This window comes from Polypterus senegalus, chromosome 11, assembly GCF_016835505.1.
Source record: "Polypterus senegalus isolate Bchr_013 chromosome 11, ASM1683550v1, whole genome shotgun sequence".
Taxonomy (NCBI): domain Eukaryota; kingdom Metazoa; phylum Chordata; class Cladistia; order Polypteriformes; family Polypteridae; genus Polypterus; species Polypterus senegalus.
This window is the reverse complement of record NC_053164.1, coordinates 54,269,866-54,338,030: the sequence shown is the minus strand read 5'-3', so window position 1 is coordinate 54,338,030 and position 68,165 is coordinate 54,269,866. Positions and strand designations below refer to the sequence as shown.

At 39.1% G+C, this 68,165-nt stretch overlaps 2 protein-coding genes across 2 annotated transcripts in view; one reads left to right on the top strand and one right to left on the bottom strand.

Moving 5' to 3' along the window:
- LOC120539002 (regulator of G-protein signaling 1-like) overlaps positions 1–6,872 on the top strand; it is a 144,231-nt gene extending 137,359 nt beyond the window's left edge. Inside the window, exon 7 of the mRNA XM_039768669.1 lies at positions 5,579–6,872. Within this exon, the coding sequence (XP_039624603.1) occupies positions 5,579–5,764 (186 nt within the window). The 3' untranslated portion in view covers positions 5,765–6,872. The remainder of the gene's footprint in view (positions 1–5,578) is intronic.
- Positions 6,873–24,296: 17,424 nt separating this feature from the next.
- Positions 24,297–49,672, bottom strand: LOC120539001 (prostaglandin E synthase-like). Its single transcript, XM_039768666.1, has 3 exons — positions 49,325–49,672; positions 45,579–45,661; positions 24,297–25,979 (listed from the first exon to the last, which is right to left on the bottom strand). The coding sequence occupies exons 1-3, from the start codon at positions 49,439–49,441 to the stop codon at positions 25,730–25,732; spliced, it is 450 nt and encodes a 149-aa protein (XP_039624600.1). The 5' UTR covers positions 49,442–49,672; the 3' UTR covers positions 24,297–25,729.
- Positions 49,673–68,165: the final 18,493 nt, after the last annotated feature.

Sequence of the window (68,165 nt, the reverse complement as noted above, 5' to 3'; positions counted from 1 at the left end):
AAGCAACGCGGCGATTTCTATTATTCCTTATTGGCAGCATTTAATTTAAAGATGATTCACGTCAACAAGGGGAAAGAGTCTCTTCATTTTGAAAGCAGCAGACAGGGTGCACACAAGTCCATGGATCTGCTCCAGCCATGGAAATGAGTGTTCCCTGTAGGGGATAGGATGCAGACACATAGTGGAGAAGATTATATAGAAAACTATACATACGACCTTTTAAAATCAATTTTACATAGTTTTACCTCTCCGGTGTTCATTTTGTAATCAGCAGTCAGAGGGCACACATTTTACGGCTCCACAGCAGCCATGGAAAACAAGCGTCCCGACCAGTGGATGAGACATGCGTTTTCATTCCAATAGTTTTAATGACTCACATGGCGGAGGTGAAATTTGAGTTCAACAACAAAACATTTCCCGTGGAATTTTTTTCTCCTTTTTATTCCCAGGAAAACCACCTGTGTAAATGTTTAAGAGCAAGCTGTCACTTATAGCATGACAATGGATTGCTACATTTATTTTAACGAGCTGTCTTTTAAATGTCTTTGTAAAGTGTTACTGGGTGTCGAGCAATGTATTATTATTACTGATATTTTACTAAATCTTACTATCCACGTTTCTTTGTTGATGAGCCCCGTTGAAGAATTTTTTGGTAACAGAACAGTAAACACGCCAAAACGACTGAAAACACAACTGACGACTGGTATTTTTCGATATCATTTTAACAAAGTTTACTGTCCGCCCTCAATCACAGAGCACCCCAGTAAAACGTCAATAGCGTTTAATAAACCTGCAGCCTTTGAACGCAGACATCAGGACATCGCTGCGCGTGCACGTTTACTAACAGATATGACAGCATTTTGCACGGAGCATGCGTTAAAACAAATTGATTAAAATCAGCGATTTTCAACGGTTCACATGTTTGCCTTAAGATTTTTTAAAGCAAAATAATTAAAAACATCTTTGAAGAAATTTGACACAAATAAGTCTACGACGCAGATTCTATACCATTTTATAGGAATTTTATATCATTATTTTAATAATATACATACACTATGTGTGGACTATAAAGCAATACATGTATAATTTCGTGCATTTTAACCAGTTGACATCTCTCAACTTGTTAAAAAGTTGTATATAATTAATTTATATGAACCTTTACTTCAATAATATACACATTATGTTTGCATTGCGTGTGCACCTTGCTGTGTAATTATTTCAATGAACTCGTGGTATTGTCCCTATTCATACCCCACTACGCAGCGGCTGAATTTGATCATGCATTCACACGTATAATAATAATATTATTACTACTATTATTATTATTATTGTTGTTATTAATTCCTTTCGTTTTTATAGCGCCTTTCTTACTACTCAAAGCAATTTGTAAAAATAAATAATTAAATAATTAAAATAACAGAATGGAAGCCCCCCGGACACAAACCAGTGATCATTTAACTGCGAGTCAGCAATCTTACTCTTACCACCACCTCTTCCTGTTAGATACGCGCATTATAATTTTGAGCACTACTTTTTTATTTTATACTGTCATAAATAAATTATATCAAAAAGGTTTTTTAAAAAGCCAATTTGAAGCAAAGAGGGTAAGTAATAGCTATTTTCTTTTGTAAGTCAATCACAAATGCTTAAGCCTAAAAAAAGATCGCCCTGTCAAAATAAGAGACTCTTTCCCCTTGTTGACGTGAATCATCTTTAAATTAAATGCTGCCAATAAGGAATAATAGAAATCACCGCGCTGCTTTCTAACTTTGACAAACTAAAGTTTTATTGGGTGAAAAAAATGATCTTCCGTGACAGATACACTTAATCAGTAGTGTGTGCGACACACGATTTGTGAGTTTGAGTGTTTGTGTTGTGTACGCGTGTGTGGTTTTCTCAGTTTTACAATAAAAACAGACATCAGTTATTTGTGAAGCAGGAATATTCTGATCATTCTGGTCCCTGATCACTGATAAACATTCAGAAGAAACAGCGCTATTCCAGTGTTTTCCTCCATAACATCCTTTCAGCAAACAGGACTAAGTTCCTTGCTGAAACAGATCGCCTTTAATGAAATGCTGCCAATACGGAATAACAGAAATCACCGGGCGGCTTTCGGTCAATGATAAACCAGCGTCTGTTGAGGTGAAAAAATGGGAGATACTGCGGTTGCTATCAATGCTTCCTGGTAACTCAGCTTTTGAGAAGAATCTGTTTTATGGGGTGAAAAAATAATCGTCCTTGACAGATACTGTACGCTTAATCAGTAGTACGTGCGACCCACGATTTGTGAGTTTGAGTGTGTGTGTGAGCGTGTACGTGTTTGTGTGTGGTTTTGTTAGTTTTACTATAATTAAACATCAGTTATTTGTGATGCGGGAATATTCTGGTCAGTTTGATCCCTGATCAACATTTAAAGAAACAGAGCAACTCCAGTGTTTTCCTTCATAACATCCTTTCAGCAAACAGGACTAAGTTCCTTGCTGAAGCAGATCGCCCTCTAATGAAATGCTGCCAATACGGAATAACAGATATCACCGGCGGCTTTCCACCAATGATAAACCAGCGTCTGATGAGGTGAAAAAATGGGACGTACTGTGGTTGCGATTAATGCTTTCTGGTAACTCTGCTTTTGAGAAGAATCTGTCATGGGAGGGACAAGAGGGAGTGAGTGAGACGGGTACAATGAGCCGGGGCGGACGGAGCGAGGCGAAGAGGCGGGTATCTGAGCGAGTGTTTTAAATAATGAAAGGAAAAAAAGTGCTTTGAAATCGAGGACCCCCAACAAATAGGGCTTACGAAACAAAACGCGACAGACAGGCGTATGCTACTTGTATAAAATGTGCACAATAATTACAACAGTGTTGAAGCAATGATGAAGCAAAAGGGAGATGCTAAACATGGGTGGCCGCATTGTGCCTGCCCATAAATCCCAACCAATGTATATATCTGAACCGATCTATTTGAACCAATATATATATCAGAACGGATGTATCTGAACCGATGTATATATCTAAACCAATCTATTTTAACCAATATATATATTTAAACCAATGTATATCAACCAATATATATATCTCAACCAATGTATATATTTGAACGGATGTATTCAAACCAATGTATATATATCTCAACCAATGTATCTAAACCAATGTATATATCTGACCGGATGTATTCAAACCGATGTATATATTCAAACCAATGTATCTGAACCAGTATATATATCTGAACCAATGTATATATTTACGAACCAATATATAGTTGTATGTGTGTGTGTGTGTGTATATGTATATATATATATATATATATATATATATATATATATATATATATATATATATATATATATATATATATATATATATATATGTGTATATATGTATATGTGTATATATGTATATGTATATATGTGTATATATGTATATGTATATATATGTGTATATGTATGTATATATATACATATATGTATATATATATATGTATATATATATATAGATATATATGTATGTATATATATATATATATATATATGCAAAGAAGAAAAAAAGCCCCAGTTATGTAAAGGTCACTAACCTAATATCTAACAGTACTGCCACAACCCAAAGAATGACTGAATTTTTAAGAAATGAACAGTGTTAAACATATTCTGCTTGTAGATTCAGAGAAGATGCTTCAGCATCCCCTCTGAATGAATAAAGTTACCAGTTACTGATTATATGAACAAGCTTTTGAAAGTTACTTTGGTATGCTGAATATAGTTGCAGTAGTATAAAAGTTGACATAGTTTGCCTTAAAGTTTCTGTGTGTGTGTGTAATTAAAGTAGTTTCAAGTCACAATTAAAAAAAAAAAAAAAATCTGTCAACAAGTTGCCTCATTTAAATGTGGAATGTCAAGCTACAGCACATATAATGAGAATGGAAAACTGAAAATGTAATAACTTTAAATGAATAATAAAATGGCAAGATTGTGTAAAATAAAAGAAAGTTACAAAAATAGTATAGTGTGGATTAAGAGTGGGCAATAAACCAACTGATCCGCTATACAATGTATTTCTTTCTTGTGGTATAGATATATAACATACAAAACTGTGCATGCAAAAAGAAAGTGAGAAATATCATTTTTACTGTACTGTTTTAAGGGTTAAGTCTTTGTGCATGGGCTTTGTATGTGAAGTGTGTGTATTAAGTTAGACAGCTCCTTTTATAATATTACCCAGAGAGATATGCACTTCAGCCTAAGTTGATGCAAACAGGAAGAGGGGAAAGTAAAAAGCTGTGTCTTGTTCTGTGTTTGCAGTATGAGTGAATGTATGAGATAAAAAAGAAACTAATTTCTTACTGAACATTTTGACAAATTAAAGTTAGATATGAGTACATTTATTTATTTCAGTTTGTACTACTAGGGATTTGTACCATGTTAGCCATTATGAATGTAGTGAGAAGTAGTCAAGCAAAATGACACCTTTTATTGGATAACTAAAAGATTACGTCTCGAAAGCTTGCATATTGTAATCTTTTTAGTTAGCTAATAAAAGGTGTCATTTTTAAAGTGACGTCTCACTTTATTTCGGTCAGAAAATTAAATAAATTTACTATACCACTTTAAAAAATATCAGACTTTATAATTATGCCATGATATGATTTAACACATAACCACCATGTCCTAATGTAGACTTCCATATATTGTGCCATTATCCTGAATCTGTGATTAAATTAATAAAGTAAAGAGTATTGCATCTACACTGGCAGATAACCACCTAGAAAGATTTCCTGAAGGGCTGGCTTCCAAACTGTAATATTTTTGTGGCTTCAGAAATGAGATTTCTTCCTGTAGTTTGAATGTTTTGATTCAGAAAATAGATTGAGGGGTAAACTAAAATATATATTATTAAAAGTTGTTAAATTAATTCAATTACAAAACTGAAAGTCCTGAACAATTGGTCATAAAAACGCCTTTACAATGTTTGCCCATTCACTTACTTACCAGAGCACTACCAAAATGCTGTTATTATTTATCATCCAAAAGTCCATTGTCTGTCTTGCTCAGTCCATTTTAGAAATGTGAATAGCAGTGAATTGAAAGTGATCTGTGATGCAAAATCAGTTCTTCTCAACAAGCAAACAAATTCTGGGTAAGTCAAAGTCGCCAGTCTGAGAAATTGTGAGCCTTTGCCCTGTGAGAGGAAATCGGAGCTGTCACAGAGCACCCAGTTCTTCCAATAAAATTGGGGACACAAGTAGCCATTCTTGGCAGTTTAGTACACAATGAAGGAATTAGGCTTGGGTAGAAATGCAGTCCATCCAGGCACACTAAAGATGTATGCAATGCAAAGTATGACATCATAAATGCTATATTACTGTGTTTTAATAGCTCATCAAGTTTATTTTCTTAAGGTTTTTTACCCTGATGAACACTTGTCAAGACTAGTAAAAATGACATATAACTTGCAACAGATGTTGGAAGGTATGATAGACTGCCAAGTGGCTCAGATATTTCTGTGATTGTTGGTTTTGAATCCCATAGGTACTTGACTATTAGACAGCCAACACTGACTCATATGTATCTCCACTCCTGCAGGTCAATCTGGACTCAAAGACACGAGAGGACACGTTCCATCATATCCAACACCCAACTCCTACAACCTTTGACAAGGCTCAGAAACGTGTGTATGGGCTGATGGAAAAGGATCCATATCAACGATTTCTGCGGTGTGATCTTTATCTGTCTTTGCTTGATCCAGAACTGCACAACGGTAGCCTATGAAACACTGAAACACTTAGAGCAAAAACAGTTTGTAATGTTTTCATTGCTGTCAGACACTGGATATCTCCTACTTTTGTGTTGGTCTCCTTAGCTTTTCACAGATCGCCTATCTGATTGCATCAGTCTTTGCACAGTAAGGTAGGTACTGCATGGATAGACTTGTTATAAAACTTGGGTGAAGTTTGAAATACTAAAACAATGCATGCCTTCAGCAATTAACATATCACAAAGGCTCATTAGTATCTGTTTTAATAATAATAACAAAAAAAGTCCAGGTGTTGGAGGCAGCATTCTAGATGACAATATAAATTGCTCAAATGTATCAGAGAAATGTACAGTAAAAGAGACTTGAAAAACGCATTTAAAAATGTAATATCTATATTTTTCCAGCGTTTCCATAAATGTGCGTTAGTTCTATAAAAAGTTATGCATACTTTACTTTTAAATTATAACTGAAATAGAAAAAAATATCATAGGGTAGTAGATTCAAACACACTTTTTAAAGGTTGTATTTTAAATGGGATGTACATTTTAAGGATAAACAGACTTTGCTTTTCTAGAGATATTATTATACCTGTTACTTCATCTCCCCCCCCAACTTACAGCAATCATCTATTTACTTGATTATGATTATTAGTGATCAATCTTTAAAGACTCTTTTTAGTTATACTGCCTTTAGGATTAAGTTGAGAAAAATAACCAATCAGGGGAGCTGCTTTGTTTTGTATATATAAAATCAGTGTGCTCTCTTTATTATTACTTTTATTCATATACCTCCATATTACAGGCATGCAGCACTCCAGAAAATGTGGAAGTGTGGGTTTTTTTTGGTTGCTATCCACTCATTTAATATGATAAATGCTAACATTTTCCTAAAGGTAATCCACTTTCCAGTAATGAAGCTCTGACCAGTGGCTGTGACTCTTTTTTAAGTTTCCCCTTTTAGTTGCGCAATCAGTAAACTCGGTATTCAGGATCAAATGTGTTTTTTGTATATATATATGCGTGTATATTTTGTCATGTATATTTATACGGATATATCACTAAAGAAAATAAATATAAGTCACAAAATAAATCGGTGGTTCACAATAAATTGGAAAGATTTTAACATCTGTGCAGTGCTTTGTTTCTTTTAAGGGACTTCTATTTGTGCATGCAGTTTGATATCCATTTGTGTAGAAATATCAGCAATACACGGAAGAAAACATCATGACTGTGTTTGCAGTGGCATTGCTGATTTGGGACATTGGAAAGCACAGAGCATGTTCTAGATCAACATCAGGCCTGATGAGTACACTGGTCTCCTGCGGGAAATTGGAATAACAGAGTCCCGCCAAAGGTGGCAAAATGAAAAAATATTGAAGCCATAAATGTGGTAAATGGATCTAAAAAATGCTTCGATTTGCTTATCACAGTTCTGACTTTTATAACTGACGATCTTATGTTATATGAAAATATTTTGCTGTGTATTGATAATTAGATTTATTAAAAGCTAAATGTATTTGCATCAGTTGATCTCCTGCAGTACATTCTGCCTGAAAAAGTCACTTACTTGGCATTAGTTCAAAATATAATACGATATATGATCCTACTCCCGATTTGTATACTCTGTATAGGAGATCAAGTCTTGGAAAAGCAAGTTTGAGATCCTGCTCCTTTCTCAGAAAAGTGTGGTTTGTTCTCTGCAGTACCTCAGGGTGTTGTCAGAGTAAAGGAGATCATGGGGCTGGACAAGTGTTTGGTGCGGTGGCAACTGTTTTGCAAACATTGTACCCGATCATGGTGTTGAAGTTAGTCATTCGGACAAATCTTTTGATTTAACAGTAAATCTACATCTCCATGTTCATTTATGGTGGTGAGCTCTGGGTAGTGACCTGTGGAAATGAAGTTGCTGAATTGAGGGTCCTGCAAAGGGTTCCTGGACTCGCTTTTCTGGAGAAGTTGAGGAGCACAGCAATATGACAACAACAACATTTATTTATATAGCACATTTTCATACAAAAGAATGTAGCTCAAAGTGCTTAAAGTGAGAGGACATTAGAGTAGAACCGCTGCTTTCTGAATTAAAATTAAAAAAAAAAAAAAAGTTATGGGCATTTACATTAGTTAGTAATGAGCCTGGGGAGTATACAGAGTACTTCTTATTATAGAAAAACCTGTGGTAGACCCAGGACATGCTAGAGGTTTTATATTGTTTTCTTTTGACCTGCCTATGAGTGTCTGGGAATTCCCCGGAAAGACCTGGAGGAAGCTGATAGGGTTATGGTAGCCTAGTCAGTCCAGCTCGGAGTGTTTCCAGGAAAAGCCGTGAGGAAATGATAATGAAGACAATGACATAATGAGGCAATATGATGGTGCTGCTAACCCAGAAGGAGAGAGTCTCCCTTTTGTTTTTCTTTCCTCACTGTGTGAAATTTGTATGCTCTACCCATTCCTTTATATGATCGTCTTTTACTAGTTGGCTTTTCCTCCCATATCCTTAAGGTGCTTGTATTTGATGTATTGGTGACTCTTAAAATGTCCCAACATGTGTCACCTGTCTGTGTGGGTGTGTCTGTGTTTGTTTTTATGCCCTATCCTGATTGGTTACTGCCTTGTGAACAGTGCTTCCCAGTTAAACATTTCTGAGCCAGAGTCTGAAACAGATATTTTCATGGAAAACATATAATGGCAGCTCAGTAGTTAGTATTCACGCTAAAACAAATAATGGTTCTTTAATGACATGTTGTTATGGTTCTTTACTGGGTGTGTGGGCCCTCATAGATCTTTTTCTTTACAAAACACAATTTCATTTAGGGAAAGGTTCTCTGCATATGAAGTTGGTTCTCTATGCTTTGAAAAACTCACTAATATGTAGGATAAAAAACAGTCTTTAATGTATTGTAGGCTAAATAGTAGGACATTAAACAAGTGAAGAAAACCTGCATGAGCTTAGCCTGTGTTACTGTGTACAGCAAAAGTGCTTATAAAATCACGACTTACTGGTATTTCACAGATCTGTTACCATCTATTTGTGGTTATTCACTATATGGAGACTACTACAGATCTAAATAAATAAATGATTCTTTCTGGAACTTTCATGTTTTTGGGAACCAAAAATGGTTCTTGAGAATAATGGAACCACTTGGACACCTTTATTTTTAAGAGTGTTGAGGCCCAATTGGCATCTGTAGTGACCCTCGTTTGAGTGTGGTCAACTTCATCCAGAATTGGTTCGGGCTGTACTAATAAAAATAGGTTCATAAAAATAATAGTAAAGGGCTGGAAAATGGCACTTTGCTCAGAAGATACACATGTTTGAGGAGATGTTCCTTAGACCTAGTGTGGGTTAAGTGCTTACAATAAGGATCTAGCAGGATAGGCACCTTTAAAATAAATAAATAAATAAAATTCTGCCTAGAAATCATTTTGCATACAGTTACTAAAATACAGTATCTATATAAATTCAATATTAACCCGTTTGTTTGTCTGTTTCATTGACAATCATTCAAACATGGCTAAACCCATCTTAATGAATTTTTTTTTTAAGTCTGTTACCATTGGCACAGCTTAAAATGTAGGCTATATGGCTTATCAGGGACACTAGTTGTACTGAACGAGTGCAACCCAAAAATCAACGGCAGTATGTTGACTACATTTCACATCAGGCAGCAGGAGTTGCTGGGAGGACACCATTATCATCTCACACATAGTGATGGGAATGCACTGATTTGCTTTAACTTTGTTTTATTCAGCAATAATAAAAAAGTGGAGCTTTATATAATACAGTATATTTATTATATACTGTATTAAACATGCTGATAATTCATGTCCATAACATTAACCTTGTTGAAAACACAAAGCTTGACAACATAGTGAAAATTCAAAATTAAAATAAGTCCCAATGTTTAATAATCATAAATGAACCTCTAAAAACACTTTTTAAAACGCCAAATATAACGGGTAAGGATAAAAAGATATGGAAGAAGATGATCTGCTGTGGCAACCCCTAACGGGAGCAGCCAAAAGAAGAAGGGAGAGTATTAGAACAGCAGGTACGGGAAAAGTTTGTCGCCTGGTCGTTTGTCAGCTGCTGCTTGCTTTTTATATTATATCTCAGCTTTTAAAGATTTTTTTTGTTCAATAATAGCTTCGCTTGCCAACCCCGTGTTTGGTTTTCCGGATACACACTTTTAAGATTTTTTTTCTTTGAATTGTTGCTATTTCAGTAGTTTCACTTTTATTTCCGAATTTCTGTAAAAACAATACTGTATTTGGAATCTTTCGAGTCCCAATGTGCTAAATCTTTTAAATGAGGTCAGTGAGACATGTAGGAGGAGGGGTCCAACTTGGTGATTTCAGGCCACAGACACTAAATCATTTTATCACGCATTATCATGCATGGGGCTCACCTTGGTCATTTCAGTTTGAAACAATGCACAATCTTTACAGACAGTCATTTGAGTGTCACCCCCTGTGATGGGGCCAACCGGTGCAGTCCACCAACCCTAGTGATGCCACTGTGTTAACAAAAGCTGATCTGCACATTTTGGGGCATTTTGATAAGGCAGAAAATATCATTGGTGGTCAGATAGAATGACAGTCTTAAAAAATGATTCCATGTGTGTGCAACACAATATGTGTTGGTTTGAATTATGTGGTGCTGTCCTTGTCAAGAGTGTTTAGATAACTGGCTCTATGTAATACATAGTTTTAAAATATCTAGAATAATACAAATAGGCTATATAGGTGTGTTCCCTGAACTTGATATCATTAAATATGGAATGATGAAATTCTAAGTCAATAAACATCTAACACAAAGACAGCCCAAAGGCATGTGGGTTTGGCAGATGGTAATGCTAAACTGGCTTGTGTGTGTGTTCATGTTCATCCTGCGATGGAGTGGATTTGCTCCTGCCTTGCACTCACTACTTTCTGGAATAGGCTCAAGCTTCCCTGTAAAATTGCTTTGGATAAGTAGGTTTAGAAAATAGATTGATATATTAAATAGATTACATTGCGCACCTCAAAAGTTACCTGTATTTTTGACTCATTATTTGTATATAATAGCCGATACTGTTGTCATTTTTAAATGTTTTGCAACTGATGATCTGACAGTGAAAGAGAAACCTGCATTATAAGAATTGGCAAATATGGTCTGGTACTCGCCCTGATGATTTGCATACAGACGTTTGTGGTTACATTCAATGCATAAAAAGTTTGCCTTCAACAAGCAGGATCATCCATGACGTGGCCAAATACTATGAGCGAGAGAACTCCAATTGTGGTTTGACATTAACATTATTGTTAAAGGTCACCACAGACTGCTTGGCATTTTCTGCTAATTGTAGATTTGCAAAATAATAATAATAAAAAAAAACAACTATGTATAGGGTGACACGGTGGCGCAGTGGTGGCACTGCTGCCTCACAGTAAGGAGACCTGGTTTGATTCCCGGGTCCTCCCTGCATGGAGTTTGCATGTTCTCCCCATATCTACATGGGCTTCCTCCTACAGTCCAAAGACATACAGGTTAGCATTGACGATCCTAAATTGTCCCTTGTGTGTGTGCCCTGCGGTGGGCTGGCACTCTGCCCGGGATTTGTTCCTGCCTTGTGCCCTGTGCTGGCTGGGATTGGATCCAGCAGACCCCCATGATCCTGTGCTAGGATATAGCAGGTTGGATAATGACTGACTGACTGATTAATTTGACAATGCATGACTTCAGCTCACTGCATACATAGTTGTCAAATATCTGGACTGTAAATACATTATCCATCCATCCATTTTCCAACCCGCTGAATCTGAACACAGGGTCACGGGGGTCTGCTGGAGCCGATCCCAGCCAACTCAGGGCAAAAGGCAGGAATCAATCCCAGGCGGGGTGCCAACCCACCGCAGGACACACACAAACACACCCACACACCAAGCACACACCAGGGACAATTTAGAATCGCCAATCCACCTAACCTGCATGTCTTTGGACTGTGGGAGGAAACCCAAGCAGACACGGGGAGAACAAGCAAACTCCACGCAGGGAGGACCCGGGAAGCGAACCCAGGTCTCCTCACTGTGAGGCAGCAGTGCTACCACTGCGCCACCATTACATTATGTTTAAATTAAATCAAGCAAGAACTAAGGTTGATTTACATTTAACAATAACTTAAAGGATCTTATTCTTACATTTCTGGCCCCTAATTGTTTATGCAGGGAGCAGAGAGAGAATTACTACATTTTACTTTTAAAGAGACAAAAATTATTCATAGACACATTCACGGGTCTGTCCAGTGTGCTGCTGAGACTTCCTCTGACTTTAGGTGTACTTTCTTGTAACGTTGAACCCAACTTGAAGATCTGATTGTTCTTTTACACACAAGCATTTGACTTTATTTCCCGTGAGAATTCTTCTAGTTGACTGCGGTGGATAAGCTCTGCTTCAACTTTAGACAGACCTTCTGCAGAAATTAAGTTTGGTTTTATTGTCAGTATGTATTTTTTCCGTATGTTCTGTGATAAGCATATTCTGTTTATCTGGCTGACTTTCAGATTGACTTCAATTTGAAATTCCTTTTTTCATCTTTTAATCGCATCAGTATTTCTCTACACTTGAGAACACATGCTACATCGCTGTAAGTGTGGCCATTCTGAGTAGTAGGTTATATGTTTAGTTACAGTGTTTTCTTCTGCACGTATTAAGTTAACTGTACGGTTAATCTCTGGATCATCTTCAGCAACAGAATCATTCATCTGATGTGGTCTTTTTGGTTACTTGTGTTCTGGTTTCAGTAGGAAATTTATGGCCTTGCGTCCATGCTTCCCTTTTGAGGCAGCTTTCTGTGTTCCTTCCTTTTGAAGCTTGACCTGCTGTTGTCTGATATCTCATTCACCGCATATATGTACATAAGGCCAGAAAACTATATACGCTCTTAATGCCGATCTGACTGACAGTTCATGTTTTCTTCTATATGTCTAACTTTAGTTTAAGAGTGTTACTATTGGCACACAGAGCTAATATTAAGAACATTCCATTAACTAACTTACAGGGGGTGGAACAAAATCTTTCATCATCTAGCTTAAAGATACATTATATTTAAATTCAAACTAAGTCAAATCAAGTTGGGGAGCATGCACTGGTACAGTGGGTTTCGGCACCCACTACACGACGAAACAACTCGGGATCCCATCTGGCAACCTCCCAGACAGACACGCGGTCCAGTCCCACCCTCCGGAATGACCCTTTATCTGCCACAGCCAGGTGTTATGCGGGTAAGCCCTTGGCCTGGTCCAGCCACTCGGGTCTCCAACAATGAGGATCTTACGAGCTGGATCACCCTTGGAGAGACACGCCACATGGCCGTAGTGATGTAACTGACGCTCCTTCACAATGCAGGTAATGTGCCTCATTCGGGACTCCATGAGCAACCACTCAATCGACACAAAGTCAAACCAACAGTACCCATGGATTTTCCAGAAAAACACAGTACCAAAGGAGTCTAGTCTTTGTCTCAGGTCACTGGGGAGCATCAATGTTTCTCAACCATATAGCAAGACGGGAAGCACCAGGACTCTAAAGACTTGGACCGTCGTTCTTTTGCATAGATATCGGGAGCGCCACACACCCTTTTCCAGCGACCTCATGACCTCCCATGCTCTCTCAATCCATCTACTGACTTCAAAGGAAGAGTCACCAGAGACATGAATGTCACTGCCAGGGTAAGTAAACCTCTTGACAAGGTTGACACTCCCTCCGCAAACATACACACTGCTGATGGCTGTGCCCAAGAGGTCATTAAAAGCCTGGATCTTGGTTTTTATCCAGGCACTTGCAAGCCCAGACACTTAGACTCCTCGCTCAGTCTCTTGAGCGCCCCAATCAGAGCCTCCATTGACTCCGCGAAGATCACAACATCGTCAGCAAAGTCAAGATCCATGAATCTTCACCAACAGATGCCCCACAGCTGCTGGACCCCACGATCTAGCCCAACACCCAGTCCATACAAGCATTGAATAGAGTAGGAACAAGAACACACCCCTGATGAACCTTAGAATCAACTGGGAAAAATGCAGAGGTTCTACCTCCAAACTAAGTAAAAACTAAAGTAAATTACCATTAACATTGACTTAGGGATATGGCTCTTACATGGACCATTGCGCCAATGCATTGCATCAGTTTTCTTTTCTTTGCACTTGATGTGCTTACATACATTCGTAAACATAAAGGTGTCCGAGTGGTACTTCAGAGCAATGCCATAGGGGAACCACTTTTAGTTCCCAAAAGATCCATCCATATGAAGATTCCAGAAAGAACCATTATTTATTCCTTTATTTATTTATTAAGATCTGTAACAGGCTCCATACAGTAAGTAACCACATTACAGTAGTAGATGGTGACATTTGTCACATACCTATAGGTTCCTGATTTTAAAAGGACTCTTGCTGCACACAATAACAGTAAGTCCACATTTTCTCAATCTGTTAGGGAGACTACCATTGATTAAAGTTTTCAGTTATTTTCAACATATTAGGAAGTTTTACAAAGCATAAAGAACCAACTTCATATGTTTCTACTGTAGAATACAATGGTTCTTGGACAAGCAATGGCTCTACAAGGAACAACACAACCCAGTAAAGAATGGTAAATTGCCATTAAAGAACCATTCTTTTTAAGAGTATATGGTGTTGGTGAAGATGCCAAAAATCTTTGAAAGAAATTGTGCCGGGAGGAATAACCCTTGTGCTAAAGCAGATTTCCCCTAAAATGCCTCTTTATAATGTTGTATCACGGATGATATTCTTAATTCTTCCCAAGTGTAACTTGTGCAATAGCCTACATTCATTGGGACCGCCATGTGAACTGAAGGTTGTTAATGTCAAATACATTCATTCATAGCTTGAAAGATCTCATGGAGCTTTATGGCCAGTCCCAGGGTGCAATCAGTCATTCTGATGAAGGCAAACTCCAGAGGGCCATTCAGAGTTGGAGCTCCTCGTCCGTGGCAGAAGCTGCATCTTTCTTTTTGGGCCCTAAATACACAGTGTATAGGTTTGTATATAGATTTATATTATATAATTTTTGAGGCACACCACTCACATTTCTACTCAATAATTGATTTAAGTGCTTGAAACCCGACATGTTTACAAACTAATATGTTTACAATCAAATCGGGCAATTCAAAGGAAAGTTTTTAAATTGTGTATATTTTCCATTCGCATTTCATTACTCAATAAAACATTCAGACATTTATAGATTGCCACGCAGCTTTTCTCGTTTTCTTAATAGCAGACATATTTGCTTTTTGTTATATTTACAGGCATTTCTTCGTGTTCAGCTGCGCCAAAAAAAAACAACATTGTTTCTATTATAAGTTCTTCAGTTTTGGAACAATTAAACAATTTTCAAAATTTTTCCAAGCTGTCCAGTACTTCATCTTGCATCCCTCAGCTTCACCTTAACGTCAGAGACGCTCCAACTATAGAAACTAAACTCTCCGATGTGCATTACAGGTCATCGCTGATGTTCTGGTCGATCTATTCGCGGTGCCGTTCACAAGTCAAACCCGTCTTGAGCTAAAGAGAATCATTTTGTGTCCGTGGAGCCGACTGACGCTTATCCAAGCGAGATTGAGTTTCTTAAGTCTCGATTTCACAAGCGTGCTCGTGAAGTGCCCCCACCGATTTGAAGACGCTCTTTTACTAATATAGCGCCTTTTGTGCCCTGCACGGACACGGAACTACACGGTTCGTTTACAGACGGGTATTAAGCACTGGTAAATGAAAAGGCGATCACGTAGCTGAGTTTTCTTAAAAGATCGATGCACTTTTGTTACATTTTCTCATTTTACATTCTAAAAATCAGATTTAAACCGAAATAAATGAAAAGGCTTATTTCCACAATAAATCAAGACAAAATATTCAAAAACTGGTGGAAAACGGAACATTAGAAACGTCCTGGCATCAGAGTTCGATTTAAAATAAAAATAACCTGAACAACTATAGAAACAATTAATGTGACTAAAGTTCTGTTAAAATGAATCCACTTATGTAGTTGTGTGCAAGAACAGCCCCGAACGTACAGTTTCTCGCCTCGGTAGTTGTAACGAAATGACGCACATCGGGCGCAGCGAGAGCACCGCGAGTTGTTATTTTGAAAGGTTCCTGAGGTAATGGCGCCCTCTGCTGGTCATCTTTAGAAGTTCTAAACCGTTCTCTGCCTCTTCTAATAGACCAGTGGTTCCCAAACTCGGCCCTGGGGACCCTCTGTGGCTGCAGGTTTTTGTCCAAAACAGATTTACAATCGGTGATAATAATCGATAACAACTGATCTCATTTAATAAGCTGGTCTATTTTACTCTTCTCTTATTCTGCAGTCAATCATTTTTACTTTTATAAGATATTTAGAAATATTTCTATTTTCTTTCTAAAGATATAAATGCTTAACTCTCTTTTATTGTTTTCCTATTTTTTCCCCTTTTCCTGTGTAGTTTGCTCCCTTCATTTAACCCCAATAGTGACAATCAACAGCCAGCAGAGCAGACACCCGGGATGATGACAGCTGCGACTTCAGTGTGAGACTCCCTAATTAGCAAATAATCAATTAAATAACCAGAACACCTGAAAAAGCAGAATTAAAATCAGGTTGAAAATACTGTTAACAACTTAAAAAAAACTACATATTCCCCATATAGCTGCTTATTACATTTTAATAAAAATCTACCAAACTTAGCTTGTCATTTCTGCATTGACTCCAAAACACAGAAACCAGGAAATAATGACTCACTTAATTAAGCTAAGAGTCCAAAGAAAAAAGGAAGTTGGTTAGAACAAAAATCTGCAGCCACAGGGGGGTCCGCAGGACCGAGTTTGGGAACAATACAATACAGTTTATTTTTGTATAGCCCAAAATCACACAGGAAGTGCCGCAATGGACTTTAACAATCCCTGCCTCTTGACAGCCCCCCAGCCTTGACTCTCTGAGAAGACAAGGAAAAACTCCCAATAAAAACCTTGTAGGGAAAAATGGAAGAAACCTCGGGAAAGGCAGTTCAAAGAGAGACCCCTTTCCAGGTAGGTTGGGCGTGCAGTGGGTGTCAAAAGTAGGGGGTCAATACAATACAATATACAGAACAAAACAATTCCTTAAGACAGCAAAATAATAAAAATTTTAGAAGTACGGTTTAACAGTAGATGATATGACATAATTAGGTTTGGATATTTTTAGAGTCCTGGAGACCTCGAAGGGCGAAGCGGAGGGCCGCAGTGGCTGCAGGTTTTTGTTCCAACCCAGTTGCTTAATTAGGAAACAATTGTTGCCAATAATTTAATTTCATGGCTTGTTGGTGCTTTAACTCTGCCATGTCAAGTCATTTTCCTTTGTAAGGATATCAACCAAATGATTTGTAGGCTAAAATGGAAGAGTAATTCTCAGTCCTTCACTTTTTTCTCTTCGCTTTCCTTCCAAGTATTTAATTAAACCAATCAGTGCACGATAAATACACACAAGTGTAAATGGAAACAAGCTGAACGGCGAACTGCTGGGGTCTTTTGTCATTTGCATGTTGTTGCTAATAAGGGTCCATTCAAAAATGAGAATATGGCTGTTTAAGACTAAAATAAGCAATAAGGGTTCAAAATCTTAACAAGCAAGACAACCAAAGTGAAGCAGAAGTGTTACTCAAGCAATAAGGGCTTCTTATTAAGTAAACATGCAGCCACTGCGGCCCTCCAGGAACGACTTTGCCCACCCTTGTAAAAGACCAATTGGTTTGTATCAGTAAACTTTACCTTTAATTATACATTAAATCACATGTAATGAGGACCATGGAGAAGTGTTTGAAAAGTAAACTGTAAAAGCCTCTCAGCTTTGTGTTCGACCCCACACAAAAACAACTGTAAACGTTAGTCACATTTTAAAATCTGCTTTTCAACAACAACAACAACATTTATTTATATAGCACATTTTCATACAAACAGTAGCTCAAAGTGCTTTACATATTAAAGAATAGAAAAATGAAAGACATAATTATAAAACAAAATAAATCAACAGTAACATCGAATAAGAGTAAGGTTCAATGGCCAGGGGGGACAGAAAAAACAAAAAAACTCCAGACGGCTGGAGAAAAAATAAAATCTGTAAGGATTCCAGACCATGAGACCGCCCAGTCCCCTCTGGGCATTCTACCTAACATAAATGAAACAGTCCTCTTTGGATTTAGGATTCTCACGGAAGGGCTTGATGATGATGATGGTCACGTAGAATTCTTCCTTTTAATCCGTCCATCATTGTTGGAGCATCATGAAGCTTTGAGTAGGTGGTGGTGGCGCAGGCCACCACCACAAAGAAACCGGAAAAAGAAACAGAAAAGAGAGTAGGGGTTAGCTTTTCTCCCATATTACAAAATCAAAGAGGACTGGCCCAGAAGAATCAGATACAAAACAGCATCCACCTCTTGATGGGACACCCCTCCATCTTAAGACATGCACAGCCACTCATTCTCTTCAGTTTACAGCCCCTAAGAAGCTTATAGTGGATTTCCTTTAGTTTAAGAAGCTAGAATAATGTAAAAATGAAAACCTTAATGACTAAACTGGGTATTAAATATCCAGCAACCGGTTTATAACACCAGCGCTAACTTTTGTGTCACCCAAGGGTGATGAGACATCTGTCAAATGTATTGTGCAGAGGATTGCTGTTCTTTAAGAAAAGCAATGCCACAAAGTCCCTGCATTGTAAAGCCTGTCCACCTCTTAGGATGATTGCTTCACATTCCAGCATTCCAGAGGTTTACACTCAAATCCCCTCAGAGATAAAAGCCACGGCTGCTCTGTTAATCCTTCACCTCGAGCTGATTAGTCACATCTGTAAGTGCTGTTCAGTGTAATGTCACCCAGGAAAGATCCCTGCGATTACTGTACGAGACTTAGGCATTGCAGGGGGGCTTGGGCATTGGGTGCAAACTTCAATGGCAAGACAACCCAGGGGTAGGGTGTCCACTCACTCAGCCACACACACAGTTGTGCTTGAAAGTTTGTGAACCCTTTAGAATTTTCTATATTTCTGCATAAATATGACCTAAAACATCATCAGATTTTCATTCAAGTCCTAAAAGTAGATAAAGAGAAACAAGTTAAACAAATGAGACAAGAATATTATACTTGGTCATTTATTTATTGAGGAAAATGATCGAATATTACATATTTGTGAGAGGCAAAAGTATGTGAACCTTTGCTTTCAGTATCTGGTGAGACCCCCCTTTTGCACCAATAACTACAAATAAACGTTTCCGGTAACTTTTGATCATTCCTGCACACCGGCTTGGAGGAATTTTAGCCCATTCCTCCGTACAGAACAGCTTCAACTCTGGGATGTTGGTGGGTTTCCTCACATGAACTGCTCACTTCAGGTCCTTCCACAACATTTCGATTGGATTAAGGTCAGGACTTTGACTTGGACATTCCAAAACATTAACTTTATTCTTCTTTAACCATTCTTTGATAGAACGACTTGTGTGCTTAGGGTCGTTGTCTTGCTGAAGGACCCACCTTCTCTTGAGATTCACTTCATGGACAGATGTCCTGACATTTTCCTTTAGAATTCTCTGATATAATTCAGAATTCATTGTTCCATCAATGAAGGCAAGCCGTCCTGGCCCAGATGCAGCAAAACAGGCCCAAACCATGATACTACCAGCACTATGTTTCACAGATGGGATAAGGGTCTTATGCTGGAATGCAATGTTTTCCTTTCTCCAAACATAACGCTTTTCATTTAAACCAAAAAGTTCTATTTTGGTCTCATCCATCCACAAAACATTCTTCCAATAGCCTTCTGGTTTGTCCACGTGATCTTTAGCAAACTTCAGGCGAGCAGCAATGTTTTTTTTGGAGAGCAGTGGCTTTCTCCTTGCAACCCTGCCATGCACACCATTGTTGTTCAGTGTTCTCCTGATGGTGGACTCATGAACATGAACATTAGCCAATGTGAGAAAGGCCTTCAGTTGCTTAGAAGTTACCCTGGGGTCCTTTGTGACCTCGCCGACTATTACACGCTTTGCTCTTGGAGTGATCTTTGTTGGTCGACCACTCCTGGGGAGTGTAAGAATGGTCATGAATTTCCTCCAATTGTACACAATCTGTCTGACTGTTGATTGGTGGAGTCCAAACTCTTTAGAGATGGTTTTGTAATCTTTTCCAGCCTGATGAACATCAACAACTCTTTTTCTGAGGTCCTCAGAAATCTCCTTTGTTCGTACCATGATACACTTCCACAAACATGTGTTCTGAAGAGCAGACTTTGATAGATCTCTATTCTTTAAATAACACAAGGTGTCTACTCACACCTGATTGTCATCCCATTGATTGAAAACACCTGACTCGAATTTCACCTTCAAACTAACTGCTAATCCTAGAGGTTCACATACTTTTGCCACTCACAAATATGTAATATTCGATCATTTTCCTCAATCAGTAAATGACCAAGTATAATATTTTTGTCTCATTTGTTTAACTGGTTTCTCTTTAACTACTTTTAAGACTTGAGTGAAAATCTGATGATGTTTTAGGTCATATTTATGCAGAAATATAGAAAATTCTAAAGGGTTCACAAACTTTCAAGCACAACTGTAACATAAACAACAACGATTTAGAATCTCAGTATTTATTTTGGTACTTTGATCGCCTTCTCAAGTCGGTATTTAGTAGATACACCTTTGGCAGCCATGACAGCCTCAAGTCTGTGTGCACGGCTCTCATTCTGTCAGCTTTGCACTTCTGGTGATTTAACTGAACTCCAGGGCATATTTTCTTGTGTCTATTCCCTGACTTTTCAAGCATTTTTTTACTGAGTTTCTTGGAGTTTTTTTAGGTCTTGATTGTGTACGTAAGGCCATGATATTTCATCTTCCTGTTCATCTTTTCCCACTTCTATGTAGAGTTGATGTGCTTAATCAACCTTCTCCAAACAGCTCGGCCCTGCACCTCCTCACCAGTCAAGCCCTTTTCCTTTTAGATCTTCTTTCACTTTATCAATCCACCTCCATTTTGGCCCCCCTCACTTTGTACTTCCATTTGCATCTTTGTTTTGGCCTTATATTTATTGTCTCTCCTCATCACATGTCCATACCACTTCAACCTACTTTTCTGTAGTTTCTTAGATTTTTCTCCCACTTTTGTTGTATCTGTGATTGTCTCGTTTCTTTTTCTGTCATTTTTTGTAACTCCAGACATCCTTCTCACAATTCTTATTTATTCCACATCTAACTTCTCCTGTGCTCACTTTACTGCTCAAGTCCCATCTCCATACGTTATTGCTAGTCTCACGACTGTCTTAAAAATTTGACCTTTGACCTTCGCTTTAATTCTTTGATCACACAATACTCCTGATACCTTCTTGCAACTGTTCAATCTGACCTGCAGTATATGGGTTATCTCTGCTTCTAATTTTCCAACATGGGCTACGACTAATCCTAGATTTTTAAATGTATCAAGTCTTTTCAATTGTTCTGACTGCAGGCACATTTCTGAATCCTGACCATCATTAAATCTCATATATTCTGTCTTCTTCCTATTTATTTTCAACCCTCTATCTTCCAAAGCCCTTCTCCATTCTTCCAAAATATCTTTCTACTTCCTCTTGTCTGGTGCTACACAACACAATGTCATCAGCAAATAGCATACACCATGGGCACTGGTCTTTTATCCCCATGACTCAACACATCCATAACAAAATCAAAGAGGTGCGGACTTAAGGAAGATCCCTGGTGCAGACTTACTCTAACTGGGATCTTGTCTCTTACCCCAGTACTGTTTTTAACCCGAGTCTTCACTCTCTCATACATATCCTGGACCTTTTTCTCTCATGCACTTCCAGACCTCTTGACATGGCACTCTATCATAAGCCTTCTCCAAATCAATAAACACCATACTGCATGCCTTTCTTTCTGTTTTTCTTGATGCTTCTCTATCAGCTGTTTAAATGCATCAGTTGTTCCTCTCAGTGATACAGCAGGTCCACTGCTCAAAAAAAATGGCCAGTTTTTACAGTAAATAAATAATCACCACACTCGCAGCTTATAGAGGGGGCGTAGTAGTGTGGCTGGAGCGGTTCCTGGGTGCGATATGGGCTTGGGATTTTCAATACTGAAGTGCGCAGGTGTGGGGTCGCCCGTGTCCGTAACAGATGCTGGGAGCTGCTAGTTGCTGCACCTGTGCCACGTCCCCATTATAAATAGTAGGAGCGTTAGTGTGGAGAAGAAGGCTGGAGAAGGAGAGCCGGCGCAAGCAAGCGAGAGCAGGCTTGCTGGAGGTTGCATGCTGCTGGTAGGAGAGCACCTGAGGAGGAATGTTAGGCCGACACTCTGGGGGGCAGAAGGAAGCGGTCGCTCCAGCTGAGCAGTTTGGAGGAGCTGGAGTGACTGGCAGAGTGGACAACTTGCCGTGGAAGGTAGCGGCAGTCAGGGAGGCTTGGGAGAGTTGAGCCCCAGCATGAGCGCCCTGGCCGCTGGGGAACCCAAGTCTCGGTCCGGCTAGAGCTCTCTGTAGCCAGGGAATGGAAGGCCCAGAGTAGAAGACAGCTACTTATGTGGATAGGGCGACTCGCCTGTTGAAGGGCCCATATGGGAGAAGCAGGGGAGCCACCAGGTAGAAAGAAGGGACTGCTTCCAGCCAGTATTTTAACCTCAGTTTTAAATGGAGTTATTTATTGGAATTTTTACCTTTTTAATGGATTATTTATTTAATGACTTTGATGCACTGCACTTTTTATTAGAACACTGTTTGGTTTTGAATGGTTTTGGTCTTGTTTTAAATAAAAATACTTTTGCACTTTGCACCTTCCATTTGCTTTGTTTTGTGTCCTCATTGTCCAGCTCATCCGATTACATTACTGATGGTGTCGGGTTCAAGGGGCTCCCGAAAGCCAGACAGGAGCTTGGAGCTAGACCCGCATTGTCACACTCTCCCTGATATAAAACCAAACTACTCCTCCTCTATGGTGGTCTCTTCTCTAAGCATTGGTTAAGCTGCCATGATACTGACTCACCATAAACTGGACCTTTATAGGACAATCAATTGAAACCCCAGACAGGAGATCTATCCATCCATCCATTATCCAACCCGCTGAATCCGAACACAGGGTCACGGGGGTCTGCTGGAGCCAATCCCAGCCAACACAGGGCACAAGGCAGGAACTAATCCTGGACAGGGTGCCAACCCACCGCAGTACACACACAAACCAAGCACACACCAAGCACACACTAGGGCCAATTTAGAATCGCCAATCCACCTAACCTGCATGTCTTTGGAATGTGGGAGGAAAACGGAGCGCCCGGAGGAAACCCACGCAGACACGGGGAGAACATGCAAACTCCACGCAGGGAGGACCCAGGAAGCGAACCCAGGTCTCCTAACTGCGAGGCAGCAGCGCTACCACTGCACCACCGTGCTGCCCCAGACAGGAGATCTAATTGAAGCAAATATTGAATTCTAAAACCAATTGGCTGCAGCAGTGATGAATAACTAGTGTCATATTATTGGGGATGAATAATGTGGAGATCACTTATTGTGTGTTTTATATCTGTAATGACTTTGGACCACTTTGCAGAGATCTGTTTTCACTGTGTTCATAAAGGGTCCTTTTCTGTTCATCAGTCTCAAAAAAGCCAAGTTAAATCCATTGTGATTCAATGTTGTGTAATAATAAAAAGTGAAAAGTTCCAAGGGGATAAATACTTTTTATAGAGACTGTAATCTAGTTCAATAGAACTCATTTTAATTGTGTTGGACAAATGAGGTCAGTATGGAGGCACAGGTTACTCCAATGGGGCCTTCTTTGGGATGCTGGAAGAAAACCCACACAGACGTTCAGAGAACATGCAAACTTCACTAAGCTACTGACAAGACATTAATCTGATGTTAGAAAAAAGCAGCTGTGCCAACCACTGTGCCATAGAGATGCCAGAGTAAATCAAGTAGTTTGATATTTTACACGTAAACCCAGCACTGTTACGATAACAGAATAAATTTAAAAGTAGGCGATATCCCTTACCTTACATGCACCTTTAGTGCCTTCCCTCAGGTATCCTCATGTGTCTGGACCTCCCTTGACCAGCGCTCCCTCTCTCAAGTATGTTCCTGTAAAGCCTGCTTCTCAGAGTCGGTCATTCTGAGGATCCTTGCTTGGCTTCTGTCTGCTTTTATACTTTCTGTCCTTGAAGGTGACTCCCAGTGTGCCTCCTATGCCTTCACTCCTCCACATGTGTCTAACACTGACACTTCCTCTTTCGATCGTCACCAAAGCCAAACTGACCAATCACATGGCTCGGAGGGACCGCACACACACACACACACACACAGACACACACACACACACACACTATAGCATTTTATTATATAGATGATGCACTGAATCAGATCAAACACTGAGCTGTAGTGATTTGGAATTTCACATTTCTTATTACTTTATCCACCTTAAATGCAAAATATAAATGAGTCATTGCAGTTTTCTGTGTACATTTCTTTCTTTTTATTTCAATTTTTTTGAAAAAAGAAAAAATAAAACAAGTAAAATATATACATCCAACTTAAAAACAAACGAGACAAACTACAACACAAAATATTCATTGTCAGGCCCTCCATGTCGAAGGGTGAATTCAGTGTAAAATTTGTATAAAAACACAGCTCAAATATTACATGAAAGAAAAAAAATATATACATTTCTATAAGCCCCCCATATTAGTTTCATTCAAGTCAAAATGAACTCAAGTCTCAGGAAGAGAAATGAAATGAAGATGGCATCCCTGCCCCAGTGATCAATAAATTCATATTTACTTCTGCATTTTTAAAGTTCTACTTTTCAGTTGAAGATGCTGGCTTGTACAAACTGTGGTCCCAACATTAATTTAAGAATAAATGAACAGAATATTACACAAGTCATTTTGTTTTTACACAGTAGAAATGTTCATCTTTCTGGTGCCATAATTTTCACCTATTAGTCCATACAAGTACATCATAAGTTTCCAAACTGTTATAAAAATGACAAATGCACAAATATTTCCTGAAATATACACAAAAACACAAGCCAGATAGCACAAGCAATGTCTGTTAAAAATCAAATAAAACATCATCTGATTAGGTTTGAAATTGTCGAAGCCTCTTTCTTGTGCTGTACCAACTCCTTTGGTAGTCTTGACTTCATCCATCTTGTTAATGGTAAGCCTTTCAGAATCTCCCAGGTATCATCTAACCCGCAGTTACTGTAGTAGAGGGTTTACAAAATGTATTCTCTAAAAAGGCAACAAGAAATCACATCTTGTATTTTAAGCTTTTGATAATCCGCAGGTATCCTTGGATGTCAGTACCACTGCTTTGTTTCATTTGTTCTTCTTAGCTGTCTTTACAAAAATCCATTCAGAGTCGTTCTTCAGCAGTACTTTACTTCTGACATATGAAACACGAAGATGTAACCACACAGACGTAAAGATGCAAATTATACATATTGATTGTAAATACTGAAATGTAACATATATAGCATTAAAAAAACAGCCCAGATTTAAAAAATTGTGCTTGGTTGACATTATTATAAAATGTAATACAGCAGTGCAGCTGACATGAACCATCTGTTGCATCCACAGCTCTTTTGAAAGCTCTTTCAAAGTCCAGTTGCTGCTCTGTGGTCTCTGTTTTGCTATTTTTTTTAACGTTCCCTTCAACTTGCTTAAATAAACGTTCAGATTTCACTTTCTCTCTCATCTTTATGACCAGTGGGACTCTTAATGCCGATAAGCAGTGCAGTGTAGGATGTCAATTTCTTTATCCAGCGCTTTACTCCATTGTGGGTCCAGCAGAGGCCATTAGTTCATGAAGTGCAACTTAAGCGCTCGAGGCGCTCGAATCATGAATGCCCCCCCGGCGCACCTCATTCAGAGAGTAAAGGTGCTCCAGCAGTGCATTCCAGTGTCATATTCCATGTAATGAGTTCTGTTTCTCAGATTTTTACCAGGAAGAAGCAACATTCAGAATAATCTTGATGGCCATTGAAAAGCACGGAATCTGTCCTACTGTGTAAGCCAGGGATCGAGTTGGAGCTTTCAAAGCAAACAGGTAGGCCACGGTGTGCACAAGCCTAGCCAGGAAAAAAATCCGAAAATGGAGTTTAGCGATTGATGGACTGGGGTCCAGCATGCAGTACAATACGCCGATGAACAGGAAAGGATAGACGCACTCCATGTCATTACGGTGCAGCCTGTAAGAAAATGAAACACGGTGGTGAGAAAATGACAAACGTAACATGGCAAAACAAATTATTAATGTAATAAATGTCAGGTAAAAGTGAAAACAGTTGGGCTGCAGATTACTTTGTGATGGTGTGCTCTGTCATGGACAAACTCAAGGATAATTGATTGCTGTGTGGAAGAGGAGCTCTGCGCTTAAGGAATCATCCCGTGATTCTTGTTTTTTTATCATCTTAGTAGATGGTATTGAGGTTCTCATGAAGACTTTTTACATTTACTGATTGGGCTGACACTTTTCTCCAAGGTGACTTACAACATTTATGATACAACTGGTTACATTTCTTTTTGGTTTTCCAGTTTGAGCACAGGCAGGTCAAGTGACTTGCTCAGGGTCACACAGCGTCAGCAGCAGGATTTGGAACCACAACCTCAGGGTTTGAAATCCAAGCTTTGGATAAGTAAATGTAAATGGCTCCAGCCTCGTACATGCATTGGACTAGGGATGGGATGTTTTCATTAAGCTTGAGAAAATACGATTCTCTACTCTCAGCAACGTTCATAAAGTGTATTCCATCTGGCAGCCCTTTCTGGATTATTTTTCAACATTTATCACCTCTTCTTAAATTTTAGATGCGCTTCTCTGTCCTCTTCAAATATTTTTTCTAACATTTTGTGAGGGTATGAGACTTCCCAGAACATCACCAGAATGCCTCAGGCAAGAAGAAGATCAAATTGAAACTCTCGTGACAAGAGAGACAGAGAGATACAGACAGACAGACAGACAGACAGACATATTTTTAATGCAAGTGTGGCAGTGAATAGTTTATCCTGCGTTTGCTACGTGTAAGGGTAACAGGCAAGGGCACCACGTAAAAGAAAGGAATAGTGACCTGGGCAAAAGCATTTCTTATCCAGGGCACTGTGGTGCAGGTGAACCCCTGGTGCTCATCCTCTCCTGTACTGTCATATGTGACCACTTGACACCATGCAAAATATGTCAACATGTCAATACATGCATATGTATTTTAGGATCCCTTTATGGGTACCTCCTTGCAATATCTATATATATATACCATGGCAGATAGAAAAAATATATAGAGGCAGGGCACGCACTTTCTCTATAATAGAAGGTACCTCTTTTCATCATCTCTATATTATGATTTTGAGAAATATTAATTTTCCCAAGATATCACTTTTGAATGTATGTAGTTTTCCCCGATTACTTAGTTGTTTTTTGTTCTGTGTTTTGGTAACATACAAAGCGTATAAAGAAAGTTACAAATATATATATGTTACGTAGTTTACGGTCAAAGAGTACGCGACACGTGTTTTGACTTATTTGGGCTCGTCAGGCATACACACTCCACTGCACCTCTCGCAGGGATCAAACCTTGGACATCAGCGTCAGAGATGAAGTCCCTTTACGCTGAGCCACGGCGTGTGGTTCATTTATTTGACAGCCGACGTTGGAGGTTCGATTCCCGCGAGGGAATTTCTTTGCATTATTTGACAGTAAACTATGTAACATTCTATGATCTGCTTCTCTCAACTGAGAGGGCCCGTGGTGGATGTTTGCCGACTGGCAGACCAACCACATTCGTTACCTGGTAGATAACCACCCATACAATCAGATTGGGACTCAGACTATTGCTGCTATGAATAATATATATATAAAAATATAAAAAATACATTCTCAAACCCACACAATCCAATTCAGGGATGCTGGGGACTTTCCTGGCTGTGCTGAGCACCGGACAGGCACCAGTCCATCATAGGGTACACATACAAACACACACACCAAAAGTCACGCACATTGCTACATATTACTCAACAAACATCTTTGATGGTGTACATAGAAAACCTCTGAGAGAAACTCGCCATTTACAGAACATCCAAACAATATAAAACAACAGCTAGCCATGACATTCAGAACAAAGCCTCTGGATCCTGGAGGGCCACCCCCTGAACAAACTGACTACATTATTTTATATAATGCCTTGCTATAGCGAACAAAATCCAAAGGCATTTTACAAGTATGGCACAAACAGTACAATGGAACAGACGAGACATCAAACTGCACATCAAACCAATGATAGGAAGTCTAATTTAACCATACAGTACAACATCAGATACTCTGTGTGGAAACTCACAGGCGCCGCTACTGCCTTCTTTCTTTCTCTTATCTAGCACATTGTTAGGCTTAGATTATACAGGCCGGTGCTGGCAAATACATGCAAAGTAGGCCCATTAAAAACACTCAAAGTGGTAACAATCTGTGTCTACTTGCATGTCAGATGAATTCGCCCAAGGCAACACTCCCTACTCTGCTGCCTGCCCTGTCCCGAGGTAACAGCAGGACTCAGATTTAGGGCCTTGGGAATGCAGAACAAACCCCTCAGCCAGAGTAGCCATCAGAGAACTCAACAGCTAATCGGGCTTCTAACTGTGAAGGAGCTTCTTATAAGGAAGGAGATTTGCTCTCTCTGTCTCTTTCTCTGCATTTCCACATTGTGTTTTTTCTTACATAAATCTACTGTATCAGTTAAAATGAAGAATGAATTTGTATTTCCCTGGGGACAGCCGAGTAGTACAGAAGTAATCACTTTGCAGATCTTGTGTCCTGGGTTTAAATCCTCTGCTTGGTCAGTATCTCTGTGCATTGTGGGTGTTCTCCTCCATTATTTCTGTGAGTAGATTGCTTTCCTCTCACATTGCAAAGATGTGCAGGTTGGCTCTTAAATGTTTTTTAATGTAAGCAGGCCCAGTGAAGGGCAAAGCAGACAAAGTAGGAAACAAGCCACCTTGTGACAAGTTAAAGATTGCCTGTTTTTAGATGTTCCTGCTGTTAAAGTTCCTCATTTTTGTTTTTTCACTTTTGTAATTATAATAAAATTACCCTTCTGTTTTTTAGTCTGAGAACTTTTGCTTTGTCCTTTCCAGAATAGAAAGCTAAAAATCATGAGCATGTAGTTTGTATAAGTACAACAAATGATTGATTACACACATTACAAGTTATTAAAGAGTTCTTACCGAATTAGATAGATAGATAGATAGATAGATAGATAGATAGATAGATAGATAGATAGATTATTAATCCCAAGGGGAAATTCACATTTCAATTATGACTAGGTTCAAATTTTATTCACCAAAAAGAGCATGAATGCTCCTTAACTCATAAAGAATACAGTTTTGATTCTAATGAAAAACTGTCTTCTTACATTCTGAAATGTGCATCCTGGTGAAGATGTCCAAGCAAACTTTCTGACCCCGCTTCAGGATCACAAAGGAGTCCACACAGCAAATACATAATAAGACAGGCAAGAGTGAAGGGTGAGTCACCAAAGGGGGCTGGCCAGCACATTTAGGGGTCCTTGCATGACCACACGCTGACTTCAGGAGAGACACAGCATCTCTCCACCCTACTGCTATGAACGGCCATGTCATAGACGAGGAGCAGAAGTACTAGAAGGCTGTGGCTGTGTTTCATGACCATAAAGTTCAGTGAGTGAAATTGAAAAAAAATGGCAGCAAAGATCACCTTTACAAAGGAACTGTCCTCTTCTAATGTGGATAATGTCTTAGCTACCTTTTAAAATATTTATTGAAAATCATTTTAACTTGTCCTGTTACTTTCCTACGATGTTAAAAAAAAAAATTGTAGGCACAAAGTTCTGGAGTTCAGTGAGATTGGCTTTGACTGACAAAAGCATCAACCTTACAGAATTTGACTTTCTTCAGCAGCATTACAACAGAGCATACATGTCAGTCAGTCAGTCATTATCCTAACTCAGGGTCACGGGGGGCTGCTGGAGCCAATCCCAGCCAACACAGGGCACAAGGCAGAAAACAAACCCCAGGCAGGGTGCCAGCCAACCACAGGGCACACATTCCCACACACCAAGCACACACACTAGGGATAATTTTGGATCGCCAATGCACCTAACCTGCATGTCTTTGGACTGTGGGAGGAAACCCACGCAGACACGGGGAGAACATGCAAACTCCACGCAGGGAGGACCCAGGAAGCGAACCCACGTCTCCTAATTCCTAGAACCACAATCCTTCTGAATGATATCAAATACTAATCTTCAATTCTGGTCAAGTGTTTCATTGTTATCTTTCTGTGGAAAGTTAACAGTCATGTATGCTGCATTTACAAGCCTCCCAGTGGGAAATGTTTATGTAAAATGGTGGTTCCCAGTAGGTCAGTGTTTTCAGAGAAAATACAACTGAAAATGTTACTACTACCTTAATTAGCCAAACTCAGACTATGAGGTAACATCACTATTAAAAAAACAATAATAACCAGGAGAGATAGAAACAGCATTTTTATAAAATTATTGTTCATGCAGGATGTGATACACATCTAATATGTTAGTTTATTTTGCAGAAAAAAAACAAAGTTAGCCGTTAATTACTTTTTATATGAATCAAATAATAAGTAGATTGCGATCTTCAGATTCTCCTCAAACACCACTAGAAAATTCACACAAACACAATGAGGTAGGAATGTGAGACATTACAAGTGGTCTTCTTTTTCTTCTTCTTTGTCGTTTCCTAATTCTAAGTGGGGTTGATGTGCTTGACCGCACCTTACAATGCAATATAATTTATTTTTTGTATATCTCAAAATCACACAAGAAGTGCAGCAATGGGCTTTAACAGGCCCTGCCTCTTGACAGACCCCAGCCTTGATTCTCTAAGAAGACAAGGAAAAATTCCCCAAAAAACCATTGTAGGGAAAAAATGGAAGAAACTTTGGGAAAAGTAGTTCAAAGAGAGACCCCATTCCATGTTGGTTGGGCATGCAGAGGGGACTGGGCGGTCTCTTGGTCTGGAACCCCTACAGATTTTATTTTTTTTCTCCAGCTTTTGGAGTTTTTTTTTTGTTTTTTCTGTCCACCCTGGCCATCGGACCTTACTTATTCTATGTTAATTAATGTTGACATATGTTTATTTTTTATTGTGTCTTCTATTTTTCTATTCATTTTGTAAAGCACTTTGAGCTACATTTTTTTGTATGAATATGTGCTATATAAATAAATGTTGATTGATTGATGCAGTGGGTGTCAAAAAGAAGGGGGTCAATACAATACAATACACAGAACAGAACACAAGTCATCCTCAATACAGTATAAAAATAAAATTATTACAATTATGGAGCAGAATTTAACAGTAAATGATATCACATAAAACTTAATGCTCCATAAACCTCAGTCCTGCACCGCCCCCTTAACACTCAGACTCTTTTCCTTCAAGCCTTCCTCTACTCTATTGATCCACCTCTGCTTTAGCTTCCCTCACTTTCTCTTCCCCTGTTCTTCCAATCCCATCACCCTTTTCCCCTAAGTATTTAATGTCCTTCCTCATCACATGTCCATACCACTTCAAGCTACTTCACTGTACTTTCTTAGATTTCTCTCCCACTTTTGTTATACCTTTGATTGTCTCTTTTCTTATTCTGTCCTCCTTTGTAACTCTGCAAATCCATCTCAGCATTCTCATTTCTTTCCAATCCAACTCCTTCTCCCTTTACTGCCCATGTCTGAGCTTCACGTATCATACACTTTCTTAAAAACCTTACATTTAACCTTTGCCTTAATTGCACAATACTCCTGATACCTTCTTCCAGATGTACTCTGTCAGTTATGTCTGCATCCAATTCTCCATTTTGTGCTACCACTGACCCTGCATATTTAAACATCCATTATTCAGCTCTCCCTGCAGGCTAACCTCTGAATCCTGATCTTCATTAGCCTCCTTAGCATTACATTTTAAAAAAAAATTAAAAAAGCTTAGCAATTTTTGGCTTGAAAAAATGACATTTTTTGTCATCTTTCTACTGTAAAACGTGCAAAATACTAAAAGTACAAAATCAGAAGTGTATAAAGCATAATAATGATACTATTACTACTACTACTAATAATAACACTAATAATAATAATATGAACAGCACACTGCACATGTGCAAATGACACGAGTGTCACTTTCAGATTCCCAGAACCACTTTCGGTTTCACTAACCGTTTCAATTTCACTGCCTGAAGACAGACTCACTTCGTCATCCCTGCTGATGAGAGACATTTCTTACGAGGCACAATTATGAAGCTAGTTTTACACGACACACGTCTATACCGTTGCCCAAGTGACACTTTTAGCACTAGTGATGCTTTGGTCTAACACTAAGGAGGTTTAAACCTCAAGTATTCTGTTGTCTTCCTATTTACCTTCAATCCTCTCTCCTACATAGCCCTTCTGCACTCTTCTAACTTGCTCTTCACGTTCCTCCTTTCTGGTGCTATAAAATACAATATCATCAACAAGAAGCATGCATCTGGGGAAATGGCCTTTTGTCCCACGACTCAACACATCCTTAAACAGATCAAAGAGGTACGGACTTGAAGAAGATCCCTGGTGCAGACTAGTTAGGGTCTTGTCTATTATTCTAACACAACTTTTAACCTGGATTCCCACTCCCTCATAATCATCCTCATACATTTTCTGGACAACCTTCACTTACTTCTCTGGTACTCCCTTCTCCCTTATGCACCTCCAGATCTCTTGACATGACACTCTATCATACAGTAAGCCTTATTCAATTCAGAAAACACCATATGCAAACTTTTCTGTTTTTCTTTGTGTTCTCTAACAGCTGTCTCAATGCAAAGACTGTATCAGTTGTTCTTCTGCTGATGATAAAACCAAATAAATCCTCCTTTATGGTGGTCTAATTCTCAAAGCATTACTTTTCTTTAAATCAATTATTTTATGACAATTTGAATTCATCTATATACATATTTGTTTTTTACATTTGATCTACTTTAAATGTTTCTTTACTAGTATTTATACTGGTGTAATAGTGCAACAGAATTTCCTTGAAATGACACCATAGCCAAGTATTTTTAACACGCACATTTTAACGGGCTGTTGGAGCCTACTGGACAGTTTGGATTGATTCACCAGAACTTAACATGTGGGCTATTTTAAGAGCTCTAAAGGTGGGATAAGTCAATTCAGTGTGTGTAACTGCAGTTGCTGTCTTTGTAGTAAGACGGGATGGGATGTGGGTTTTGTCGCATGGTCATCCATTTGTATTCTTGAAGATAATTACAGAAAAAAATGGCTGCAAGACATCTGAAGGCTGTCATGGCTGCCAAAGGTGCATCTACTAGGGGGTGAGCACTTATCATTTTATGTTTTATATCTGTAATTAATTCAGACCACTTTGCAGAGATCTGTTATTACTTTGATATTAAAGAATCTTTTTCTGCTGATCAGTTTGCCAAATGAAATCCTCCAGTGTGTCAATCTTTTATATCAATAAAATGTGAAACTTCTAAGGGTGGGCAGGGGGAAAAGCGTAAATGTGGTTTTATAACCACTCTACATGCATAGACATAGAACCATTATGATCAGGAAACAATTTCATGTTATTTAAGGGAGAGAATATTTGATTGTTGCTAAAGCAAAAGAAGAGAAAGTCTGGCAGGCATACAAATATTTTACAGTAGTAAAACGAGTCCAAAAACTCTTTAGAACCTCACAGTAGCTTGTCTGATAGTAAACATCAATCCATTTGTTTTTCAACATGCTTATCCTGTTTAGAATCACAGAAAGGCCAGTGCTCTTCTGAGAAGCCCCAGGTTATTGCAGCGAGCATTCATAGTTGGTCAATTTCGAGTGACCAGCTACTCTGATGTTTGTCTTTGGGCTATTGTGAGGAAAACACAAGCAGACAGTGCTCCAGTCTGGAATTTGAACCTCACACTCCGGCAGCTTCAACACAGCAGTTCTCAACACTGCACCACAAGAGCAACCTAAGCAAACTTTTAACTTCTTTAATACTAAAGCACAGTATATGCACAGTATATACTGTAGCAAGGGTGGCTAACTCTGATCCTGGAGAACTACTGTGACTGCAGGTTTTCAGTCTAACTATTTTGTTTATTAGTGACTAGATTTTGCTAGTAATTAACTTAATTCATTTGCTATTTAAGACTTAGACCCTTTAAATCAGGCCCGAGCAACGCCAGTCCAGGGGAAACATTAATATTTCTTGAAATCATAATATAGTGATGATAAAAAGAGTTACCTTCTATTATAGAGAAAGAAAAAAATGAAGGCAGAAATATAGAGAGGCAGGGATCTATCTATCTATCTATCTATCTATCTACCATGGTTTGTATATATATATATATATATATATATATATATATATATCTTGTCACACACGCGAGCATGGGAGGCAGCTAAAGGGCTCGAGTGAAGGCAGTTCTGAGCCATGCCGGGATGTGGCAGAGCGCACTAACTCTCTTTCTCACTTCCCTGTAGACCTAACCCGGGAGGTTCCACCTGTCTCTCTGGACGTCACTTCTGGGACCGAGCCAATGGAGACAGACCTTGCCAGCTCCGGCCCCTGATGTCACATCCGGGACTAAACCAATGAACAATGAACACGTGCCCGACCCTTATGACCTCACTTCCTGTCTCCCCCTTTAAAAGCCTTCCCTTTTCCCTTCTGTGTCAGTCTTGTTTTGGACTCTGTTGTAAGCACTTCAGTGCTGGTATTTGAAAGAAAACGAAGTTGCAGCCAGGATACCAAATTACATGGGTGGCTGCCCCAAACCTTTTTCTGTCTTTGACTCGTTTTGTGACAATATATATATATATAAATTGGAAGGGGGTACCCATAAAGGGATCCAAGATCCAAGGGTGTCAAGCTGTCAAGTGACAGTACAGGAGAGCATGAGCACCAAGGGGTTCACCTGCACCACAGTGCCCTGGATAAGAAATGCTTTTGCCCAGGTCACTATTTCCTTCTTTTACGTGGTGCCCTTGCCTGTTACCCTTACACGCAGCAAACGCAGGACAAACTATTCACTGCCATGCTTGCATAAAAAATATGTCTGTCTGTCTGTATCTCTCTGTCTCTCTTGTCAGGAAAGTTTCAGTTTGATCTTCTTCTTGCCTGTGACATTCTGGTGGTGTTCTGGGAAGTCTCATACCCTCACAAAATGTTAGAAAAAATATTTGAAGAGGACAGAGAAGCACTGCTGATGAAGCACTTATTGCTCAAGTGACCTTTTTCTACTTCATTTTAGTTGGCCCATTTGTTAAGATTTTGAACCCTTAATTTCTTTTTTTAGTCTTCAACAGCTGTATTCATTTAATTGCTTCTTATTAGCAATAAAATACAAATGACAAAGGAATCAGCAGCTCTACATCTAGTTGTCTCCATTTCCAGCCGTGTGTGTTCATCATTCACTCAGTCAGTCAGTCAGTCATTATTCAACCCGCTATATACTAACTGCAGGGTCACAGGGGTCTGCTGGAGTCAATCCCAGCCAACACAGGGCGCAAGGAAGGAACAAATCCCAGGCAGGGCGCCAGCCCACCGCAGGGCACACACACCAACCACACATTAGGAACAATTTAGGATCGCCAATGCACCTAACCTGCATGTCTTTGGACTGTGGGAGGAAACCGGAGTACCCGGAGGAAACCCACGCAGACATGGGGAGAACATGCAAACTCCTCATCATTCACTATTTGGTTTAATGAAGTAGTCAGAAGGAAACTGAAGAGAAAGTGGAAAACTGAAAATCACACATCCATTTTAGTCTTCCAATCACTTAAGTGATACATTTATCATTAGAGAGGGAAAATAATCTATGATTTAAGAATGAACTGATACGGTAGAATTAAAACACTAACATGCCAAGACATTAAATAAGATCTGTTATATGGGGAGGTTTGCCTTCTAATTAAGCAAATGGGTTGGAACAAAAACCTGCAGCCACTGTGGCTCTCGGATAAAGAGCTGGTCATCCTTGGCATTTGGAATGTGTTATCTATCCTCACCCTGCAGTGGATTTGAAAGGATGGATTTTATGCATGTGTCTCTATTTATACAGCATGTTTGTTTTTGCTACCAGAGAGCAGCCCATGGCCTTTATTTCAGATGACGTCAGATATGGCCTTGTCTCAGTCTCAAAAGGGCGTTGTTCATTAATGGCGAACACAGCATTGCAACAACTTACACCCTTTCCAGCATGATATATGATATTTATTCAATAAACTCTTCAGTCTGATCTGTGTGGAGTTCCTATTTTTTTAATTGTGTCTTCTCCATGTTTTTCTGTAGGTGTCACAGTTTTCTTTCCACTTCACTTAAATGTGCCTATCAGGTTAACTGGCCATTCTAACGTTTCCCGGTGTGCATGAGTGAGTACAGTAGTGTGTGCGTGAGTGTGCCCTGCTATCACCTGGTACCCAATTTTTGTAGATAAGTTTGAGTCCTTGTGATCCTGAATTGGACAAGGTGGGTAAAGAATAGGGATAAATAACAGCAGTTTGAAACAACATGGTCATTTAACTTGTACCTGAGAGACAAATAAGTCAAGTTTGGCTGAAGTATGAAGTAACATCTCACGGATACATAATACTAATTCACAGACATGAAATAATATGTTTGACTAAAAACATGTATTTTTTATCCATTACATATTTTATTATTTAACATCTGTTGCTAAGTTAAAGCTCTTGGCTCAAGCTTTGGAGTAAGTATGGAGATGAACTTTAGTGAGCAAAAATGTGCCAAGCCTCAAGTCTGGCTTTACTAAATTTTTCCATTCACCCTTTTTCTGTCATCCAAATGCTTTTCATTATTTAATGAATATGTTACTGACAGTAATCTAGGATTTCTTAGAAAGTAACTTTTTTCTCCACCAACCTCAAAGTGCATATGTCGATTTCTCTCAACACCTTTTATAAGTTTACAATGTTCTTCTTTTGTCATAGTGAATCTCTACACAAGAACCTGATCTTTCATGTCTCTGACCTTATTTTATATCACCTTCATCAGTCACATTTCATTCTCATGCCCCATTAAGCTCCTCCTACAGTTTGCACCGGATCTCCCTTTAATGCTAGTGAGGTTGATTTAGAAGTTGTAATTGGAGGTCTGGGCATCTTCTCTTCTAATACCAACTGTATCTACGTCTTTACCAAATGTGTCAAACACAGTGGCCTACACAGCAATTTCCTCATCTGGGGCCTTATTCATAACGCTGTGCGTAGAATTCACACTAAAACATGGCGTAAGGACAAAAGCGGAAATGTACGTGTGCACAAAAAAATCCAGATGCATAAATCTGTGCGTTCGCCAACTTCCATGTTCTTCCGCTCCATAAATCCCAGTTAGTGTGAAAAGTAACGCATGTGCACGTGCCTGCTGCCCCACCCAAACTCCTCCCAGAATTATGCCTCTTTGAATATGTAAATTAATATAAATAGCCCTTAAGCTCAGCAATCTGTGAAAAGGCAGTAGCAAAAGCACGGGGGAAAATAGAAGTATTTCAGCGAATACCAAGTGGAGGCAAAGAAAAACGTACTATTTGTTAGTTTAAACAGTGGTATAAACAACAAAAGGAAGTTGATCGAGTAACATAGAGTGCCAGAGAAACTTGAAAGCTCAAGTTCACAAAGTCGCACAGCGCCCAAAATAAAAAAGAAGTTGTCACATATCAAAGTCGCCGTGAAAAGCTGAGTCATAGCCCACCGTGTGAGTGTCATGTGAAAGCTTATTAGGGTACAGAGAAAAAAAAAATGGTACACAGTGGGGAAAAAAGCACAAAATGTCAACTTTAATCTCGAAATTTCCACTTTAATCATGTAGTTTATTTTGTCATTAAAGTAGAACATCATAAACTTCTTTAAATCGTTTAATTTACTAGTTTCTCAAATACCATCGTAACTAAAGTAACATGTTAAATGCTTTGGTTTGTATGTGTTCTTCTATGTGCTCTATGTGTGTGAATCACTACGTGCTTCTTAAATGGGCTTTCTCTTCCTCTGAACAGACACAGAATCCATTACATTCGTGATATTACAGCTCTCTGAATAATTAAAATATTGAGATGTATACTTTATATTAAACATGGGCGATATGGCCTAAAATTAATATCACGATAAATTGAGCAGTTAACCTCGATAACGATAAATGGACGATAACCACCCCAAGTGCCAAAAAAACAAACTTTTTTTTTTTTTCATTTGATGGGGCTGTGGCAGACAGCATAGTTCCTCCAGTTATTTTGATAATATTATTCCCTAGACCTATTCATTGCAATTATATTATTACCACTTTAAAGGACTGTAAAATGTCACTGAAAATAAATGAAGACAATAGTAGTAAGTACTTTTAGTGGTTAAGATTTATTAACTGAACAAAATAAAAAGTGTAGGATACAATATGTAACCATGCTCTCTAAAAAATGTGTATCCCTTGTAAACAAAATAGTTTAATAATAAATATGTTTCACATTGGCTATTCACAAAGTAAACAATGATTGTGCAAATGTAATGCCATCATGGACAAAGGCCTATCTCTGCTAAGGCCTTGAGGTAGCATATCTATCCAAATCTTCACACCCAACATCACCCCAATTCATGGTCTAATTCTCAAATAAAGCAAGCAAAATAAAGTAAGAATTAAATAAGACCTCTCAGACCATATTTACAAAATTAAAAAGGGTTGGCACAGTAATAAAACATTTTAAAAATCATGTATTTTGCTACATTTCACAGCACAACATGATCAACACTGGCTCACAATAAGTCTTCTGTAAAAACTTTCTGGATACACTGTTGCTCAGCAGTCTTAAGTATTTTTATGCCTATATAAACATTATTCAAACATTAATACTTTCAATTTTGAATATGACACACAGAATTAAAGTCACTTTAAAACACACCAGATGTCACCACCCAAATATATTAAGATGTACACACTTACCGACTGCCAGGTGCAGCCTGTGCCCAAAACATTGCACCCGTGTCCATTTATTGAGCTTGACAGCTTTCACAATATTTGGGCCGTTGTCAGTTGTTATAGCAACAAGGTCCTCTTCACTGATGTCCCATGCAGACAGCATCGCTCTCAACCCCTGTCCAACCATCTCCCCCGTGTGATCAGATGGAAAATAGGCCGTCTCGAGCACTCTGGTACGCAGCTCCCATTTGTTGTCGATGTAATGAACTGTGAGACTAATATACGGCTCCATTGTGCGGCTGGACCAGAGATCGGATGTGGCTGCAACGTGCTTAACGTATCTCAATTCAGCAGCAACCTTTTCCTCTCTGTGCTGTACATGCTGGGAATGATAGTTTTTGAAAAATATTTTCGTGATGGGAGTTCGTATCTCTTGTCAATTATTTTCATGAAGTGTCTGAACCCGTTACGTTCCACTGTAGCAATAGGAGCCATGTCTTTTGCTATGTGGTAGCCTATAGCATTTGTGATTTCTTGCCATCTTTTTGAAGTTCGCTCATATAGTTGAGTACTAGCAAATGCTTCGGTTATTGACCGCTGCCTGGTGGAGGAAGACGTTTTTGCTGGTCCTCCTAATCTCTTCTCGCTTTGAGCTTTTTATGTCTTCGAATTGAATCACATGGTTGTGCTGCAGGTGGTGGAAGAGGTTGGTTGTGTTACCTTGACTTGACGCAACAGTCTTTTTGCAGAGTTTACATTTTTTGATCAATATCATCCTTGTTGAATCCAAAATGTTGCCAAACGATTGATGATGCATTTTTTTTGTTAACAAGCGTCTCCTCTTCCTCCTCCACCAGCTCTACCTTCGTCGCTGCTGCTTCAACATTTAAATCGTCCTCCATTTGTTCACCCGTGTCTCGTCTTGTTACAGGTAGTAGAGTCATGTGACTCCACCCCGTCAAGTCTGTAACGTAGCACAGCGTCTTAAAGGGACATGAACATCGCCAACCTGCACATGCCTTTTCTTTTTTTTTAAAATACCGAATTTACCGACATGGGCAAAATGACGTCGATGAGAGTCATAAATTTCGGTAGCGATAAATTTTTGATATATCGCCCAGCCCTACTTTATATCATTTTCATGATGATAGGAGTTAAAGCATGTTATTAAACATGGGAACACGGTGGCGCAGTGATAGTGAAGAGCTGGTGCCCTGTCCAGAGGTTGTTCCTGCCTCCCGCAAGATGCTTGCTGCGTCGTGCGCAACCTTTGATGAAATAATTTATTGCAGCAGTACTGTCTCTTTCAAACGTATTAACGCCCAATTCCTGTCCTTCCTTTTCTTTCTCCAAGTAACCAATCACCACACAATCAACTCTGTAATAGGCGTTAAGCCATCTGTAAGCATAGAATGCCGATTCTTCAAAACTTTTAAGGAACATTGAAATATCTTCGTAGTACGTGTTTAATTATTCTATCCATCTATCCTTCCAGTGTTGTGCCAGCACCAGCAAGAATACAGCAGGAGGCAGGAACAATCCCTGAACCGCCAGCTCCTTGCTAGCATTATGCCACTGTGTCCTCACATGTTTAATTATTAACAATATATACTATTTAAATGATGTTAACATTTTATCTGTATAATGTAATAAACATATTTTGCTGCATTTCATCTTAAAAATGATATCGTCATCATATGTAAATATGCGCATTATAAAGTGGCTCAGGCTGTGCAATATTATAACTGTATCACAAGTTTACAGTAAGGTAATTCTACTTATAAGTACAAACAGTTCTACAAGGAGCACTTGATGGACTGATTGAGTACGTTTAGAGTTCTTGTGATGAAACTGTTTCTGAACCGCGAGGAAAGGCTCTGAAGCGTTTGTAGTATGAGAGCAGTTCAATAGACAGCATGGCTGAGGCAGTGTGTGCTAGATGCTGTACACCGATAATTCTCTTTCCGATCAGCTGCTGTAGATCTGTGATTCACTCTCAGACACAGTGATATAAATACTCTGAGTGGTGCAGTAATGTGGAAAAAGATGATCCGCTGTGGCAACCCCTAACGGGAGCAGATGAAAGAAGAAGAAGGTGCAATGAGAGTAACAACGCTAAAGCAGCTATGGTATTTGGATTAGATTGGCCATTCCGTGAACCATTATATTGTTACAAGTTAATTACAATCAAAAAAACAAACAAAATGTGGTTAAGTTCAGTGTATAAGATAAAGCCACATGAGGGATGTGGATCTAAAAAAGAAAGGGAAACCACACTGGAACAAAAGCACTGTTTTGATGCTGGGTTCCTCCAGTTTGCGTACTTGTGAGAACTTGCGTACGCCAGGATTTTAGCTAGTGTGAAAATGTGTGTGGCTTTACGCCAAGGTTTTATACATCTCGATTTTAAACTTTTTAAAGTTAATAATCTTATTTTCTCTATTTATCTTACATAGTGTCTCTCAACCACGTGGTGGGTCATAAGTTGCTGTTCTTTATAATGGTAGTGGGTTTCAACAGCGGGTCTCAGCTCCAATAATTATGCTCATCCCTCTCCCAGCTTTAATGATTGTGATCCCCATCTTGGTTGGTCACTAATGTATTTACATGGGAAAAAGTGTGTTGTGTCACCAGAAAGTTTGAGAAACACTGATCTTGCATACTGTCAGAAGGAGATGGGTGACCTAAACCAGTTTGTTAAACCTCTGTTTCTGAAAATGAAATGCACCCAAAAGCTTTGCTAACCAAAAATTACCAAACAATCCTGCCCAGTATTGAAAATGGGTTTTTTAATGATTTTTCTGTTTTTAGTGAGCTGTGAAGTATCACAATAAAAAGACCATAAGGAAAAAGATGGATTGTTTGTGTGGTATTATTCTTAAAAAGGCATGCATGTATATAGGTGGTCAGTGGAAGGTATACGAACATAAGAGATGCCAGTGAGTTAAGTCTCCGAGGGGCTTTCTTTACAATATGTTAGTTGGTAAATAAATGTTGCAGCGAGCACAGATATGTAAGCTTCAGTTAGTGACCTCAGTGAGTGAGCGTGATACTGAAATTCAAGAGCTGATTGTCTCACATCTCATAAGAAGATTTGCCTTTATTTAAAAGGAGCCATGCAGAGCCCCAGGCTGTCATCAGTTTGTTTCTGCCTTCAAGGTGATGATCTAATGACATAAAGGAAACTCCACCCAAAAATCCTTATAGTTTTATATGTTACTCATCCCATGTAGGTCATATTCTCTTCTACTCATTCACTGGTCAAGAGCCCCGAGTTCAATACAAAAGCTTTTTTCCATGTGAACTTGTTTCCTCTGTGTGTAACATTCTGATTTTCCAGATGTATTTATTTAACAATATTTTAGTAAGAAATGTATGTTTTACCTGTTGTGAGCATACAGTTGGATGACGTGACTTGTGGATTATGCAACGACACAAGGAAAGTGAGATTTTGTTAATGGACTTCTTTTATAATGTTTGCCATGGTCCACCTAGATAAACATTCTTTCAGAAAGTTTATCTCCGTTTTCTATAAAACATGGGATTCAATTTTTTTTCAACCATCATTATAAACTACATGGGGTTACTAACATATAATTGAAAATATAGCAGATCTAACAAGTGCTTGAGGAGTAAGTGCAATTGAACATGATGGAAGTGCAGGATTGTGTATCAGTCCTGTATGAATTGGACATTAAATGACCTCAGTATGTAAAGCTGTAATAATAACAATAATTTGTTATTTATAGAGTACCTTTCCTATGCTCAAAGAGCTTATTCCTACTGGTAAGACAGAGCAAGGTGAGGGACTAATGTGTGAAGCAGCAGGAGCATCAAGAGATGTCTTGAACCTAGAATGGAGCAATGACAACACCCATTGCCACTAGTGCCCCGTGTTAACCTGGAGAGAGAAGACACTACACTGGGAAAGGTGGCATTTCTGTTTGAGAAGGAGGAGGTGAACAACCAGCGATGACATTTGCCTGCAAGACTGAATATGATCTGCTGTGGTGAAGAGATACTCGGGGCCAAAGGGTGTTACTGAGGAGCAAAAGAGTGGAAACCACAACATCCATCCAGCCATCCATTATCCAACTTGCTATATCCTAACTACAGGGTCATGGGGGTCTGCTAGAGCCAATCCCAGCCAACACACGGCGCAAGGCAGGAAACAAACCCTGGGCAGGGCGCTAGCCACCACAGGACGCACACACACACACAGACCCACACACCAAACCCAACAAAGCTTGCCAATCCTATTCACCTAATTTTTCCAAAATAACGCTGAGTTTTGTAAGTCCCTAATGTACCAGTCTCTACCACGCCACTTGGTAATTTATTCCATGTGTCTCTAAGTTCTATCCCAACACCAGTATGCTTGATTCAGCTAACCAGCTAGTCACCTAGCCTTTTACTAGTCAAATTGGCTGTACTAATAGTGAAGCAGACAAAATGTCTGAAGTTGTTTGGTTTAATTGTAGTTTTAAGGAGCTAGGAATCTATAGGATGTATACCTGGGGCACAAATGAACATTAGACATTTCAGATAGGAATTGTGCCGAGGACACCCAACATTAGCTGGTCTGTGTGTAGATTATTCTTCAATGGCTGATCCTAAATAGAAGGAAATGTGAAAAATGTGAACAGTTTGATTTGGCATGAAACTGCAACTCCAATTAAAGGTGTCAGTTGTCATCTGATTCTGAAGGTTTGTCTCCATTACATTATTCTCAAAGACCACCTTTCTTGTTTTGCTTTTGTTAATTTCAGTAGGTTTATTTATTTATTTTATTTCATTTCACCTTGACTCTTTACAGCCATAGATTTTACAGAAAGGACAAACGGGTTTCACAGGAGATCTTTTTTTGCTTCTCCAATATTGTTATATCATTGCTGCAGGCCTTAGAGTAGTGAGGAGAATTTTGGGAGGCACGCACCTGGTGTTCCTTGACCTTAAATGGTGCCTTGGGCTACAAAGTTAACGCGTGCCAGAAGACACGCCAGATAAGTGCAGACTTGCTTTGATAAGTATTGATTTCAACTAGTAGTCAACCTGCCTTGAAGGAATGATGAAATATTAGGTAACACATATCATAAAAGAAGTGAGTCTAGAGGACAAATACCATACCACCCAGCCTCTAAGCAACAAAGAGAGAAGCGCTGAGAAAGTGAGGAGTGACTAAAAGTAAAATCACTATGGATGTGACTTAAAATGTGAGCTAGCCGTCAAACAAGGACAGCTTGACGTGATTACAATAGCCAGAAAAGAAAAAAAACAAGATGTTTGCAGTGTCTTCCTATGGTGTATTAGCTACGGATGAATCAATCAAAAGCTGTTTTAGACTGACAAACTTATCTTCAACTTCTTGTTCTACTGAACACTTTGAAACTTTCATAATGTTCTACAGATTTCAACAACCCCTTACAGTCGTCTCAGTTCTTGGCTTCTCCTGTGTCTCATTTGAAATAGGAATGACTAAACTAGTGAAATTCTTTGATTAAATAGTGGTGCCATATTGCCATCCCTCAACAATGAGACTACATGACTAAAAGTCTTTCCCTTTAGCACATCTGGTTTAGTTATCTGAACACGCTGATCAGTATAAGATCAAATCTTCAAGTCCAGGGTTGGGACTAGTAGATAAAGCATGAATCTAATGTATTTAGGACTACACTTTCAGCCTTAGCTCCTTAATGTGTATGATGTCTACATGTTTAATTTCCCTGCGTGTCCATTCTGTACATTGCTATGCTCATTTTTTTTTTCATGCGTTTTTTCTCCTGGTACTGCAGCTTCCTTCTGTATACTAAAAAATGTGCATTAGGCTAACTGGTATCACTAAGCTGCTCCGTGATGGACTGGTATCCTCTGTTTTGATTCTAAGTTGTATTCCTTCCTGAGACTGCTTTGCACTCATTTCTCTTTCTAAAATTATTTTTGACCTTGTTTGATATTGGTATCTTTGTGACATTACTTCACTTCTGTGTTCTGCTTCTGAGTGTATGCTCCACCATTTTGGGTATTTTTGCATGGTGGCAGTTGATCCAACTCCATGATGACTAGACATTCGACTCATGACGTCATTATCATGACCCTGTTTAAGATGGTAGCATGTTAGTGTGGGTGTCCCATATTTTGGATTTATATACAAAACATTGCAGTGTATTTAGTTAGAATGAAAGCTATCTTGGGGATTTTCCTGTCACAACCTTAATTTCTGTCAGCTTTATTTTCGTATTTTACTTTTTTTGGCTTTTGACAATCATTATTTGTCCTTTCGTCTCCTGGTCCTTTATTCTTTATTCTTATTTTGCCATTTTGGCCTGCCTTTCTTCTCCACTGGCAGAACACTGTCTAGTCTAATAATATTCTTTACACCGTGAAACTGTTGGCTTACAATGTGAAAGGGTTTAAATCATCATTTAACAATGACAGTGATCTAAAATGTGTCTTCATGATCGCAGTTCTAGGATTTTAAGCCACTGCTTTTTAAAATTAAGCTCACCACTTTTAGGTGTTTTGTTGTATCAATCATTTACAATTTTAGACTTTACCACATGTTCTTGGAAGAATGTTATGCAATGTTCCCACTTCAAAGTTTATATTGCATGACAGCACCTGAAAGTCTCATTCAGCCAAATATCATTTGTAAAAGAAACACATTTTTAAATTGGTGGCATCGTAAAACACTGCGCCCACAACATAAAGTAACACTTAATTCCGTGTAATGTTCTTCTCCAGGTCCCATATTAGCAGGCTCACATGCAGGGCACTAAAGATCAGAGAAAGAAAACTAACAGCAAGCCAAGGCATGGAACACAAAGCCAGTCAGGACTCACCTTCTGCATCGCTCCACGTCAGGGTCCCGGCGGCAAAATTTTAAACCCCCATGGCGCAGGGCATCTTCAGGATTAGCAAATACCTAGATCAGAAAAGAGAGACAAAGATGAGCTCTGGAACATGTGAATTTAAAAAGAAAGGCTTGTGCTGTGCAAGCAGGGGTTTCATTTGTATTTAAGTTTGCTTCTTAAGCTAAAACTTTAATCTGATATGGTTTATAAATAAAAAAATACAATTTTAGTTACTCCTAATGATGGAAAGCTGGCAATTCAGGAGACTTGCTTAAATCTAACATTGAATAAGCATTAGTGAGAAGACCTTCTGGTTTATCGTCCATCTCCTAAAGGCCAGGTCACATTATATGACTTTTCTAGAGAGTTTCAGTTGCAGACTTCATTTATGTAATCTTAGCGAGTTGGAGGCCAGCAGTGGTGTGTGCATGAGAGCTATCAACGAAACTGGATGTTTTAGACCTGATGAACAGGAGACAGACATGTCTGTCTGATGTTGCATGTTTTATGTACCTTGACAGAATGGAAAAAAAAAAAAGAAATACAGAAAGGACAGAAGCTGAACTTGCCGTACCTAAACCTTCACACAGGCAACGGTTCTGTCAGGCAGCATGCGACTGGCTAACGGATAAAAGGGCAAGTCTACAGTACTTTGGAAATGTACAATAGTGCTGGAATGCCAACACATAGCCATCTAATTTGACATACCCTTAAATTTCTACAGTAGTCAAGTAAATTGGTACGTTCAAGCAAAAAGATCAGCAATGGTAATTGTTAAGTTTCACATTACCTCTGACTAGAAGTTGTATAATATAATATTGGCTTTTGAAGTCGGCCACAGAACCTCATAATTGACTGAAGAGACATTAGAAATTATGAAAAGAACACTATCTCCTTATATTATTGAGGTCTTTTTAATGGGTGATATAGATTTCCTTTATGAATCCTTCTGCACCAAATACTCAAAATTCTACTGTACAGTAAATTAATCAGTTTTATAGAATGCTCTCCATAACACATATTGTCAAACAGCAGTAAAGCACACAGCTCAAAATGGAATTGAACAATAGAAGACTGATATGGCAGCTGGTCTAGTAATATCTCCAAGATAATAAATGAAAAGAGGAAACATAAAAGCAAAGTGAACTTATTATATGTGCTTTACAGAATGTGGCATCAGAATTGAAAAAACAAACAGCTGATTGAACTGCTCTCATAACAGAAATTCTCAAACATTTCAAACCATCACTGGATGTTTAAATATGTGAAAAATGTGTATGTTGCCTTGACAAGCAGTTTAATTAGGACAATAAAACAAACAGTGAAAGGATTACATGCAAAATTTTGATTTGGAGACGGCTGAATTATGAAGCACCGCTTGAGTGTGAAGTAGATTTGGTAGAGACTTTCATTATTCAGAGCCAGGATATGATATTTTGATACTTTAAATGCATCTTCATTTAGTTTTCATACTACTCAGCAAGTTGCAGGACTGTGAATTTATCTTTCACGATTCCAGAGTATCAACCTTTTACATCTTTTTTAAGGAAATCATTTTGGTAATAAAAATAGTTCAGTCACCCTTATATCTACAACACTGAAGCAAATTGTGTGTGCCAGAAACCAAGTTAATAAAGAAAATTTTGAAAACCTTTTTGCACCATTAGGACTTAAGCCTGTCATTCAAAAACAGAAAACTAAATGTGTCCCAGTTGTTCAGATCAGCATTTTGGAAATACAAAAAATCAATCCACCTTGTAAACCTTCTTGTTCATTCAAAGATTCACAGAAGGGCAGAGTCTCTTCCAGAGCACTGGCACAAATCCTGGACTGGTCACACACATCTAAAGTCAGGTAATAAGCCATGAATAGAAAAACATAATCTAACCCGATGTCCAACAATTGAAAGTACGTCTTATTAAGTAACCTTTCAGGCATAAGATGATAATGTTTTTGTCTTTCATACTATCAGTATATTTGAAAAATGTTTTTAGGCTATTGTACCTAACCAGAAATAGTCCTGTAAAGAGAAACAGACTTGTTTCTTGTGTGTAAATCTTACTCACACAAACACTTGTTGTCCCGTATTATCCAACAGCATTACTGGCCATTATGAAGCTCCTGCACTTACTTAGATGATTAGGATATTCATAATCAGACTGAAACAAACACATTGGCACAATACACCCAGGCAGTACCATTCATTCAAAATGCAAGTATAAACAAAATGTAAAAAATGAAAGTTTCAATTCTGTCAAACCTCTTTTTTTAAGTATGTTGAACATCTTTTTTTAAGTATACTGCAATTACAGTTATGACTGGTTTAGTATTAGTCCATTAAAGCTAGAATTGCATTTTCTGATGCTTCTTTTCTATTAGTACCAGGAACCAAGTAAGACCAGGTTCAGCATTCTTCTCCTCCTACGTTTTCATCAGATTTAATATCAGAATTCACTTGGTGCAGCTCTGTGTTTGGAGCCTGTATTAACCCAATAATATTTCAAAGAAGCCAAAAAGGTTCTTCTGAGCGATGCCATGGGGGAACAATTTTTGGTTCCCAAGAGATCCATCTGTATTAAGGTTCCAGAAAGAATCTTCATTTATTTAGATCTGTAACAGGCTCCATAAATTAATTAAACAACCATGAATAGATGGTAACAAATTTGTGAAATATCGAGGGCTCGTGGATTTAAAAGGACTCTTCCTGCACATAATAACAGACTAAGTCCTGGTTTACTAATCTGTTACTGTCCTGCTATGAAGACTAAAAATTTCAAGTTTTTTTATACATATTAGAAAGTTTTTTTAAATCAAAAAGAACCTACTTCATATGCGAAGGACCCTTTCCCAGATTTAGAATCAACACTTAACCAATTCTTTGTGATGAGGAACTATAAACTCATGAAGGTATGGGAAGAACAAGCAAACTCCACACAGCAACTTGGCATGGAGTCCCATAAGGAAGGCCTAATATCAAAATTGCAGCACTAGAAACATCCATTGGTGGTGAAACCCATGAGTTAAGACCCATTGACCAAATTAAGTTTTGAGGCTAAGAAATGATAACGATCATTTGTGTCACTCATAACAAACATTGAATCTGTGAGGACTCCTGCAAAAAGACATGCGACTGTTTCAAGTAGATAAATAGCTGGAATACCTGGGGTGCAAATAAAAAACGTTTTCTTGCAAATTGAACTGCGTTAATTGTAACGTTGCACTTCACCAGAGTCAGTCATTTTCTAACCCACTTAGTCCTGAACGGGGTCGCCGGGGTCTGCTGGAGCCTATCCCAGCTAACATGGAAAACGAAGGGTCGTTTAGTTACACTTAGTTTTATAAAGTCAGAGTGGGACACCGGCCGACTTTAATATGTAAAACGTGATAACGGTACACAGCTCGTTATGTGAACACTTACTGACTTCAAACACAACTCCTGCTGGCAAACTTACACTCATGTTCAATAAATAAACTGACAAACAAACAAACAAAAAAGTAAATTAACCTTTAACAAGAGTTAAACAAAAACGTATTTAATTATAAAGAGAAATATAATCAAAATGGTAGAGGTACTATACATCTGCAATGCCTTAGCTGAAACAAAATCCCCTTATTTTACATTGCGTTTCAAGTACAGCACCATCACGGGGCCACTTTACAGAAAATTTTAAGAGTATTCAAAAACTTCACTCAAGTACAAATTTATATGAAGGTATCCAAACGTATTGCCTTACCTTTTTCCTTAGACGGAGCTGCCCGGTGAGAATAGCAATCGCGTACATCTTTATAACGAGTAACGTGGCATAAAACACGAAGGAGCTGAAAACGTCGTTGCAAAGATCCATAGCCATAATTACGAAAAAAAACTAATGACAGTTTAATAATATAGTCTCAGTATTCGCATGCGATGAAAACGTTAACAGCTCCTACTTCTGACGAGCTGCCGTTGCTTCTTGTTTATATAGCAGTGCGCTCGTGACCGCCAACGCGTCTGCGCGAGCCAAGCATGCGGCCAAAGAATTTCATGATTGATCGTGAGTCAGTGTGGAACTGACTGCATTAAAGTATCTATCTATCTATCTATCTATCTATCTATCTATCTATCTATCTATCTATCTATCTATCTATCTATCTATCTATCTATCTATCACAGTGAAAGGCAACCTTTTTCGAGTTGCGGCGCACTAATTCCAAAAATTTTCTTTCGCGGCGCACCTGAGGGACTGCCCATAATAATAATAAAGTCGTGACGACACAATCTATGGACAAATAAAACAGTTAATTTTACAAGTTTGAAAGACGTTTTATTAATAAAGGAATCAAATAAGAAATCTTAAATTTAATTAATGTGAACGTTGAGATTGTTTTTCAGCACATATGAGATTGATGCGAGGATCAATTTTCGAAAGACAGACGCGCATTTCCTTGTCGATCATTTGAAGTCTCTCGCGTTTCTTAGACTTCATTTCCGTAAGTGTTCCGTTATCTGTTTTTCCAACATAAAATATATATTTTTAAAACATTATCTTTTTAATCAACCAAAAGTTCAAAAACACTAGCAATTTTAAATATTTTACAAAAGTTTTCGCGGCGCCCCTAGAAAATTCCACGCGCTCGTTGCCCGACAATGAATCAACACAAAAAAATCACCTTTCAAGTAAAATACAGAAATAGCAGGTTTTGTCCAAAATGTAAGGCAGACAATCTAACCAGTTTACTTAATTAAAAATAAATAACTGCAACAAAGGCATAGTTAACGACTATATAAACTCTGCATTGTATTAAAATTAATACAATTTTGTATTCCTGTATTCTTCAAGTCCCCGTGACCCTATTCGGATTCAGCGACTTAGACAATGGATGGATGGATGTATTCTTCAAGTTTATTGTTTTATATTTTACCCGAGAACACGTCACATCACTCTGCCCCCGCACCCGGTGAAGAGCGCTCTATGAAAATAAACTCAGTTGTGTTGAATTGAAAATCCTGGCCTGCTGGTTGTATGCACTATACAACTTCTCCCTGTGACTAAGTGGGTTTTTCTCCAGTTACTGTCTTTCTGCCCCCATGACCCAGAATTGGATAAAGCGGGTACAGAGGACTGAAGAAATCTACATTAACGGCAAGGCCATATTTGCCATCTATTTTAAATAAGCTGACTTTTATACATTTTACACTTCTGGAGAGTGTGGTAGTGTAATGGTAGCATTATTGCCTCGCATTAATGGGACCAAGGTTCACATCCTAGGTCCTCCCTTGTGTGGAGTTTGCATTTTCTCCTCATATCTGTGTGGGATTCCTCCCGGCGTTCTGATTTCCTCCCACTGTCCAAAGTCATGCAGGTTAGGTGATTTCACCATGTTAAATTGGCTCTGGTGCCCTGTCCAGGTTTTGTTACTGCCTTGTGCACTATGCTAGCTGGAATGAGCTCCAGCACTCACCTGACCCACGACCCTGGTCTGGATTAAGCGGGTTAGAAAATGAAAAGTGACATCTGGAGAACATTCAGCTTGACAAAAATGACTGCAAGCAGGTTGGCTCACCTTGGCCTTTATGACTTTCCCGAAGGGCCAGGTTTACTATTCATTAACACTGAGCAGTCAGTGCTTTTTTTATCATTTGTACTTTTCTGATAATGTAATGCTATTTCAATAATTTAACAGAAGCAGGAGAAGAAACCTCACTTTTTTGATTACAGTTCTAGAAGATCTGCTCCTTGGTTTTTAAATACCCGTCATTACCCATGTGGGTATCAGTAGGTCTGAGCCACATTGATCATTATTGTCTCTCTACGGAGAGTTTATAAGCCAATCATCCACTTCATTTGTTTGGTTTTATTAGACATTTGCTTCTGAGTTGCATTTTTTAAACAAAACACCTTTGCATTCTGCTAAGTATTAATACAGGGATTGTGGTCTGCCAGTAATTATTGTTATGGACCTTACTGCATACGACAGGCAGTCATTATCAATGAAACTTGACTCCATACCCAAGGTGATCTTCTTTATGATCTTGAAAACAGACAACAAGTCGAAGCAAAGTGCGCCTGTGTTACTGCTTTGTGTTAAACTTCATTCAGAACATATTGATTTTATAATACATGCCTCCTTGAGATGTTTCTAGGTAGGAAGTGAGCCAATTTAGGGTGAACAGCACTGCTGGCTGGGATATCAACATAATTTTGGGAAAGCCACTTTCTGCCAGCTTTACTGCTTTTCTCTGATTTTGCTCAGGTGGCTTGTCATTGCATTCTGTGAGGTCAGTTTTGACTTAACATTACAAGAAGTCCCAGCCCTAATAGGTGTCTTAGTGTCATATTTAAACTTTGCTTTAGTTTTCACCTCATTAGACATAAAGAGGAAGACATAAAAAAAACTATTACACAACTTTGAAATCAGTGTAGAACGTCACCAAGGCTGTTTATCTTTTTTAATAGATGATATTTAAAAATGCATTTCTTATCAAATATTTTTTTTGCAAACTTTAAAGAGTATTTTGAAAGATTTTGAATATTGAGAATCAACGGTGGCTTTATCTAATTCTCGGATGTGTCTTTAATTAAGTCACTTTTATAATCATTGTGCTTTTTTTGTACTTGGAAGTATTTTGTGTTACCATTACCAGAATGCAAAGAACAGTAACTAGATGTGTGGCTCCAGGAATCGCCTGATAGCACAACATGCATGCCGCAATATAAAAGCTGGCATCTTCTATTAGAGCTCATCCTAGATGTTGGATTGTGAAACGGCTGTTGATTTTCATCTCTTTTCTTTCTTCGTGCTCTTGCATTGTCTACAACCTTGTCTCCAGTTTAGCAGTTCATTTGGCTGCCAGTTGGATTCTCTTCACATTTTTCACTTTAGCATTCTTTTTTTCTGATCTTATTAGATCAATAGATAGATAGATAGATAGATAGATAGATAGATAGATAGATAGATACTTTATTAATCCCCAAGGGGAAATTCACATATTCCAGCAGCAGCATACTGATAAAAATCAATATTAATTAAAGAGTGATAACAATGCAGTGCAAGTTAAAAAATGCAGGGTGGAGAGTGTGAGGCAGGTATAACAGACAATAACTTTGTATAATGTTAACGTTTATCCCTCCCCACCCCAACCCCCCGGGTGGAATTGAAGAGTCGCATAGTGTGGGGGAGGAAAGATCTCCTCAGTCTGTCAGTGGAGCAGGACAGTGACAGCAGTCTGTTGCTGAAGCTTCTCCTCTGTCTGGAGATGATCCTGTTCAGTGGATGCAGTGGATTCTCCAAGATTAACAGGAGCCTGCTCAGCGCCTGTCGCTCTGCCACAGATGTCAAACTGTCCTCCTCCGTGCCTACAATAGAGCCTGCCTTCCTCACCAGTTTGTCCAGGCGTGAGGCGTCCCTAATCTTTTTGCTGCCTCCCCAGCACACCACCGCGTAGAAGAGGGTGCTTGCCACAACCGTCTGATAGAACATCTGCAGCATCTTATTGCAGATGTTGAAGGACGCCAGCCTTCTAAGGAAGTATAGTTAGCTCTGTCCTGTCTTGCACAGAGCATCAGTATTGGCTGATATTAATATTACTGAGCAGGCTCCTGTCAATAATGGAAAATCAACTGCATCCACTGAACAGGATCATCTCCAGACAGAGGAGTAGCTTCAGTGACAGACTGTTGTCACTGTCCTGCTCCACTGACTGACTGAGGAGATTGTTCCTCCCCCACACTATGCAACTCTTCAGTTCCACCCGGGGGGGTAAACGTTAATATTATACAAAGTTGTTGTCTGTCTGTTATACCTTCATTGTTATCACTCTTTAATTTAATATTGTTCCTTATCAGTATGCTGCTGCTGGAGTATGTGAATTTCCCCTTGGGATTAATAAAGTATCTATCTATCTATCTATCTATCTATCTATCTATCTATCTATCTATCTATCTATCTATCTATCTATCTATCTATCTATCTATCTAATCTCCTTGGGTCAGATTTATAAATCTTGTGTACACACAAAAAGAGGCTTGAAATGTGCCAACATAGATTTTCACACTAACATCAGGATTTATAAAAGAAATCTTGACAGGACAATGTGTGTATATTTATTGTAACTCTGAACTATCCATACTCAGCATTTTGGAGAAACTGGAAAAGAACGACATCGTTGATCAAAATGGGAAATGCCACCAAACCAGCTAAATGACAGCTTATGCATATAATAATTCATATTATCGAGCCGTTATTAGAATGTGCGTTGACATAACAAACATACTACACCTCAAAATTGATGAATATAATGAATATAATACCTGTTAAAGGGGGTCGATACTACGTAGTTACAATGAAGAATGTTTTTGTTTTATCATCAGTTTATATTGGTTACTTGTTGTCACTTTTTATGGAACTGACTGACAGGTCAAGAATAATTCAGCTAAGCTTCACTCTATTGTGCCTGCTGTGCTGGAAGCCATTAACCAAAGTGCTACACTTAGGTTATGTGTGGTTTGGGTGTAAATACATAAAACGTAATATGTTTTAGCCAACATAAAAATATCAATTCCTAGTAGTGTATGGCTCTCTTAATGTAATCGTAGCAATGTCCTCAACTCATATTGCAATAAGGGCATCTAGCAAGCATGAAGCTGCTTTGTTAACTGTAAGCAATGACTTTACAGTAAAGAACAAGTCACCTGTGATGTCAAGCTGATACTGACAAATGCCATGGCTCAGTGGTCTAGGTCAACTCATGATTCATTTACTTTGCAGCAAATTAGCTATAGCAGATATGATGATACTAAACATGATGGGTGTCTTGTTGGTAAGGAAACTGGCTGAGCTGTCAGTTTATCATAAGTCCTGTACTATTTATTGTAACAGCAATCGCTTCATTGCAAATGCCAGATATAATGAGGACTACCCAGATGCCTTTCCTTGACTCCCAGAATACAAAGGATAGGAAATATAATGCTGTGCATGACATTGACCTGTCAGTTATGGAGCTCAGCCAGATACTCTTGAATGCAGGTGGCAGGGTCTCGATCCATCAAGTGAGGGGCTGTTCTATCAGCTGATAAAGTTCTGCAGCATTGTGATTGCATAAATGTGACGTGGATAGCATAGTCCATGTATGATTGTTTCTGGGCCACACGGAGTTTGTGTATGCACATACACACATTTACAAGATGGTTGTGATTTATAAAAGTTAAACTGAGTAGAAATCTGCGTACAAAAATTTTTATAAATAAATTTTTTTTTGCTGTATACATTTCCCTGTTTTTTGGCATTCACATATTTTCACACTTGAATCCACACAGAGTTCTTTTTTTAAATGAGACCCCCAGTCTTTTATTTTCTACTGTACCTGTTGGATCTACCATACTCTTACAACGGCAGAACAATTTTCTATTAGTAATAATAATAATAATAGTAATAATAATAATAATAATAATAATAATAATAATACATTTTATTTGAAAGCGCCTTTCAAAACACTCAAGGACACTGTACACAGTAAAAAATAATAATAAAAGTAAGAAAATAAAAAGCAGGCAAAAGAGCAGGTAATTTACAAGATCATAAAAACATAAAACATAAAACAGTTCCAAGATAGGAAAATGGAGAAAGTTATGTGGGATAAGCTATTTTGAATAGGTGAGTTTTAGTCTAGACTTAAAAAGAGAGAAAGAGGTGATGTTTCTTATTTCAGGAGGTAGGGAATTCCAAAGTCGAGGAGCAGAGCAACTGAAAGCCCTGCTCCCCATAGTGGCAAGACGGGGGACAGGGACAGAGAGAGAAAGAGAAGAAGAGGATCTGAGACTCCGAGATGGGATGATGATCTGTACCAAATCAGAGAGATATGGAGGAGAGAGATGATGAATAGCCTTAAATGTATACAGAAGTATTTTAAAATGAATGCGATATTAGACCGGAAGCCAATGGAGCTGCTGGAGAACAGGGGTGATGTGGTGAATAGAAGGGGTCCTGGTGATAATACGGGCAGCAGAGTTCTGAACACTTTGAAGCTTGTAAATTGATTTTTGAGAAAGACCAAAAAGAAGTGAATTACAATAGTCAAGCCGAGAAGTAACAAGGCTGTGAACAAGAATGGCAGTGGCCTGTGGAGTAAGAAAGGAACGGAGACGATTGATGTTACGCAACTGGAAATAAGCAGACCGAGTGACATTATTGATGTGTGAATTAAAAGACAGAGTACTGTCAAGGATGACACCCAAACTTTTCACACATGGGGAAACAGAGACCGGCAAGTTATTGATAGCAATAGAAAACTATTAGTTCTGGATAATGTTGATTTAGAGCCTACCAGGAGAAGCTCTGATTTATTGCTGTTGAGTTTCAGAAAGTTAGAAGAGAACCATGTATTTAGTTCAACTAAACAGAGAGTGAGGGAGGATGGCGAGAGAGCAGAATCAGGTTTGGTGGACAGATAAAGCTGGGTGTCATCAGCATAACAGTGAAACTGAATATTATATTTACGAAAAATATATCCAAGCGGGAGAAGGTAGATAATGAAAAGAAGGGGCCCCAGGACAGATCCCTGGGGGACGCCAGTGACCAGAGGAAAGGACTGAGAAGTGAATGATTTCAATCGAATAAACTGAGTACGATCAGACAAGTATGACTTGAACCAGGCTAGAGGAGTATGAGAGAGACCGATTGAGACTAACCTACTAAGTAGAATGGGGTGAGAAATAGTGTCAAAAGCTGCACTCAGATCCAAAAGAATAAGAATGGAAAGTAAACCGGAGTCAGCTGCCATAAGGAGATCATTGGTTATTTTTATAAGTGCTGTTTCAGTGCTATGAAAGGGGCGAAAGCCAGACTGGAACCGTTCATACAGATTATTATTAGTTAAATATGAGTGGATCTGTGCAGCAACTATCTTTTCGAGAATTTTTGAGATGAATGGTAAATTGGAGATAGGACGAAAATTATCAAAATTATTGGGGTCTAAACCCGTTTTTTTCAATATTGGGGTGATGGCAGCAACTTTGAAAGAGGTAGGAACAGTTCCAGTGGTAAGTGAAGAATAAATGACAGCAGATATGAGGGGAAGCAAGGAGGGTAAACAAGCTTTAACCAGAACTGTAGGAATGGGGTCGAGCTGACAAGTAGAAGGTTTTGACTTACAAATGAGATCTGAGATATCAGTGACAGAGGGAAGTTGGAAAGTAGAAAAACAGTGTGATGGGAGTGGGATTACAAAGGGAGAACTACAAGAGACATCAGAGGCCAGATCTTGGTGTATTTTGTGAATTTTCTCAATGAAGAATAACATTAGAGAATCACAAAAGGAAGATGAGTAGAGGTGGGCAGGTAAAAAATCTGGTGACCTGAAAGAAGAATTGAACAGTGAAAACAGTAACTTGGGAGAATCCTCATTTAAACGAATAATGGTAGAGTAATATGCAGATTTAGTTTGGTTAATACACTCCTTATAATACAAAGCATGATTATTAAACATTTCCTTATGGATAGTAAGACCAGTTTTCTTATAGAGACGTTCAAGCCGTCGACCTTTTGCTTTCAGAAGCCGGAGTTCAGATGTAAACAATGGCAGTCTAGTACAATAGCACTCTCCTAGAATGTCACCATAAGCCAAATAATTCCAAGGAGTCTAAAATTAATAAAAGCTGGTGTAATTATGTCAAATAGAACACACAAGGATAGTTCACAAACAAGAGAACATAATGTACCAAAAGATTCGGATAAAAACATCCTGAGGGACAGTTGGCTTTCCTGGTTTATCCTGTGGTACGCCATTGTCCACCTGTCCAGCTACTAAGTATTCTCAGCACTCAGATTTGAATATACAATTGGAATTTTAAACTTGAAAGTGCACCTGGTGAAGAAGAGAAATAGCGGACTGTCCACTTTCTATGTCCAGATAGTGTTCAGAGGTGATGAAGAAGGCAAATGGGGTGTTAGGTTCTATATGATGATATGTAGAGCACAAGTCAAAGGAGTTTATGTCTAAGCTATATAATGTACTAGTAAGGACTCACCTGGAGTACTGTGTACTGTTTTGGTATCCATATTGTAAAAAGACAAAACAGCACTAAGGAACATCCAGAGAAGAACAACTAAACTTATTCCAGGACTGCAACATCTGAGCTATGAGGAAAGACAAAAGGAGCTGAGCATTTTCAGTTTAAAAAAACTGAAAGAATAAATAACAAACAATAATAAGAAGAATAAATAAGAATAAAGAATAATATGATTGAAGTGTTGAAAATTATGATAGGAATTAATACCGTGGATACCTGCTATTACGTTAAAAAAAAAGCTTTCAAAAAGTACATGTAGACGTAGGTAGAAAAATGTTAAGGGTAAATTTTACACAAACATTAGAAAGTTTTTATTCACACAGAGAACAATAGAAATGTGGAAATAAGTTACCAATAGTAATGAGTGAAAGAGCAAACTTTTGTTTCACATACAGTCCAGCAAAATTACACCTAAAATTTGTTTTGTATACAATTTGGCAATTTTGAAATATGAAACTCATTAAAATGAGGGTTTTCTGGGGGTTATTTTTAAAGTTGTTTGGGATGGAAACATGGAGTATTGCTCCCTGAGGGTTATTCCACACCATTTCCTTCTTTCGACGCCCTCCAACACCGCTGTAGCATTGCCAATCATCCACGACTTCTTCTATGTAGCTCCACATGCTCTCATCTACCTTTGTGCACTGCCTGCCTTCTGCTTTGCACCACTCATTTTTGGTGATTGGTAGAATTTTAGATTTTAGCCATGGAAAAATACTTGTAGGTAAGTTCTCTCCAGCCACAGCCTCTTTTCCATGCTCGTCACCTGAAAAAAAATCTGCCATGTTTTTGCATAAGGAGAAGAAAGTTGCAGATGAGATGCAAATATATGTTGTTAATGACATTAGTTTCACTGGTTGTGTAATACAATTCGTTTTGCAATTTTTTTTGCAAAGCAAATTCCAGTGTTTCCATTTTCCACAAATCGTTTCAGAAATCTTCCAAACTCAGGTTGCTATTATTTTGGAGACATTACATGAATAGGATTGATGAGCTGTGTGGGACTGTGATGGTGCAGGCTTACTCCATGATCCCACTCTTCTTTGTGAGCTTCTTAAACCCACCACTGTTGATAATGTTGCAGAGACGAGCCGATCAAATTAGGACACATACATAGCAAAGGGAAGATGTTAAAGTGAGCAAGTGCTTTAATTAAAACAATCCAAATCAAAGTGTTCAAATTAAAGTGCAGTGCTCCATCCATTATGACAATAAATAATCCATAAAAACCGTGATGATCCGTGAGATAAAATCCAGAATTTAAATTAAGAATAAAACCAACACAGTCATCGGGTCAATGTTCTGTTTGTTCAGCCCAGCACAACTCCCACTTCATCTCCCTGGTTCACTGATTGCTCACTCAGTCCGCGGAGACACCAGCAGCTGCAGTCCTCACCAACCCAAACCCCATCTTATATGCCTCGAATAGTGTCATCTAGACCACTCGGGGTCGATTGTCCTCTCACCATGCAACACTCACCCACCTGGTGTGCCTCAAAACCCTGGAAAAAACTCCACCATGATCGCCCCTACTCCTCCGAAAAATAAACAGTGAGGACTATCCACTCCTAGAGCGCCGATCCTTTGCTGGGTCAATGACCATGCTGCCTCTCGCACACTGGGTAGCTGGCTCGTCCTGCCTCTCCACCCAATGCTGCACTCACGGCACTGTTTCTGTTCATTCTGTCCTGTATTTATTCTGTGCCCTCTCCATGCCATGTAGGCTCCTCATAAACTGCCCCTCTATTTGGGCACAGGTGCGGTGAGCTGCCCCTTTCCATGGCACCATTGAGATACCTGACTGATCTGCCTACCTCTCCACGAGTGTGTGCCCCAAGCCTACACTTTTTGGGGAGCGATTATTTAATTAAAATTCACACAGCACCATAGACCTCTTACCCCACAGACTGGCTGGCATATTCTCAACAAAATGTTTCTAATGCTATAATAACCAAATGCAAACCAGGGAGTTAAATTCCCTCACTTTTTATTAGAGAATGCTTTGTGGGGACCTTGTGAGGTCCTTGGTGAGGAGCACTGTGCAAGAACAAAGTAGTTTGTACAATTGTATTGTATTTCTGAGGTGGCAATGATAGATTGACCTTCATGCTCTGTGAAAACAATTACAGTGCTTGTGTTTTGCTTTATGTATTGTATTTATCCCATTTTGTGACACTCATTGCATGCCCAAACTACCAGGAAGATGGTCTCTCTAGAAATTACCTTTCACAAGATTTCTTCCATTTTCCACAAGATTTCTTCTTATTTCTTCTTCCCTACAAGGGTTTTTGGGAGTTTTTTCTTGTCTTCTTAGACAAGAACTGGGGAGGCTGTCAAAATAGGGCCTGCTAAAGTTGTTGTTGTGAACTGTTGTTGCGCACTTCAAAACAAAACAGCCTTCACTCTTAGTCAGCTATTGCAGAATTACCCAGAAGATTGAAATTTTGTGGCAAATGATACATTATAGTCATTTCCAGCAGGGATATCCTTGAAGCTGGAGATGAAGTTGGATACCGCAAGGAGAACCCAACTGAGCATGACCAAGTCAGCTTACCAATTTAATAAACCCACTAGCTAAACAAATTGATAAGTTGACCAAATACTGACATTCTTACGTACTCTTCAAGGCAGAGGTACTCACAGGTCATTTTGTTGAACTACTATAGAATCATTACGTCAATGGTGGTATTGCCCATTTAGAGCTAGTCTTAGTGTACCATCATGCAATGCACTATACATTTACCTCAAAATATATCTCTATATCTATGTCTATTTTTTCTCTTTAAATATTTTAGCACTTTCATTTTATTTCAGATACAATAGTCATTAGCATGGCTTATTCTTTAACTAAATACATTGAAGACCCCACTTTTTCTTTAATGCAGAGTTATCATTAAACCATTACATTAATCCTCATTAGGGATTCATTCGACATATCAAATCAAGAATAAATCCACATCTCTCTCTGTCACCATCTCTGTAGTATTTATACAGTATATTTATTAATATTTGAATCAAGGCAATTCCACAATGGAAATTACTAAGGAAGGGAAACAGGATTTCAGTTCAGTTCTTTTGTATACATGCTGCATCACCAGGTAATAATTCCTATTAATATTCACTTTTAAGTATATAATTACATTTCTCCCGTTGCCCCTTTGTTACGTCAATTTCAAAAATATTTTACAGACTTTTAGAACGGAACCATTTCCTGCCCTTACTACATATCCTTATTTAGTCTTTTGCATCTTGCTCAACTATTTATTTTGATTACATAAAATCAAAGAGTGAGACTGGGAGTTTTCATAGGGTCTTTTGGTTAAGAAATTGCGGACACTCAGTCACATCATTCTTAAGCTTTCTACTTTCATTTTGTTAATGCTTTTCCGCTTTTCTAAATGTTTGTGGATAGCACCTGGAAACGTTACCTGAATCCTTTAACAATTACAGCAAGGCGTGGAGAGGTGCGCAAATGGTCCAAATGCACGACAGCAATTGCTAGATTCATCCTGATTGAACCTGTCTAGTTAGGAATCTACAGTAAAGAGAATAATTATGTTGCATACCATTTCACCTTCTTACACGAGAGCATTGCAGCAGGCGAGTCTTAGCTTGTGTGACTAAAACTTCTTACTGGTGCTGCAAAGACAGACAAGCCTAGCAATAAGCCTAGCAATAAGCTCCTGAGGTGTAGTATCTAGGGAGAAAGTAAAAACTGCTAAAGAAAAAAACAAACAAAACAAATATTTGTCATTCCGTGTTGCCAGTGACATTGGATATAACACAAATACCTGATGAATGTTCATAGTGAATTTAAGCAAAATTAAAACACTGACTCAGAGTGACACAAACAGATCAGCACGTGATAATGAGACATTTAAATTGCATCAAAATAAAATACGCGAAACTGCTTTTATTCAAGATATCTTTGTTTCGATTTTTGTTTTCTTATCAATTGTGAAAATTATCATTGCTTTGTAGCGAAGTAGTTAGCACTGTAACGCCCAAGCTCTAGGTGGCTGCCTTAAAATACCAGCCCTGTGGATGTTTGCACATTCCCCCCTCATTTGTTTGTGTTTTTCTCCTAGTGCTCTGATTTTCCTCTCACATTCTGAAGATATTTACAGTACGTTAGGTTCATCAGTGGCTCTAAGCTGACCCGATATTTATTAGTTTGTGTGTGTCCTATGAAAGGCTGGTACTTGTCCAGGCTGTTTGCTGTCTTGTACCTGAAATGGCAGCTTTCTGCAAAGAACACCAGAGTAAGGAACTATAGGAATTTATAATTGAATAAAGAAGAAAAAATGAATTAATTGTGCAGCACAATATTTAAAGCTGTCATCATATGGAGCTTTCTAGACATGATCCCTATATCCAGTCCCTTACAGTATGGAATGGAATAGCGGAAAAGAGAAAGATGTCTTAGAGTAACTGAAAATATACATCAAGTTGAATGCTTTTAGAGTTATATTTTAACATAACATACCTTGAATTGACCATTGCTGGACATTGTTGGGCTTTAATGGCTGACATGCCTTTTCAATGTTGCCTGGTAATTGAGAGCTGTACCCCTGGATTGGCACACCAGAGTGGTGTTCCCCACTTTTTAAAAATGGGGACCAGAGGGTGTCCTCCAACTATCTTGGGATCACACTTTTTTTCCTCCCTTGAAAAGCTTCTGCCAAGGAACTTAAAAAAAGACTTTGCCCCAGATGTGGAACCAAAGATCCAGGAGGAGCAATGTGGATTCCATCCAGGCCTTGGAACACTGAAGCAGCTCTTAACCCTCATGAGGCTACTGAAAATGTATGGGAGTACACCCAATCAGACTACATGTGTTTTATGGACTTAGAGAAGGAATGTGACTGTGTTCTTGCAGGGATTCTGTTGTTTGCTTTCTTGGACATCAGTGCCTGAGGCAAAGCCTCTGACGTTGCACCATACCAACTCCTTCGCTTATTTGACAGGATGAAGATCAAAGTATTACATTCATTGGTCTGAATTGCAATCTGATTATTTGAATAGTTACCTACCAGGTAACACTTGTGGTTGGTCAGCCAGTCATCCGAGGTTCCATCCCCATTGAGGAAAACAAAGGTGTGTACACCTGATAAGCCCCAATTAGGGAGAAACACATGTCGTGTACTCTTTGTATTATTTAGCAGCTTCATTTTGATTCCAGCATATTAAGCATGTTCAGTAGTAGTAGTAGTAGTAGTTGTTGTAGTTATATTTTACATTTTTATCTTTATTATTATTATTATAGTTATTATTAGTAGTAGTAGTAGTTCTGTTTTACATTTCTAGAATTATTATATTATATTATATTATATTATATTATATTATATTATATTATATTATATTATATTATATTATATTGACTCAGGCGCCATGAGTGGCAGCCTTTCCAGGAGCTCCGTGTATGACTTTATCTTTCTAACTTTTTTCTCTATTTTACTGTTAACTCCTACCACTTTCTTTTATATGGACTCGTTCTCTGGACACTTTTTACTACTTTTTACTACTTTTTTTACTGGATTTTTACACGCCGAGACTCGTCTATTCAAGTAGTCAACTTCAAGGGCTGAGAACAAATGCCCGCTCCGGTGTGGTTCCCTATTCACCTGACGAGGTAAGAAGGCGGTATTGTGGCAGCAGAGCCAGCACTAAGATAAAAGCCAAGCATCTAGTGGTGGTGCTACAAACCTTCGGCGCCTTCTGTGATCCTGGGAAATGTGAACTCACTACCAAATAAGATCGACGAACTGGCTGCACTGGTGAAAAATGTCAGGACGTACAGAGAATGCAGTTTGTTGTGTTTTAGTGAAACGTGGCTAACAACTGACATCCGAGATGCTAACGTGGAGCTACCCAGGTTTAGCACAGTTAAAGTGGACAGAGACGCAAGTACCTGCCGGGAGCAGAAAGGAGGAGGAGTCATTCTCTATGTCAAAACAAGGTGGTGCAACTCTGGACATGTAAACATTAAAATCTCCACTTGCTGCAGGGACATCGAACTGTTGGCCATAAGTCTGCATCCCTACTACTTGCCCAGAGAGTTTAGACACGTCATTGTTGTTATTGTTTACATCCCTCCTCGGGCGGACGTGGAGATAGTGGGTGACATCATCCATTCCACTGTTGCTAAAGTACAAATGCAGCACCCCAAGGCGCTTATGCTAATTGCTAGAGACTTTAACCATGTGACGCTGGACAAAACATTACCTGCCTTCCCTCAGTATGTGGATTGTAACACCCGGGGAAATAGGACTATTGACCTACTGTATGCAAACGTTAAAGACGCATACAGCACCACCCCACTGCCTGCGCTTGGGAAAGCAGATCATAACCTGGCTCTGCTTCAGCCTCACTAAAAACCAAGAGTGAGGGAGCTACCTACAACCACACGCTCATTCAGGAAGTGGTCCCCTGAGGCAGAGCAGTCTCTGAGAGACTGCTTTGGAACTACAGACTGGGATATCCTGCAGTGATCATATAATGAGAACATTGTGGAGGTTGTTGACTGCACTACTGACTACATCAACTTCTGTATGGACATTGTAGTTCCAGTAAGAACAGTACGCTGCTATGCTAACAACAAACCATGGATTACAAGTGACATCAAGGACCTTTTGAACCAGAAGAAAAGAACTTTTAAAGGCGATGATCAGCATGAGCTCAAGCATGTGCAGAAGGAACTCCAAGTCCAGCTCAGGGCGGTGAAGGAGCAGTACAGGAGAAAGCTGGAGCAGATGTTGCAGAATAACAGCATGAAGGAATTGTGGGATGGGATGAAGATCATCACTGGCTGCAGCTCGAAGCGGGGTGCCACCATCGAGAAATGAGACCAGATGAACAACTTCTTCAACAGGTTTGACCACCCTAACCCACTCTCACCTCAGAGTACTGCACCCTTCACCCATTCTTCTGCTGATACCATCATAGGAAAGAGTTTCCCCCAACCCACAATTACAGCAGCCCAGGTAAGTAGAGAGCTGAGGAGACTTTGAGCCAGCAAAGCAGCGGGTCCAGATAGAGTATCACCACGACTGCTGAAAGCCTGGGGAGTCCTCTACAGCACATCTTCAACCTGAGGCTGGAACAGGGGAGAGTCCCGAGGCTTTGGAAAACATCTTGCATTACCCCAGTCCCAAAGGTATCATGTCCTAGTGAGCTGAATGACTACCGGCCTGTCGCTCTGACGTCACATGTGATGAAGACCAAGGAGCGGCTGGTGCTTCACCACCAGGCCCGCCACACCCTCGACCCTCTGCAGTTCGCATACCAGGAGAAGGTGGGAGCGGAGGATGCCATCATCTATATGCTACACTGATCCCTCTCCCACATGGATAGAGGCAGTGGTGCTGTAAGAATTATGTTTTTGGACTTCTCAAGTGCCTTCAACACTATCCAACTTCTGCTCCTTAGGGACAAGCTGAAAAAGATGGGAGTAGATTCAAACCTGGTAGCATGGATCGTGGACTATCTTACAGACAGACCTCAGTATGTGCATCTCGGGAACTGCAGGTCTGACATTGTGTTCAGCAGCACAGGAGCGCCGCAGGGGACTGTACTTTTTCCAGTCCTGTTCAGCTTAATTACATCAGACTTCCAATACAACTCAGAGTCCTGCCACGTGCAAAAGTTTGCTGACGACACTGCTACCGTGGGCTGCATCAGGAGTGGGCAGGAGGAGGAGTATAAACCTAATCAAGGACTTTGTTAAATGGTGCAACTCAAACCACTTACACCTGAACACCAGCAAAACCAAGGAGCTGGTGGTGGATTTTAGGAGGACCAGGCCCCTCATGGACCCCGTGATCATCAGAGGTGACTGTGAGCAGAGGTTGCAGACCTATAAATACCTGGGATTGCAGCTGGATGATAAATTGGACTGGACTGCCAATACTGATGCTCTGTGTAAGAAAGGACAGAGCCGACTATACTTCCTTAGAAGGCTGGCCTCTTTCAACATCTGCAATAAGATGCTGTAGATGTTCTATCAGATGGTTGTGGCGAGCGCCCTCTTCTACGCGGTGGTGTGCTGAGGAGGCAGCATAAAGAAGAAAGACACCTCACATAGGATAAACTGGTGAGGAAGGCAGGCTCTATTGTAGGCACAGAGCTGGACAGTTTGACATCGATGGAGGAGTGACGGGCGCTGAGCAGGCTCCTGTCAATCATGGAGAATCCACTGCATCCACTGAACAGGATCATCTCCAGACAAAGGAGCAGCTTCATTAACAGACTGCTGTCGCTGTCCTGCTCCACTGACAGCCTGAAGAGATCGTTCTTCCCCCACACTATGCGACTCTTCAATTCCACCCAAACGTTAACATTATACAAAGTTATTGTCTATCTGTTATACCTTCATTGTTATCACTCTTTAATTTAATATTGTTCTTTATTGGTATGCTGCTGCTGGAGTATGTGAATTTCCCCTTGAGATTAATAAAGTATCTATCTATCATCTATCTATTATTATTATTATTAGTAGTAGTAGTAGTGTTAGTAGTAGTCATAGTAGTTCTGTTTTACATTTCTATCTTTATTATTATTATTGTTATTATTATTATTAGTGGTAGTAGTAGTTTTCCTTCTTCTCCTTATTAGTAGTAGTATTAATATTACATTTGTTTTTGCTGTTGTTGTATCATTTATCACAAGCAATACAGTTAGCTATATCATGTAACAAACAGTAACTACACATTAATACCCTGAACCATTATTATTATTATTAGTAGTAGTAGTAGTAGTAGTAGTAGTAGTAGTAGTAGTAGAAGTAGTAGTAGTAGTAGTAGTAGTATTTAGGCCTTCATTTATAAAGGAAACACAACAATTGATATATCATTGCCATTAAATACAATTGAAGTCCAGACCTATGGGTTGCCCACTGGATCGCTGCAACCTTTCCAGTAGCCAGTTTTCCAAAACTTAAGCACATCAAGACATACTTGAAGTCATCCATGGCACAATAAATGAGGAGCATGGTAATCATCAGCTTCAACTCAGACCTTGCACAGGAACTGTCGTGTGATGACTTCAAAGTTCTGATTAAATTAAAAAAATATTTGTATTTGATGTTAAAAGTTATAGTTAAGTTTGTGATGTGTGTTTCTTTGCTTATTTAGTATTAATTTCTTCTTCAAATTAAAGCTGTTATAAGAAATACTAATTTAGTGGATTTAGGGAGAAGAGGGGTGGGATGGTTTTCCACTTAAGGTCCCAGTTTGGCTAGGGGCAGCACTGTATAAGATCAATGGTCTTTCTAATTGAAGTTAATGGTAAAAATTACGGCATGGAAAGCAAAATTGGAAAATTTGCTGAAAGAAAAAAATAAGACTGAAAATTGTCTGGAACAGCTAAACAATCGTGATAGTTGGTACACACTCAGAAAGTGCATTTCAGTGTATTACGTGTGATATGTTAACAAACAGGTAACTAAAAATTACATTTAAATAGAAACAGAAGACAGTGAGTTAACTTAACGAAAATGTGGATAAAGGTTTAAAAGTTTCTCCTTCCTAAATTAGAGTCTACTTCATATTGATCATATTGTTTGACACAATAAACACTAGTTTCTTTTAAAGGTATAGTAGTTTATACATTCTACTTTATGTGTTATGTGTATACATTTTGAAATATAAGTGTGAACTCATTTAAACCGAGTCCAAACTTGGCCAAAGGAACAAGTGTGTGAATGTGGCAGGTTAATTCCTGCCTTTTACACCCAGCGTGGCTGTGATACATTCTCGCCCTGGCAAACTTGACTTGGATTTAAGTGGGTTTGAGAAATTAACTGCATGTCAGTTTAGAATTTTTTTACTATGTCACATTTACTCTGAAAGTCGTTCTCCATGGCCTCTCCAAACTCCTCCCATGCCCGAGTTTTTGACTCAGCAACAACCGAAGCCGCATTCCGCTTGGCCTGCCGGTACCTATCAGCTGCCTCCAGAGACCCACAGGACAAAAAAGTCCTATAGGACTTCTTCTTCAGCTTGACGGCATCCCTCACCGCCGGTGTCCACCAACGGGTTCGGGGATTGCCGCCACGACAGGCACCGACCACCTTGCGGCCACAGCTCCGGTCAGCCGCCTGAACAATAGAGACACGGAACATGGCCCATTCGGACTCAAAGACCCCCACCTCCCTTGGGACGTGGTTGAAGTTCTGCCGGAGGTGGGAGTTGAAGCTACTTCTGACAGGGGACTCTGCCAGCCGTTCCCAGCAGACCCTCACAACACGTTTGGGCCTACCAGGTCTGACCGGCATCTTCCCCCACCATCGAAGCCAACTCACCACCAGGTGTTGATCAGTTGACAGCTCCGCCCCTCTCTTCACCCGAGTGTCCAAGACATATGGCCGCAAGTCCGACGACACGACCACAAAGTCGATCATCGACCTGAGGCCTCTGGTGTCCTGGTGCCAAGTGCACATATGAACACCCTTATGCTTGAACATGGTGTTCGTTATGGACAATCCATGACGAGCACAGAAGTCCAATAACAAAACACCGCGACACAACCT

Excerpts from the sequence above, each read along its gene's own strand:
- LOC120539001 (XM_039768666.1), bottom strand. The coding sequence starts at position 49,441 with ATGGCTATGGATCTTTGCAACGACGTTTTCAGCTCCTTCGTGTTTTAT. Across the intron at positions 45,662-49,324 it reads AGCTCCGTCTAAGGAAAAAG|GTATTTGCTAATCCTGAAGA; the intron begins GTAAGGCAATAC and ends TTTCTGATCTAG. Across the intron at positions 25,980-45,578 it reads GACGTGGAGCGATGCAGAAG|GCTGCACCGTAATGACATGG; the intron begins GTGAGTCCTGAC and ends ATTTTCTTACAG.